The sequence below is a fragment of the Lissotriton helveticus genome, chromosome 4_1 (assembly GCF_964261635.1).
Source record: "Lissotriton helveticus chromosome 4_1, aLisHel1.1, whole genome shotgun sequence".
Taxonomy (NCBI): Eukaryota; Metazoa; Chordata; class Amphibia; order Caudata; family Salamandridae; genus Lissotriton; species Lissotriton helveticus.
Genome location: NC_136063.1, coordinates 612039036 through 612111124, shown reverse-complemented (window position 1 = coordinate 612111124; position 72089 = coordinate 612039036).

Genomic DNA, 72089 nt, shown 5'->3' with positions numbered 1-72089 from the left:
ATATCCACACCCCCGTCCTATGTCTGGGCACTGATGGGAGTCATATCCACACCCCCTCCTATGTCTGGGCACTGCTAGGAGTCATATCTACACCCCCCTCCTATGTCTGGGCACTGTTGGGAGTCATATCTTGCCACCACTCCTATGTCTGTGCACTGCTGGGAGTCCAATGCAGACACCCCTCCTATGTCTGGGCACTGCTGGGAGTCCTATGCAGACACCCCTCCTATGTCTGGGCACTGCTGGGAGTCCTATCCACCCACCCCTTTCAAGTCTGGGCACTGCTGGGAGTCCTATCCACACACCCCTCCTATGTCTGGGCACTGGTGGGAGTCCTGTGCACACACTCCTGTCTTGTCTGGGCACTGCTGGGAGTCATATCCACCCACCCCTGTCATGTCTGGGCACTGCTGGGAGTCCTGGTCACACACCCCTCCTATGTCTGGGCACTGCTGGGTGTAATATCCACACCCCCTCCTATGTCTGGGCACTGCTGGGAGTCATATCCACACCCCCCTCCTATGTCTGGGCACTGCTGGGAGTCATATCTATACCCCCCTCCTATGTCTGGGCACTGCTGGGAGTCCTCTGCACACACCCCTCCTATGTCTGGGCACTGCTGGGAGTAATATCTACCCACCCCTCCTATGTCCAAGCACTGCTGGGAGTCATATCCTGCCACCCCTCCTATGTCTGGGCACTGCTGGGAGTCATATCTACCCACCCCTGTCATGTCTGGGCACAGCTGGGAGTCATATCCACACACTCCTCCTATGTCTGGGCACTGCTGGGAGTCATATCCACACCCCCTCCTATGTCTGGGCACTGCTAGGAGTCATATCTACACCCCCCTCCTATGTCTGGGCACTGCTGGGAGTCATATCTTGCCACCCCCTCCTATGTCTGGGCACTGCTGGGAGTCATATCTACACCCACCTCCTATGTATGGGCACTGTTGGGAGTCTTATCTTGCCACCACTCCTATGTCTGTGCACTGCTGGGAGTCCTATGCAGACACCCCTCCTATGTCTGGGCACTGCTGGGAGTCCTATGCAGACACCCCCGTCCTATGTCTAGGCACTGATGGGAGTCATATCCACACCCCCTCCTATGTCTGGGCACTGCTAGGAGTCATATCTACACCTCCGTCCTATGTCTGGGCACTGCTGGGAGTCATATTTTGCCACCCCTCCTATGCCTGGTCACTGCTGGGAGTTATATCTACACCCACCTCCTATGTCTGGGCACTGTTGGGAGTCATATCTTGCCACCACTCCTATGTCTGTGCACTGCTGGGAGTCCTATGCAGACACCCCTCCTATGTCTGGGCACTGCTGGGAGTCCTATGCAGACACCCCTCCTATGTCTGGGCACTGCTGGGAGTCCTATCCACCCACCCCTTTCATGTCTGGGCACTGCTGGGAGTCCTATCCACACACCCCCTCCTATGTCTGGGCACTGGTGGGAGTCCTGTGCACACACCCCTGTCATGTCTAGGCACTGCTGGGAGCAATTTCCACCAACCCCTGTCATGTCTGGGCACTGCTGGGAGTCCTGGTCACACACCCCTCCTATGTCTGGGCACTGCTGGGCGTCATATCCACAACCCCTCCTATGTCTGGGCACTGCTGGGAGTCATATCTATACCCCCTCCTATGTCTGGGCACTGCTGGGAGTCCTGTGCACACACCCCTCCTATGTCTGGGCATTGCTGGGAGTCATATCCACCCACCCCTCCTATGTCTGGGCACTGCTGGGAGGCATATCCTGCCACCCCTCATATGTCTGGGCACTGCTGGGAGTCATATCCACCCACCCCTGTCATGTCTGGGCACTGCTGGGAGTCATATCCACACACTCCTCCTATGTCTGGGCACTGCTGGGAGTCATATCCACACACCCCTCCTATGTCTGGGCACTGCTGGGAGTCATATCCTGCCACCCTTCCTATGTCTGGGTACTGCTGGGAGTTATATCTACACCCCCCTCCTATGTCTGGGCACTGCTGGGAGTCATATCTTGCCACCCCCTCCTATGTCTGGGCACTGCTGGGAGTCATATCTACACCCACCTCCTATGTATGGGCACTGTTGGGAGTCATATCTTGCCACCACTCCTATGTCTGTGCACTGCTGGGAGTCCTATGCAGACACCCCTCCTATGTCTGGGCACTGCTGGAAGTCCTATGCAGACACCCCCGTCCTATGTCTAGGCACTGATGGGAGTCATATCCACACCCCCTCCTATGTCTGGGCACTGCTAGGAGTCATATCTACAGCTCCGTCCTATGTCTGGGCACTGCTGGGAGTCATATTTTGCCACCCCTCCTATGTCTGGTCACTGCTGGGAGTTATATCTACACCCACCTCCTATGTCTGGGCACTGTTGGGAGTTATATCTTGCCACCACTCCTATGTCTGTGCACTGCTGGGAGTCCTATGCAGACACCCCTCCTATGTCTGGGCACTGCTGGGAGTCCTATGCAGACACCCCTCCTATGTCTGGGCACTGCTGGGAGTCCTATCCACCCACCCCTTTCATGTCTGGGCACTGCTGGGAGTCCTATCCACACCCCCCCTCCTATGTCTGGGCACTGGTGGGAGTCCTGTGCACACACCCCTGTCATGTCTAGGCACTGCTGGGAGTCATATCCACCAACCCCTGTCATGTCTGGGCACTGCTGGGAGTCCTGGTCACACACCCCTCCTATGTCTGGGCACTGCTGGGCGTCATATCCACACCCCCTCCTATGTCTGGGCACTGCTGGGAGTCATATCCACAACCCCTCCTATGTCTGGGCACTGCTGGGAGTCATATCTATACCCCCTCCCACATCACCTCAGCCTACCTGCACGCCGGACCATTCATCAGCCTGTCTGCTAGCGCCCAGGGACCATTGAACGGGGACCCAGTGCCTCCTCCACCGCGCCTGCTGCCTGCTGTCTCCTCCCCCCGCTGCAGCCCTCCACCACCGGGCCTGCAGCCGAGCAGGGGGAGTAGAGACTCCAACTCCCAGCAGCCTCCGCGACGCGAGCGGAAGTCGCGTAGAGGCTTGGCGCCCGGAGGCGCTGCTTAAGGGGCCGGCTTTGCTGGGGAGCGGGTGTCGGTCACATCACCTCAGCCTACCTGCACGCCGGACCATTCATCAGCCTGTCTGCTAGCGCCCAGGGACCATTGAACGGGGACCCAGTGCCTCCTCCACCGCGCCTGCTGCCTGCTGTCTCCTCCCCCCGCTGCAGCCCTCCACCACCGGGCCTGCAGCCGAGCAGGGGGAGTAGAGACTCCAACTCCCAGCAGCCTCCGCGACGCGAGCGGAAGTCGCGTAGAGGCTTGGCGCCCGGAGGCGCTGCTTAAGGGGCCGGCCTTCCCGCGTCGCGGGGCCGTGCCCGGGGCTAAGCCCGGGCAAAGGGCGGGCCCTCTGCGGCCCTCAGAGGCCTGAGGAGGCTGGGCTGGGCACTACCCCCTGGCCAATTTCGCAGTGACCACCAAGGTAATACGTTGTGTGATTTAATACATATTGCAAATGGCTCCAACTGCTTCCAAACCCACCACTAAGACTATGGTTAAAAAAACGCCTATTAATACACGTTCGGTTGCAAGGACCACCGCTCAAACTAAAACACCACTACCTACGCTAACTGCTATTGATCGCATGCTTCAACAGACAATCGTAGTGGTAGCAAATGCCATTGAAAACACTGAGAGACGATTGTCTCTACCACCTAGCGCATGTCTAATTCACCGCACACCACAACCTGTTGACACTGCATATAACATTAACATGACAGCGTTATCAAACGACTCCATTCTGATGTAATCTTACACAGGCCTTCCAGGAACTGTGCCCCCACCCACAGAAGATATCCCCATATCCCCCACTACACCCCAAGATAGGGACAGTCGTCTGTCCCTAACTCCCAATCTACAGACCAATGTTATATCACCCGAGGAACTGGGCCCTAGTATTGCGCTTAGTGCATCATTGCTTAACTGCGACAACGCAGACACTATGCAAACAATAGATCTAGTTAATAATAGCAGCGACAATAGTACAACCAACCGGGGCATTGTCCATCGTAGAACCAGACGCACTCATATTAGGAAATTACAGGTCCCATTTAGGGGTTGTATGAAACATAAGGGCAAAAGAAAGAAGATCATTTCATCAACACCCCCCACAGAACAATCTAATGGAAGTGTACAACCGGCGCCAAATCCAGGACCTGCACTTAACATGGAGCCCATACTGGTCCAAATCATGGATGCTATGAAACTCCTCATTGCCCCCCTAAATGACAAACTCGAGCAAATAGGTAAAAAGGTGGAAAACCTGGAAAAACTGGGCCTAGCTAAATTAGATATCCTTGAACACCTAGGCCCACAAATTGCACAAACTACCCAACCCATCCCAAATGTACCAACCGTGAATAAGGCAAATACGACTGGCCATATTGTATTTAAACCACAGGCCCCACCTGTGAGAAATACGAATCCTCCAGCACCTACCGGTAAAACCTCAAATGTACAAAGTGGCGTCACCAACGGCCCACCCTCATCTACCTCTCACAGAGTAAATGGGGAGGTACCCAAGGTCTATACCCCAGTAAGTAGGAACCCACCGGCGCATAGTTACTATAATAATATTATCCCTGCTGTGATCAATCTTCCACCAGAAAGCAGGCCTTTGGTAGCAATTCTTGCCAATGTACCAAAACTCAAACCCTCCCAATTCGAAAACAGCGAAACCCTCAAAAACAAAATTTTACACTGGCTTGTCCATAATTGTGGTTTCCCCTTAAGTGGTGCAGGCCAGATTATTTCTACCCAAAGGGTAGGGTGGGTGGGCCCCAGTAAAAAGGAAATAAACGGGGATTGTGTAATTATAAATTACAAAACTACTGAATGGGCACGAGACTCCATACTGAACGCGCCCATTCCTTCTAACAATGACTATAACACAACCCTGTTCCCTTTGGATTACTTTTATAGAAATCTGGTGGGGCTTAAGACTCCGGTGCAGAATTTTAAACATCCTAGAGCAATTAATACACCTTATCCACCTGCACAGCAGGCACCCTTACAATTAGCTGGGTATCCTTCGTACCCCTTGACCCCTCATGTTTTTAGCAATCAGCATGTTCCACAACCACCTATGGAACTGTACAGAATGCCTAACCCCAACTACCTCAATTACCACAATACAATCGGGTTGGGAAATAACATCTATGGTCAATTCGCTGTTCCAACATCAAACAGATTCCAGGTGTTCAACTCCCTCGATGAAAACGACTGACTCCCGGATACACTTGTTGGAGAAAGTGAAAGTGAATCTCATATAGACAATCCTGCCCTAAGTCCAAACAATCTAACCATGACAGTCAATATTACTTGCACCTGCCCGGTTGAAATCCCTCCTGTAAATGAACCTCCCATAGAGAACCCCATAATCAGCCCTAATGAACTGTCTATGATAGTTAACAGCACCTGTACTGTTGTAAACCACCTAGGCGACCAAATACCACCGCCAACCACAACAGAAATTATTCCACCTCATGTATCCAGGGAAAGTTCATTGAGGGTTATCACGTGGAACATAGCGGGCCTAGCTTCCAAGGTAAATACACCCGCATGGGATGACTTTCTTAAGCAAGGCTATGACATCATATGCCTACAAGAAACCTGGGACAGAGCTGAAGTATATGTCGAGGGATATTCCTCCTTCAGCGTGCTGGCTGTGGCTTCGCAGGCTGGCCGAGCCAAGGGGGGATTAGTGACCCTGCTATCCACAACACTGACAGAGTTCTGGGTCAGTAACCATGCAGTTTTGGGAGACTATGCCTCTGTTTTGCGTGTGGCCCATAACGGACTTAAAGACTTAATAATTGTGAACTTTTATAACAACCTTGTTGGCCACAGACAGGGGTTGTTTATCTCTGATATCGAGCAGGCCATCGATGCAATGTTATTAAGCTCCTCCAAACCAGCTGTAATCCTATGGGTCGGAGATTTCAACATCAAAACGTGCACTTACGCACTTAAAGGGGCTTGTGGTCATAGGGAGGAATATTCAGGTCGGGAAACTACATGTGTTTTCAATCATTTTCCGCACAACATCCTAGGCAGTGCCTTGAATAACCTACTGGCTAAATATGATCTGGAACTTCTTGAATGCAACATGAATGCAAACAATGTTAGATGTCCAACATTCCATGGAAGGAATAGCCAATCCTTTATAGACCACATCATCGTATCCGGCTCTGCAACATATATAAATGTTTGGGTAATCGAACAAACGGTCAGTGACCACAACAGTGTATCTGTCGAATTATTGGGCTGGGGGTCAAAAAGGAACTCCTATGGTCAACCTATTCAGAACATCTCCGTAGGAAGGCCAAATGGGATGAGGGTGAAATGGACAAAAGTTGACCCTGCCAAAATTGTCACCAATGTAATTACTAACTGCTATGGAGAAGTGGAGTATTGTCTATCCCCAACACCATGCTCAGAAACTTTGCTGTCTAAATTTCTAATCATTACACAAACCGTCGAGAAATTATTGACATGCAAATCACGGGAGCCAAGAAAAGTCAAAACAGTGTGGTTTGATGATAATTGTGCCCAGTCACTAAAAAGGCAAAAAATTTCGCTAGATGCCAAACCGAGAGACCCCTGTAAGATAAGGGAAGAGCGTTGCAATTACAAAATCGCACTAGCCACTCGGAAGAGAGAATTACAGGACGAGGCATGGGCCAAATTAGACCAGGCTGCAGAAACAAAAGACCACAAACTCTTCTGGGACACTGTAAACAGCCCGTTCTTAAAGAACGACAACATTCCCGAACTTACTTCGCATGTCAGCTGTCAAGACTGGATTACTCACTTCACTGGGATTTTTAACTCTGATTGTTCTTTCGATTGTACTTTGGTTTTAGATCCTAATGTTTTAACCGTAATGCCAATCAATTTTAAATGGGAGAAATTATTGTTTTCTGTATCTTTAAATGAGGTGCGGGATGCGATAGAGAAAAGCAAGGGGGGGAAAGCCCCGGGCCCAGATGGGGTTCCTGTGGACTTTTTTAAATCCAAGATTGATTTATGGGCCCCTATTTTAACACGCTATTTCAATGCTGCTATTGAGGATGAATTACCTACCTCATGGGGTCAATCTATACTGGTGCCACTTTTTAAAAAAGGTTCAAGGGCTGAAGCACGTAATTATCGCCCAATTTCCCTTTTGGACTCGTCACTAAAAATACTGAGTCGCGTGCTTCTGGGAAGATTAGAGTCCTGGGTCGATGATTATAATGTCCTGTCACCAATCCAGTACGGGTTCCGTAGGGGCATAGGAACCATGGAGCAGTGTGTGAACCTTGAGCTTATTATCGGCAAGTACACAAAAGCAAAGGAAGGGAATTTGTTCATGTGCTTTGCCGATCTAAGCTCAGCATTTGATCTAGTGGAACACACACTGCTCTGGCCAACATTACTTGCTATGGGCGCACCCCCCGAAATCATTCATTTGCTGGCCAGAATGTATAGCAGCTTATCAAGTAAAGTTAGATTCGGACCAAACGGAGAATGCACCCCCTTTTTTAAAATAGGTAGAGGGATTAGGCAAGGGTGCGTTCTCGCACCCTTGCTGTTCTCCCTTTTTATAAACCAGGTCGACCAGTCGCTACAAGAGTCTTTTGCTGATGCCCCTATGATAAATGGTAAACAAATACCCGTCCTCTTATACGCGGACGACGCGGTTCTGATTTCCAGGACCGCGAACGGTCTCCAAAAGCTAATTGATAAATTTAATGTTTTTATTAAGGGAAGAAAACTTAAAATCAATAAGGGCAAGACTATGACTATGACCCGTGGGAAGAAATTAAAGAAAAGTAAGTCATTCTTCCTTGATGGGGATAAACTTGAGTCTGTGCAACATTTTTGTTACTTAGGTATTACCTTCTCAGGGGATGGGAGATGGGTAAACGAGCAATCCTGTATAGGCATGAAGATGATTAGAAATACAAACTGCATCTTCAGATTCGCTTCCAAATTAGGGGGGCGTAGAATAAGGGAGATGATTTCTATTTATAACTCCAGGTGTATGTCCTCTGCTCTATACGGAGCAGGGATATGGGGATATAACTCGCAGATCGCCCTCTCCATTCAGCAGGAAGAAAACAAGTATCTTAAACGCTTATTATGTCTTCCTGCTTCAGCCTCCAACGAAATCATTCATAGGGAGCTGGGCATACACCAAGCCACAGACTTGATTGCACTTCGTCCCCTCTCCCTCTGGCGATCCATTTGGGCCAAAAATGAAACCAAGTTTACCCAGGAAATAATTTTAGACTGTATTAAATTGGACCAGCACTTAAAAATCCCTTGGCTAAAACACATTTTTCACTGGTATAATTCTCTTTTTGGTCAAGATATTTTTAAAGACACCCCAACAGAATCAGTTTTATCGAAGCGTGACCTTAAATCCATCTATATGGATCATGCAAAAGGGATTAGAATGAAGGGGTATGTTACACAAAGTACTTTTAAATTGTATCTGGAATACAATTTAAGCACAGGATTCCCATCATACCTTACATTTGTCAGTATTAACTCCCATCGCTTTGTTCTGGCACGCCTGAGGCTGGGTATAGTCCACCATCTGGTGGCCTTCCCTACTGTAAAGAAGCCGGGGTCTTGCCCGTGCCCATGCGATGGGAAATCGAAACAGAGTATCTGCCACTTTTTACTACTTTGTAATTTTTATACTGGTTTTAGAAAGTTTTACCTAAAGCAACTATTTTTAGAATATAGTACGTGCGATATAAGAGCTGCAATGCAACTGTTGTTTGACCTGTCGTCCCCAAATGTGTGTTACCGTGTAGCCACTTATGTTCTCAAATGCATCGGGCACAGGAAATCAATTATTATATGATCTCCGTTGGGAAAGACACTTATTGACCAACTGTGAGCTATTGCCAAACCTTTTGCATTTCTCTTATACACGAACTTTGGTTATTATTATGTTTTTATATCCGGGTATCGATTGTTCCCTTGGTTCTGTACCTTTCTGGACTCATGCTTTTTGTACATAATTGCTGCTAAAATACGTAAGAGATTTTATAGACATTGCACATTTTGCACATACTATTGCACATTGCATATTTTGCACATACTATTGCACTTTATGCTCAGCTTAGGCCTCTCTTTGACTTGTACTACCTCAATTAGCCTGTTTTGCACTAGACTTCAAAATTTCTGCTAAATACAATGTTCAACTTTTTGTATATTTTGCACATACTATTGCACTTTATGCCCAGCATAGGCCTTTTGTCTAGTACCATCTTACTTGCATGCTCTGCATCAAACGCTTAAAACGGCTGCTACATATAAGTGATTCTATGGTATACTAATGTGATATGCTTTGTACTTATTTGCTCAATTGCTGCTAAAATACTATGTCCAAATTTTGCATTTTGCACATATTACTGCACTTTACGTCCAGCATAGGTTTCTTGTTTAGTACTATCGCCTTTGGCATGCCTTGCACCTTATGTTTAAATTGACGCTACATTTAGTGATTATTTTCTATTTTTGGTTTTAACTTGATTGGCTGAATTAATGTAATTGTTAGCAAGTTTCATCATTCTTTAATCTCTTATAAAAGTAACTTCAATTGTATCCATGAATGTTGCTATATGGTTGTACTTGTACAAACCGAATAAAGCATTTTGAAACTGAAAAAAAAAAACTATACCCCCTCCTATGTCTGGGCACTGCAGGGAGTCCTGTGCACACACCCCTCCTATGTCTGGGCATTGCTGGGAGTCATATCCACCCACCCCTCCTATGTCTGGGCACTGCTGGGAGTCATATCCTGCCACCCCTCCTATGTCTGGGCACTGCTGGGAGTCATATCCAACCACCCCTGTCATGTCTGGGCACTGCTGGGAGTCATATCCACACACTCCTCCTATGTCTGGGCACTGCTGGGAGTCATATCCACACACCCTTTCTATGTCTGGGCACTGCTGGGAGTCATATCCTGCCACCCTTCCTATGTCTGGGTACTGCTGGGAGTTATATCTCCACCCCCCTCCTATGTTTGGGCACTGCTGGGAGTCATATCTACACCCACCTCCTATGTATGGGCACTGTTGGGAGTCATATCTTGCCACCACTCCTATGTCTGTGCACTGCTGGGAGTCCTATCCTATGCAGACACCCCTCCTATGTCTGGGCACTGCTGGGAGTCCTATGCAGACACCCCCGTCCTATGTCTAGGCACTGAAGGGAGTCATATCCACACCCCCTCCTATGTCTGGGCACTGCTAGGAGTCATATCTACACCTCCGTCCTATGTCTGGGCACTGCTGGGAGTCATATTTTGCCACCCCTCCTATGTCTGGTCACTGCTGGGAGTTATATCTACACCCACCTCCTATGTCTGGGCACTGTTGGGAGTCATATCTTGCCACCACTCCTATGTCTGTGCACTGCTGGGAGTCCTATGCAGACACCCCTCCTATGTCTGGGCACTGCTGGGAGTCCTATGCAGACACCCCTCCTATGTCTGGGCACTGCTGGGAGTCCTATCCACCCACCCCTTTCATGCCTGGGCACTGCTGGGAGTCCTATCCACACCCCCCCCTCCTATGTCTGGGCACTGGTGGGAGTCCTGTGCACACACCCCTGTCATGTCTAGGCACTGCTGGGAGTCATATCCACCCACCCCTGTCATGTCTGGGCACTGCTGGGAGTCCTGGTCACACACCCCTCCTATGTCTGGGCACTGCTGGGCGTCATATCCACACCCCCTCCTATGTCTGGGCACTGCTGGGAGTCATATCCACAACCCCTCCTATGTCTGGGCACTGCTGGGAGTCATATCTATACCCCCTCCTATGTCTGGGCACTGCTGGGAGTCCTGTGCACACACCCCTCCTATGTCTGGGCATTGCTGGGAGTCATATCCACCCACCCCTCCTATGTCTGGGCACTGCTGGGAGTCATATCCACCCACCCCTGTCATGTCTGGGCACTGCTGGGAGTCATATCCACACACTCCTCCTATGTCTGGGCACTGCTGGGAGTCATATCCTGCCACCCTTCCTATGTCTGGGTACTGCTGGGAGTTATATCTACACCCACCTCCTATGTCTGGGCACTGCTGGGAGTCATATTCACACCCCTCTCCTATGTCTGGGCACTGCTGGGAGTCATATCCTGCCACCCCTCCTATGTCTGGGCACTGCTGGGAGTCCTGTGCACAAACCCCTCCCATTGTCTGGGCACTGCGGGGTGTCATATCCTGCCACCCCTCCTATGTCTGGGCACTGCTGGGAGTCCTGTGCAGACACCCCTCCTATGGCTGGGCACTGCTGGGAGTACTATGCACACACCCCTCCCATGTCTGGGCACTGCTGGTAGTCATATCAACACCCCCTCCTATGTCTGGGCACTGCTGGGAGTCATATCCTGCCACCCCTCCTATGTCTGGGTACTGCTGCGAGTCATATCCTGCCACCCCTACTATGTCTGGGCACTGCTGGGAGTCCTGTGCAGACACCCCTCCTTTGTCTGGGCACTGCTTGATGTCATATCCACACTCCCCTCCTATGTCTGGGCACTGCTGGAAGTCATATCCACACACCCCTCCTATTTCTGGGCACTGCTGGGAGTCATATCCTGCCACCCCTCCTATGTCTGGGCACTGCTGGGAGTCCTGTGCAAACACCCCTCCTATGTCTGGGCACAGCTGGGAGTCATATCCACACCCCCCTCCTATGTCTGGGCACTGCTGGGAGTCCTGTGCACACACCCCTCCTATGTCTGGGCACTGCTGGGAGTCATAGCCACCCACCCCTGTCATGTCAGGGTGGGCACTGCTGGGAGTCCTATCCACACCCCCTCCTATGTCTGAGCTCTGCTGGGAGTCATATCCACCCATCCCTCCTATGTCTGGACACTGCTGGGAGTCATATCCACACCCCTGTCCTATGTCTGGGCACTGCTTTGAGTCATATCCAAACCCCCTCCTATGTCTGGGCACTGCTGGGAGTCATATCTACACCCCCTCCTATGTCTGGGCACTGCTGGGAGTAATATCCACACACCCCTCCCATGTCAGGGCACTGCTGGGAGTCATATTGTGCCACCCCTCCTATGTCTGGGTACTGCTGGGAGTCCTGTGCAGACACCCCTCCTATGTCTGGGTACTGCTGGGAGTCATATCCACACCCCCTCCTATGTATGGGCACTGCTGGGAGTCCTGTGCACACACCCCTCCTATGTCTGGGCACTGCTGGGAGTCATATCCACCCACCCCTCCGGTGTCTGGGCACTGCTGGGAGTCATATCCACACCCCCTCCTATGTATGGGCACTGCTGGGAGTCCTGTGCACACACCCCTCCTATGTTTGGGCACTGCTGGGAGTCATATCCACCCAACACTCCGATGTCTGGGCACTGCTGGGAGTCATATCTACACCCCTTCCTATGTCTGGGCACTGCTGGGAGTCATAGCCACCCACCCCTGTCATGTCTGGGCACTGCTGGGAGTAATATCCACCCACTCCTGTCATGTCTGGGCACTGCTGGGAGTCCAGGTCACACCCCCCTCCAATGTCTGGGCACTGTTGGGAGTCATATCCACACCCCCCTCCTATGTCTGGGCACTGCTGGGAGTCAACTCTTCAACCCCCCCCCCTATGTCTGGGCACTGCTGGGAGTCCTGTGCACCCCCCCCCCTATGTCTGGGCACTGCTGGGAGTCATACCCACCCACACCTCCTATGTCTGGGCACTTCTGGGAGTCATATCCTGCCACCCCTCCTATGTCTGGGCACTGCTAGGAGTCATATCCACCCACCCCTGTCATGTCTGGTCACTGCTGGGAGTCCAGGTCACACCCCCCTCCTATGTCTGGGCACTGCTGGGAGTCATATCCACATCCCCCCTCCTTTGTCTGGGCACAGCTGGGAGTCAAATCTACACCCCCTCCTATGTCTGGGCACTGCTAGGAGTCATATCTACACCCCCTCCTATGTCTGGGCACTGCTGGGAGTCATATCTTGCCACCCCTCCTATGTCTGGGCACTGCTGGGAGTCATATCTACACCCACCTCCTATGTCTGGGCACTGCTGGGAGTCATATCCACACACTCCTCCTATGTCTGGGCACTGCTGGGAGTCATATCTACTCCCACCTCCTATGTATGGGCACTGTTGGGAGTCATATCTTGCCACCACTCCTATGTCTGTGCACTGCTGGGAGTCCTATGCAGACACCCCTCCTATGTCTGGGCACTGCTGGGAGTCCTATGCAGACACCCCCGTCCTATGTCTAGGCACTGATGGGAGTCATATCCACACCCCCTCCTATGTCTGGGCATTGCTAGGAGTCATATCTACACCTCCGTCCTATGTCTGGGCACTGCTGGTAGTCATATCTTGCCACCCCTCCTATGTCTGGGCACTGCTGGGAGTTATATCTACACCCACCTCCTATGTCTGGGCACTTTTGGGAGTCATATCTTGCCACCACTCCTATGTCTGTGCACTGCTGGGAGTCCTATGCAGACACCCCTCCTATGTCTGGGCACTGCTAGGAGTCCTATGCAGACACCCCTCCTATGTCTGGGCACTGGTGGGAGTCCTGTGCACACACCCCTGTCATGTCTAGGCACTGCTGGGAGTCATATCCACCCACCACTGTCATGTCTGGGCACTGCTGGGAGTCCTGGTCACACACCCCTCCTATGTCTGGGCACTGCTGGGTGTCATATCCACACCCCCTCCTATGTCTGGGCACTGCTGGGAGTCATATCCAACCCCCCTCCTATGTCTGGGCACTGCTGGGAGTCATATCTATACCCCCCTCCTATGTCTGGGCACTGCTGGGAGTCCTGTGCACACACCCCTTCTATGTCTGGGCACTGCTGGGAGTCATATCCACCCACCCCTCCTATGTCTGGGCACTGCTGGGAGTCATATCCTGCCATTCCTCCTATGTCTGGGCACTGCTGGGAGTCATATCCACCCACCCCTGTCATGTCTGGGCACTGCTGGGAGTCATATCCACACACTCTTCCTATGTCTGGGCACTGCTGGGAATCATATCCACACACCCCTCCTATGTCTGGGCACTGCTGGTAGTCATATCCTGCCACCCTTCCTATGTCTGGGTACTGCTGGGAGTTATATCTACACCCACCTCCTATGTCTGGGCACTGCTGGGAGTCATATTCACACCCCTCTCCTATGTCTGGGCACTGCTGGGAGTCATATCCTGCCACATCTCCTATGTCTGGGCACTGCTGGGAGTCCTATGCACACACCCCTCCCATTGTCTGGGCACCGCTGGGAGTCATATCCTGCCACACCTCCTATGTCTGGGAACTGCTGCGAGTCATATCCTGCCACCCCTCCTATGTGTGGGAACTGCTGGGAGTCCTGTGCAGACACCCCTCCTATGTCTGGGCACTGCTTTGAGTCATATCCACACCCCCTCCTATGTCTGGGCACTGCTGGAAGTCATGTCCACACACTCCTCCTATGTCTGGGCACTTTTGGGAGTCATATCCTGCCACCCCTCCTATGTCTGGGCACTGCTGGGAGTCCTGTGCAGACACCCCTCCTATGTCTGGGCACAGCTGGGAGTCATAGCCACACCCCCCTCCTATGTCTGGGCACTGCTGGGAGTCCTGTGCAGACACCCCTCCTATGTCTGGGCACTGCTGGGAGTCATAGCCACCCACCCCTGTCATGCCTGGGCACTGCTGGGAGTCATATCCACACACCCTCCTATGCCTTAGCTCTGCTGGGAGTCATATCCACCCACCCCTCCTATGTCTGGGCACTGCTGGGAGTCATATCCACCCACCCCTGTCATGTGTGGGCACTGCTGGGAGTCCTGTGCACACACCCCTCCTATGTCTGGGCACTGCTGGGAGTCATGTCCACACCCCCGTCCTATGTCTGTGCACTGCTGGGAGTCATATACACACCCCCTCCTATGTCTGGGCACTGCTGGGAGTCATATCTACACCCCCTCCTATGTCTGGGCACTGCTGGGAGTCATATCCAAACACATCTCCTATGTCGGGGCACTGCTGGGAGTCATATCCACACCCCCCTCCTATGTATGGGCACTGCTGGGAGTCCTGTGCACACACCCCTCCTATGTCTGGGCACTGCTGGGAGTCATATCCACCCACCCCTCCGATGTCTGGGCACTGCTGGGAGTGATATATATACCCCCTCCTATATCGGGGCACTGCTGGGAGTCATAGCCACCCCCCCCTGCCATGTCTGGGCACTGCTGGGAGTCATATCCACCCACCCCTGTCATGTCTGGGCACTGCTGGGAGTCCTGGTCACACACCCCTCCTATGTCTGGGCACTGCTAGGAGTAATATCCACCCCCCCTCCTATGTCTGGGCACTGCTGGGAGTCATATCCACACCCCCCTCCTATGTCTGGCCACTGCTGGTAGCCCTGTGCAGACACCCCTCCTATGTCTGGGCCCAGCTGGGAGTCATATCCACACCCCCATCCTATGTCTGGGCACTGCTGGGAGTCCTGTGCACACACCCCACCTATGCCTGGGCACTGCTAGGAGTCCTATGCAGACACCCCTCCTATGTCTGGGCACTGGTGGGAGTCCTGTGCACACACCCCTGTCATGTCTAGGCACTGCTGGGAGTCATATCCACCCACCACTGTCATGTCTGGGCACTGCTGGGAGTCCTGGTCACACACCCCTCCTATGTCTGGGCACTGCTGGGCGTCATATCCACACCCCCTCCTATGTCTGGGCACTGCTGGGAGTCATATCTATACCCCCCTCCTATGTCTGGGCACTGCTGGGAGTCCTGTGCACACACCCCTTCTATGTCTGGGCACTGCTGGGAGTCATATCCACCCACCCCTCCTATGTCTGGGCACAGCTGGGAGTCATATCCACACCCCCTCCTATGTATGGGCACTGCTGGGAGTCCTGTGCACACACCCCTCCTATGTCTGGGCACTGCTGGGAGTCATATCCACCCACCCCTCCGGTGTCTGGGCACTGCTGGGAGTCATATCCACACCCCCTGTCCTATGTATGGGCACTGCTGGGAGTCCTGTGCACACACCCCTCCTATGTCTGGGCACTGCTGGGAGTCACATCCACCCAACACTCCGATGTCTGGGCACTGCTGGGAGTCATATCTACACCCCCTCCTATGTCTGGGCACTGCTGGGAGTCATAGCCACTCACCCCTGTCATGTCTGGGCACTGCTGGGAGTAATATCCACCCATTCCTGTCATGTCTGGGCACTGCTGGGAGTCCAGGTCTCACCCCCCTCCAATGTCTGGGCACTGCTGGGAGTCATATCCACACCCCCCTCCTATGTCTGGGCACTGCTGGGAGTCAAATCTACAACCCCCTCCTATGTCTGGGCACTGCTGGGAGTCCTGTGCACACACCCCTCCTATGTCTGGACACTGCTGGGAGTCATACCCACCCACACCTCCTATGTCTGGGCACTGCTGGGAGTCATATCCTGCCACCCCTCCTATGTCTGGGCACTGCTGGGAGTCATATCCACCCACCCCTGTCATGTCTGGTCACTGCTGGGAGTCCAGGTCACACCCCCCTCCTATGTCTGGGCACTGCTGGGAGTCATATCCACCCACCCCTGTCATGTCTGGTCACTGCTGGGAGTCCAGGTCACACCCCCCTCCTATGTCTGGGACCTGCTGGGAGTCAAATTTACACCCCCTCCTATGTCTGGGCACTGCTGGGAGTCATATCCACACACCCCTGCTATGTCTGGGCACTGCTGGGAGTCATATCCACACACTCCTCCTATGTCTGGGCACTGCTGGGAGTCATATCCACACCCCCTCCTATGTGTGGGCACTGCTAGGAGTCATATCTACACCCCCCTCCTATGTCTGGGCACTGCTGGGAGTCCTGTGCACACACCCCTCCTATGTCTGAGCACTGCTGGGAGTCATATCCACCCACCCCTCCGGTGTATGGGCACTGCTGGGAGTCATATCCACACCCCCCTCCTATGTATGGGAACTGCTGGGAGTCCTGTGCACACACCCCTCCTATGTCTGGGCACTGCTGGGAGTCATATCCACCCACCCCTGTCATGTCTGGTCACTGCTGGGAGTCCAGGTCACACCCCCCTCCTATGTCTGGGCACTGCTGGGAGTCATATCTACACCCCCTCCTATGTCTGGGCACTGCTGGGAGTCATAGCCACCCACCCCTGTCATGTCTGGGCACTGCTGGGAGTCATATCCACACCCCCTCCTATGTCTGAGCTCTGCTGGGAGTCATATTCACCCACCCCTCCTATGTCTGGGCATTGCTGGGAGTCATATCCACCCACCCCTCCTATGTCTGGGCATTGCTGGGAGTCATATCCACCCACCCCTGTCATGTCTGGGCACTGCTGGGAGTCACATCCACACCCCCTTCCTATGTCTGGGCACTGATGGGGGTCATATCCACAACCCCTCCTATGTCTGGGCACTGCTAGGAGTCATATCCACACCCCCTCCTATGTCTGGGCACTGCTGGGAGTCATATCCACACCCCCATCCTATGTCTGGGCACTGCTGGGAGTCCTGTGCACACACCCCACCTATGTCTGGGCACTGCTAGGAGTCCTATGCATACACCCCTCCTATGTCTGGGCACTGGTGGGAGTCCTGTGCACACACCCCTGTCATGTCTAGGCACTGCTGGGAGTCATATCCACCCACCCCTGTCATGTCTGGGCACTGCTGGGAGTCCTGGTCACACACCCCTCCTATGTCTGGGCACTGCTGGGCGTCATATCCACACACCCTCCTATGTCTGGGCACTGCTGGGAGTCATATAGAACCCCCCTCCTATGTCTGGGCACTGCTGGGAGTCATATCTATACCCCCCTCCTATGTCTGGGCACTGCTGGGAGTCCTGTGCACACACCCCTTCTATGTCTGGGCACTGCTGGGAGTCATATCCACCCACCCCTCCTATGTCTGGGCACAGCTGGGAGTCATATCCACACCCCCTCCTATGTATGGGCACTGCTGGGAGTCCTGTGCACACACCCCTCCTATGTCTGGGCACTGCTGGGAGTCATATCCACCCACCCCTCCGGTGTCTGGGCACTGCTGGGAGTCATATCCACACCCCCTGTCCTATGTATGGGCACTGCTGGGAGTCCTGTGCACACACCCCTCCTATGTCTGGGCACTGCTGGGAGTCACATCCACCAAACACTCCGATGTCTGGGCACTGCTGGGAGTCATATCTACACCCCCTCCTATGTCTGGGCACTGCTGGGAGTCATAGCCACTCACCCCTGTCATGTCTGGGCACTGCTGGGAGTAATATCCACCCACTCCTGTCATGTCTGGGCACTGCTGGGAGTCCAGGTCACACCCCCTCCAATGTCTGGGCACTGCTGGGAGTCATATCCACACCCCCCTCCTATGTCTGGGCACTGCTGGGAGTCAAATCTACAACCCCCTCCTATGTCTGGGCACTGCTGGGAGTCCTGTGCACACACCCCTCCTATGTCTGGACACTGCTGGGAGTCATACCCACCCACACCTCCTATGTCTGGGCACTGCTGGGAGTCATATCCTGCCACCCCTCGTATGTCTGGGCACTGCTGGGAGTCATATCCACCCACCCCTGTCATGTCTGGTCACTGCTGGGAGTCCAGGTCACACCCCCCTCCTATGTCTGGGCACTGCTGGGAGTCATATCCACACACTCCTCCTATGTCTGGGCACTGCTGGGAGTCATATCCACACCCCCTCCTATGTGTGGGCACTGCTAGGAGTCATATCTACACCCCCCTCCTATGTCTGGGCACTGCTGGTAGTCCTGTGCACACACCCCTCCTATGTCTGGGCACTGCTGGGAGTCATATCCACCCACCCCTCCGGTGTATGGGCACTGCTGGGAGTCATATCCACACCCCCCTCCTATGTATGGGAACTGCTGGGAGTCCTGTGCACACACCCCTCCTATGTCTGGGCACTGCTGGGAGTCATATCCACCCAACACTTGATGTCTGGGCACTGCTGGGAGTCATATCTACACCCCCTCCTATGTCTGGGCACTGCTGGGAGTCATAGCCACTCACCCCTGTCATGTCTGGGCACTGCTGGGAGTCATATCCACACCCCCTCCTATGTCTGAGCTCTGCTGGGAGTCATATCCACCCACCCCTCCTATGTCTGGGCATTGCTGGGAGTCATATCCACCCACCCCTCCTATGTCTGGGCATTGCTGGGAGTCATATCCACCCACCCCTGTCATGTCTGGGCACTGCTGGGAGTCACATCCACACCCCCTTCCTACGTCTGGGCACTGATGGGGGTCATATCCACAACCCCTCCTATGTCTGGGCACTGCTAGGAGTCATATCCACACCCCCTCCTATGTCTGGGCACTGCTAGGAGTCATATCCATACCCCCTCCTATGTCTGGGCACTGCTGGGAGTCATATCTACACCCCCTCCTATGTCTGGGCACTGCTGGGAGTCCTATGCACACACTCCTCTTATGTCTGGGCACTGCTGGGTATCATAGCCACCCACCCCTGTCATGTCTGGGCACTGCTGGGAGTCATATCCACCTCCCCTCCTATGTCTAAGCTCTGCTGGGAGTCATATCCACCCACCACTCCTATGTCTGGGCATTGCTGGGAGTCATATCCACCCACCCCTGTCATGTCTGGGCACTGCTGGGAGTCATATCCTGCCACCCCTCCTATGTCTGGGCACTGCTGGGAGTCCTGTGCAGACACCCCTCCTATGGCTGGGCACTGCTGGGAGTACAATGCACACACCCCTCCCATGTCTGGGCACTGCTGGAAGTCATATCAACACCCTCTCCTATGTCTGGGCACTGTTGCGAGTCATATCCTGCCACCCCTCCTATGTCTGGGTACTGCTGCGAGTCATATCCTGCCACCCCTCCTATGTCTGGGCACTGCTGGGAGTCCTGTGCAGACACCCCTCCTATGTCTGGGCACTGCTTGGTGTCATATCCACACTCCCCTCCTATCTCTGGGAACTGCTGGAAGTCATATCCACACACCCCTTCTATGTATGGGCACTGCTGGGAGTCATATCCTGCCACCCCTCCTATGTCTGGGCACTGCTGGGAGTCCTGTGCAGACACCCCTCCTATGTCTGGGCACAGCTGGGAGTCATATCCACACCCCCCTCCTATGTCTGGGCACTGCTGGGAGTCCTGTGCACACACCCCTCCTATGTCTGGGCACTGCTGGGAGTCATAGCCACCCACCCCTGTCATGTCTGGGCACTGCTGGGAGTCCTATCCACACCCCCTCCTATGTCTGAGCTCTGCTGGGAGTCATATCCACCCACCCCTCCTATGTCTGGACACTGCTGGGAGTCATATCCACACCCCTGTCCTATGTCTGGGCACTGTTTGGAGTCATATCCAAACCCCCTCCTATGTCTGGGCACTGGCACAAGAAACACCATAATACATGCAGAACGGAGATAAAATGAGCGAAAGATACCCAGAATCTACTGGCTTGAGTGCCCAGAGTATAAAATACCCCAATAATTTAACCAAAAATGCAGCTAAGAAGTTTAAACATGACTACCTGAGGAAAAACCCGGACATACTATTCGCAGACCTATACTTTAATGCAACTAATGGTACGAAAATGAATGACCTCATATTCTATACATTCAAAGCAGCTAAATGGCGCAATGCCTTCACGAGGATGCTTACCATAAAAACTACGAAAAACATTCCTCACGGCCTAAAAATGTCAACCACACCGTCACAAAGATGCAGAGCCGAACTTAGCATCACGATATATAAATCTGGAATAGTGCTGATACAAGCAGCAAATCGAGATCTAGAGAGATTTGCCAAGACCTTCCTATCGATAAAAGACTCAATGGACGACCCGAGCAACCAACCTCTACTAACCCCACCAGTAGACACTCTAGACACTCACGATGTCACCATCAGAGGCGCAATTAGAACCAGGAGCCATCATGCGCCAGCGTCAACACCAGCGACTACCCAGGTAAAGTTAACTGGTCTAGTAAGGACATCACCAGAGAACACGACTAGAAGAACTGAGAGGTCTACCCATCAAACAAACAAAGAACATTACCAACGCCTAAGAGAAGAATCGTCCCTACTCCCGAACCATGAGGCCCATCAAGTAGATCATACACTGGTAGTGAGAGTAGTACCACTTAACAACCAGGAATTGGAGGAGACAGAAGATATCAGCCTTCCTACATCCCAAACCCTCGCCAGCACTATACCAACTTCGTACACACCTCCACCAACAAACGAACTCCCAACAACACAGGACTCATCTAACTCCATCAACCTCCCTACACCTCACGCTAATACAACACCAGCGGCTTACAGACCCTCACCCTCAAACATGATCCTACCAACCCAGAACATATCCAGCACCAACGACACACCTAATAGAGATGGAATAGACAATCAAAAAGAGAAGATAAAGAAAATGGCAGCGCAACTAAGAACCGTTCCAAAAAAGAGGAGAGTTGAGCGGATGTACAGATCGGCCGCCCCAAAGAAATCTCACCAGAACAAGAAGGACTTTAATAAGCTTCAGAAACTAGTGAGCAAACTAGGACAAGCCACTATGAATACCGTACAGGCGTTAGAAAAAATCGAAGAGATGACGACGAACACTCACGCCAAAGTCACGGATATCCAAAATCTTGTTCATTCCTCACATAGAAAGAGCAACGAGGCGGACTTGCATTTAAAACAGAGAGACAACCGACCAGACAGGACGAAATCATTATCTAAAGAGGAAACGCGGGACTTAATCCGAACATATGACCTATCGGACCACAAGGAAGAAGAGAGAATCAAAACAGTCCCACTAGACGTTAACAGAACAGCGAGAAAAAATGACAGAACATCCAACCCCCACAATTTACAGCACATACAGCTAACACCAAATGAAGCCGAAAACGCGAACGCTAGTAAAAAAGAAAAACATCTATCCTGTCTACTACTCAACTGCCGATCAGCAACCAAACATGCATCGGACATAGCGGACCTCATCCTCAACAAGGACATTGACCTGGCAATCCTTACAGAAACTTGGCTTACGGAATCCTCATCCCCAACCATGGATCTGTTGATACCACCGCAATTCAACGTTCTGAGACTGGATAGACACGGAAAGCTAGGGGGAGGGATAGCCTGTATTCATCGATCTGACATAGAGGTTAAACAAATTCAGGCCGACCCACTTGAATCCTGTGAGTATCTTGGTCTTAACATAAGATCAACTAACACTCAATGGTGCAACCTGCATGCTTTCTACCACCCACCAGGAGATAACACAAAGTTTATAGCAGAGTTAATGGAGATCATAACAGCCAACTCTAATGACGCTGCCAATAAGTCAAGTCAAAGTCAAAAGTCAAAGTCAAAAAGTTTATTTGTAATGGTACTCTACAGAGGACCACAAAAAAGTTATTTACATTTTACATGTATAAGAATGCAATTGTATTAATACAAGGATAAAAATAGTTTTAAAAATTTGTACAGATTGTAGCAAACAAATTCATTCAAAGGTTGACTACACAATACTAAAAGTTCTCTCCCTTTTGTAATTCTACAGGAGCGGAATATAGGATCAAGGTATCTCGTACGAGCTAAGATTACTTTATGATTAGGACACACGAGTAGTAAATGCTCTATAGTCTGGTCACCCCCTGCACACAATGAGCATAGTGGAGATCCACCTAAAAGCCATCTTGAGGTATATGCCAATACTGGTAGAATGCCCAATCGGAACATACTAATCGTTCTCCTTCCACCGTGTGTCAAGGTGAACCCAATATAAGGCCGACTTTGCTTGTATTCAAGTCCATCCACAAACGGCTTGTAGGTGGCTAATTTGTTGCAGTGTAAACAGTCCAATTCATAGCTCAGTTTAGGGGTAAAATATTTTAAGAACAATTTTAGTTGTGTCGGCGACCAAGTAAGCAGCATTTCTGTGTTAATTTGTGCCAATTGAAATGCTACGGACAAGTTTTCCAAAAAGATTTGTTTTTTAGACTCTACCCCAAAAGACTCTTTTTGCAACACTGACCTAAGAGTGTTCTCCTTCGCATGTAACAGGTTGTAGGCCCACCTGATTACATTGGCGATAGCTATGGCATAAGAGCTTGTGATTGATAGTTCTAATCTCAGTGCCTGAACAGGTACAGCATCAGAAACTTTCATGATCCTTCTTAGAACTTTTCCTTCTTTTCGATCCATGAAAACCCATTGCTTTATGGGGATATACTCCGTCGCATAAGATAGTACAGGTGGTATTTTTACTCTGTATGTGCTTAACAGTGCAGAGAAATGTCTATTCCCTGTTGCACTGTAAAGTCTCAAGAGAGCCGAGACGTGTATATCAGTTTTCCTTTGTAAGTTTAATACCTGTGTTGAATTTGTCAAGTTTTTGGAGAGGATCCTTCCGAGATAGGGATAATTATCTACCTCTTCTATTTTATCTCCACCAATCTTCCAGATATACTTGGCACTTTGTTTTCTTCCCGAAAAGGCTATCACTTTAGTTTTCTGTATATTCGGTACTAGATAATTTTCCTTTGAGTATTTGTACAGAATGTCCAATGATGCTTGCAGTCCAAAAGGGGTAAGATCTAGTAATACTATGTCATCAGCATAGAGTAGTGAGATTATGCTTTGCTGGGCTATCTTCGGAGGTAAACTAGAGCCAAATTGCAGTTGGTGAGGCAAGTCACTTAAGTAGAGGGAAAATAGGAGCGGGGCTAAAAGGCACCCTTGTTTTAATCCATTTTCTGTTTTGATTCTTTTTGTAAGTCCTTTTTCTCCCCCCATCTGGACTTGACACCAGGTATTGGTATGTAGGCTTATTATTACTTGTAGCAGTTGTTCTTGGATTCCAAGCCTCCTTAATTTATCCCATAAAGTTGGTCGATCTACCCGATCGAATGCCGTTGAGTAGTCGATGAATGCAGCATAAACCACCTGGGCTTTTCGAGTAATGTATTTGTCAAGGATCACCTGGATAACTGCGATATTATCTGTTACCGAATGCTTAGGCCTAAAGCCTGCTTGACACATGGGTATCAGACCCAACGAAAAGGCCCATTCTTTCAGGCGGTCTAGTACCTCTGCTGCAAACACTTTTCCCACAGCATCCATGAGTGCGATTTGTCGGTAGTTTCCGGCTTGGATTCTGCTTCCCTTCTTATGGATTGGGATAATAATGCTCCCCTGCCAAGATTTTGGTACATGACCGCTCTCGAAGATGTAGTTAAAAAGAGGGCATAACAACTTACTCCATTCCTTCGGTGCGACTTGTAACGCCTTAATTGGAATCTGATCCGGGCCAGAGGCTCCTGTAGTTCTCGCTTTGCGTATGTTGAGTTCAACCGAGATGGCTGTAGTTTGTAATAAAGAACTCTTGTCTTTTTCTTCATTCATGACCTTACTACTTACATTTAGTTTTATTAAATTTGCTTTGTAGAGATCTGAGAGATATAGTTCCCAGTCGTTCGGAGGGACCGGGATGGATTGTAATTTCTTCTTTGTTCCAGTTATTTTTGCGATTAAGGACCAATATTTACGTTGATTGTATTTACTTGCAGCAATCTGAATATCGACCCAATTTCGATCTTCTAAAGCTCTTTTTTCCTTTTGATTCTCGCGCCTCAATTGGTTTTTCAATCTGTTTATTTCCTTCTTTATAGTAGGCGAAAAATTCATATATTGGTCGCGTATAAGTTTATTTAATTTTTTCTTTACTTCAGAATTCTTAGAGGTACATACATTTTTTCCTCCCTTCTTTTTATCATTACCTTTTGCACCCAGTGATACCATGCTTAGTATGAGGTTTTTAAAATCCTTAATTATAGATTCAAAGTTTTCTATTGGATTTTTAGAGAATCTTTTTGCTAAAAGCTTAGAATGATCGATCTTTGTCATGATTTTATCCAGGGTCGAGGAATTCCAGAAGATGCGTCTCTGTTCGCTTTTTATCATGACAGTACTTTCATGATATATAATATGGCTTGGTTGGGAAGATTTAGGTATCCAATCTGTTGTTAGTTGCATAAGTGCATGATCACTCTCTTGACAGAAGTGGTTAGACAGATACGAAGCAGTATCCAGCAGATCCATGCTGCTTATGATGTAATCTATGATGGATAGAGTCCCGTAACCTCGTCTGGTATACTTTGCTGGGATATCCCCCTCGACAGTGCCATTCAGTATTAGTCCATTTAGATTAGTTATTGCTGATATTAACAGTTTGCCTCTTTTGTCGGTTAGTATACCCTCAGGGAATTGAGGGGTTATAGTTTCCTGACCTTCTTCTACAAATAGTTTTGCCCACCTGTTGATTTCGGAATTGGAGATTTTACTATTAAAATCGCCTGCAATTATAAAAGATGAATAGGAATAATTTTCCATTATATGCATAATCTTTTCCATTATATCTAGGAATATAATATCATATTTTTTCCCAGGGGGAGCATAGACATTAAAAAGTAAAATTGCCTGTGTTGGAGCAGAGCTATGTTTTTTTACGAAGATTTGAATGCACTGCAAATTTTCAGATTTCGTTTCTATTGTTTCCTGTGCCCACAGGTAATCCTCCCTCAACAAAATGGCCAGGCCACCTTTGGCATGTCCTCGTTTGGTGGATATTGCTAGATTTTCATATACGTAATACCCTTTAAAAGTGAAAGATACAGTTTCCCATGTTTCTTGTAGAAGCAGTATGTCTGGCGGATTTCTCATGACCATGGACAGTTTGTTTTTAGTTCTGCCTGCGATGTTCCAAGATATAATTCTTAATCCCGTGCTAAACAGAATGTTGTTTGATGTTAAGGTTTTTGTTGCTATTCAGAGTCTCGGAGACCCAAGCCCAAGACTCAATAGTAGTGTTCTCTTCAGGTTCCTTGACAGGTTTGTACCAAACTGCCCTATGACCTTTATTCACCAGAATTTTTAGATTATCATGCCCTGTGGAGTGGGTTCCTGGATTTATGGTGTCACGATCTTCAGTCATGCCATTATTTCGCTGGTATTTATTAACTTGTGAGTTGGAGATAGCCCGTAATTGGGCATTATACCCATTGGAGGTATTATAAGCCTTTGATTCTGCAATTTCCATTACATCATATCCATGTTTGTGGAGTATCTCTTTCTCATTGAGTATTATGCCTGGAAGAACCGTTGACCAAAAAGTTACCGTTGACAGTTTGTTATTCTCTTTTTTGGGAAAGGTCACAAGATCAATTTCATTACTAGTCATTGTATGTAAAGATCTTATGTGACGTAATAAATTTATAATCCTTCCTCTATTGAGTGGAGCCGAATCAGTAGGAAAGAGTTCCTCAATTTGAAGAGTTTTAGAGGGAGGCCCTTCCCCCTTTTTATAGTAACTATTATTTTCTTCTAAGAGATTGTTATTGCTTTGATCTGATTGCATAAAATGTCTGGTAGGAACATACTCTTTTACTGTCGGATCCAAGTAAGACACCACATTTTCAGGATTTTTACTGATTGCACTTTTTTCAACGTTTTGGGACTCTGTTGTGGCGTCACGTTGTACTTCTTCAGAATTACGTAAAATAACAGATTTTTGAAATTTTAATTTACGGTTTTTCCGTTTTTGGATCCTTCTTTCCGGTTTTCTCCTCCTTCTTTTCCCAACTACTATGTTATTTTCCTGCTTCTTAGTGGTTAGCGTTTCTCCATTTCCTTCACTCAATATGTTACTGGTATTTATTCTTGTTTCCTGAGTTTCAGATGAGTTTGTATTAGTAAGCTTGTTCGTTCCATTGGTCTTTGTGAATATTGAGAAATGTTTTATTTTTTGTTGATGTTTTTCTTTAAATAATTTTTTCAAAGAATATATCATTGAATCATTAGGATTATCGATTTTGTGGTTTTCTTGTGTTTGGATATCTACAGTTTGAGTACCAAAGTCACGCATACTTTTCTCTTGAGTTTTTTTATGAACTTGTAATATGTCATGTTGCTCAAGATTGGTTTTAAGTAACATATTGATTTTGTCTGCTTCATAGGAATCTTTTTTCTTTTTTTCTTCTACCAAGTGCTTTAAGATGCCTATTTGGACGTCCAAAGTTTGGTCGGAGTTTTCAAGAATGTTTCCGAGAAATGAGAGAACTGATTCCAATATCTCTTGTAGAGAGAATAGAGCTTTAGACACTGGAGGAGCCATATCAGCAGTATTGTTGTTATTTTTGAGATTGAAGAGGTCCATGGAGAGTTCAAGCAAAGCGATAGGTGAGGAGGTATTTAACTGAATACTGTTATTTGTTCCTGGATCTGTTTTCTCTATCGCTATATTTTGTTTGCTGATATTTGCATCGTCGAGTAACATTACACTCCCTCTGCTTTTTATAGGTGTTACGGTTTCCAGATTGGTCGTTTCATGATCTGAGAAAAGAAGATCTTTCGGGGTACTTGATAATTTGTTGCTTAGGTCTAATTCCAGACATTCCTCTTTGAGTTGTAGACTAGGTTTCGTTGGAGTAGTTTCAATGTCCCCAATGGAATCTGTTACACTAAGTTTTATTTCTTTACTTAGCGATTGTAGATCTGGATTCTCTTTGGGCAAGAGTGCAGAGAAATAAGTACTAATTGCTGGTGTATGGGTTAAACGACCTTGTTTTATAGCTTTATCAGTGGAATTTCGTACTGCATTTTCAGTACCCATTCTTTTCATGTATACTGTCCGAGATCTCAATTTCCTAAAACCCATTTATTTACAGATCGTCGTTAAGATTTATATGTCTCTTGTAGCGTCGCAGATATCGTTGAGGATATTACTGTTGTAGATGGATCCCCGGTAAACTCACGGGAGAAGAATGAGAACACATGCAACTACAAATATTTCGCAAAATAAAGGCTAAGTGAAGACTAGGATCCGAGTAAAAAAACAAAAAAAAAAAAAACAAAGAGGGGGGGCCCGTCCCGTCCTCGTTCGTCCACGGACGGCCACAGACGGCCCGCCCTTTGCCCGGGCTTAGCCCGGCGTCCCGCTAAGCGTCAGCTGAATGTATTTATAGGAGGAGCTAGGGGCGGGAAGAGACTCCAGGTGCGCTCTGTTGGTCATGCGCTGCAGCCTGGGTCTCGCAGTCCCAGCCCCTGTGGTAGAACAGCCTCACAAGCGCTTCCAATTCCTTCCTGGTCCCTTGGGTCAGCAAACAAGCAGGGAAGCAGTCAATGCTCAAACAACACGGAGACAAAGTACAGCTACGAGCGGCTCCCGCGAAGCGGGGGCCGCGAGCTGTTAGAGAGGTGGGCAGCCAATCACAGGCCGCTCTAAAGCAAACAGCCAATCAGTGAGGAGCAGGGGCGGGAGGAGACTCCAGGTGCGCTCTGTTGGTCATGCGCTGCAGCCTGGGTCTCGCAGTCCCAGCCCCTGTGGTAGAACAGCCTCACAAGCGCTTCCAATTCCTTCCTGGTCCCTTGGGTCAGCAAACAAGCAGGGAAGCAGTCAATGCTCAAACAACACGGAGACAAAGTACAGCTACGCTGCCAATAACATATTTCTAGGCGACTTCAACCTGCACTGGGAGAACTGCAATGACAAACTGGTCAACATGCTTAAAGGTTTCCTCACGGAACTAAACCTCACTCAAGCGTGCACACTGCCCACACATTGTAAAGGAGCGACGTTAGACTGGATAATCTCAAGAAACAAAGTTGCAACAATCCACTCCATAACACCATGTGACTGGTCCGATCATCACGCCATAACATTCATGATACCCACAACAAGAAAAGGTAGGACCAGGCAACCTTTCAAGACCAAAAAATAGACTCGAGACACAAAAGAAACAAATTTGGAACTACTGGTCGAAAGCTGTGAAAGAGAATTAAAGCCACCCAACAACCTGGAAAAAGTTAACGAGCTGACGGAACACTACATAGCAACTGTTGAAAATATAGTTAAAAACACCATGCCATTAAAATTGAAACGAATCTCAGAAAAGACCAAAAACCCGTGGTTCAACGAAGCACTAAATGAAGATAGACGCAAATTGAGAATGGCCGAAAGAAAATGGAGGCAACACCCATCATCTCCTGAACTGGAAGCCCTCAGAAAAACTAGGAAACAATATAATAAAAAGATCATCAACTCAAAAAAGGAATTTATAAGAGCAGAACTGGATAATGCCAAAAACAGACCACGAAAACTATTTGAAATCCTAAAGGAGCAATCAAACAAACTAGCCAAAACAGTGCAAGAAAATTCAAAAACACCGCTAAGCTGTGATGAGTTCTCCACATTTTTCACGGAAAAGGCCAAAGCCCTCGAAATAGAGCTTAAAAACTCGGCGTTGAACCTTCCCAACGAACCTTGGTCTACTAACGATGCCAACTCTACAACGGATTGCACCATGACAAAAAACAAGGCGAGCTGGGAAACATTCGAACTGTACGACCAACACATGATTGCCAAGACGCTCTCAGGAATCAAACCTAACAACCACTACCAAGACCCTCTGCCTGCAAAATGCGTAAAAGAAATCAATCACATCCTGATTCCAATATGGACCGAAATAATAAATGCGTCACTGTCACAAGGGATCCTTCCCGACTGCCTAAAAACAGGTCAAGTCGTTCCCATAATCAAAAAACCCACAGCAGATACATCAGATCCTAATAACTTTCGCCCAGTGACCAACATCCCTTTACTGGCCAAGTTGACTGAGAAATGTGTGCAGAACCAACTGAGCCAACACATCACTAAATTCTCCTTGCTAGATGAATGCCAATCAGGATTCAGAGCAGGGCACAGCACTGAAACAGCGATTCTCCACATTACTGATGATGCATTACAGGCCCTTGACCAAAACCAAGCATGCTTACTTATTCTCCTAGACTTGTTGTTGGACAGGCCACATGAAGGGCCGCTCTCCCCCGGCCCAACCAGGCCCGAGCCCAGCCACGCAAGTACCACACACCACCATTGCACGTCCACCGTCCCCGCAGGGACCCCTACACTCGAACCTGTTGACCGCGTAGGCCGACCCACTACCGGCCTGCGCGCCCATCCTGGGCGCCATCTTGGACACTCCACCACGAGGCCGCCTGGCCCCCGATCGACCTCAACCCTGGGCCTGGCCAGGCCTCAGACATTCCGGCACCAACGTCCACCCAGGAGGTGAGCGGGCTACTTGGTCAGTCAATGGGAGCAAGAGGTGTCGATGGCTCTCCCCCGCCAAGTGCCGCTCGCCCATCGCCTCCCCGGGCGCTGGCTCCACCCCCCTGCTGGGTGTCGGGACTCCCTCATCCCGGACCTCCCGACCTCCAGGTGCGAGGGTCCGGACATCAAAGCACACCAGCCCTATAACTGGGGCAGCTCCAGAGCAGGACGGGAGTTGTATCTTGGAGTCGAGAGACGCAAAGAAGAACTCATCCTTGACGGACTACTGGCGCTGCCGTAGCTCTGTCTTGTGCACCCTCGTCTTGCCTGCTGGCGCTGCCGCGGCTTTGGGAACCACCCTATCCTTCATCGTCGTCGGGACCTGCTGGCGTGGCCGCGGACCGTTTGTAACCACCACCTTCATCGGGACCTGCTGGCTCTGCCGCGGACCGTCGTCTTCCTTCATCCATCTCGGGACCTGCTGGCTCCGCCGCGGCCCGTTCATCTACACCACCGAGCTCGAGGATTGAGAGCTATTTCCATCTTTTTGGTAACAAGACTGTCCCGCTACCCTTTTCCCAAACAGAGACCAGAATAGAGGGGACCCCTGAGTCCAGACCTCCTTGTACCATTCTACCGTACTTGAAGAATTGCCTATAAAGTATCGTTGAACTTTATCATTGTGTGGTGTCCGTCTGTGGGGGGGAAGTTACTTGTCTGTACGATTCACTGGAGACGGCTCTCCCCGGAGACCTCTCCCCTTATCCTCGGCCGACCCTCCCGGTCCGTCTAACATTGGTGGCCAGCGGCGCGATCCGAATCACCGCATAAACCGTACAGAGAGTAGCTCACCCCACGGCGAATCACGATGTCAACTAAAGACAGCGGATCAACGGAGAAATTCCAGATGGAGAAATTGGATGAGTACAGCCATCGTGAACTTAAACAGTTCTGTATCGAATTAGGTATCGCTACCACCGGACTAAATACCAAAGATGACTTTAAGCAGGCCCTAGAATCTTGGGCAGAAACCGGGGCTGCCGGAACCCCCGATCAAAACATCGCAGCACAAACCCCCATGGCCCCTGAAGAGCGAAGAACGGGTCTCTCGCCAGACGAGATCCAGGAACGAGAAAGAACCCGACTACACGAGCTGGAAATGGCCCGGCTCAAAATGGACGTTGAACTGAAGTTGGCCGAACCGAAAATCAACTTAGAGCACCTGCGTCTCCGAGAAGAAAGAGAGGAGAAACAGAGACAAAGGGAGCTCGAGGAAAAGAAACTGGCATATGAACATGAGCGGAAACTAGCTGAAATCGACCTACGCAAACAGAATAAAGAAGCAGGGGTGTCCGAGCAACCCCACACTCCAGGGGCAACAGAGAAGAAGGTACACATCCCCAAGGATGTCGTTCGAGAATACTTCCGAGAGGACGACATCCAGCAATGGTTTAAGGCCTATGAAATCGCTATGACTGCACACCGGATCGATAGAAGCGATTGGGGGGCCGGTCTGTGGGGGAGATTCCTCAATGAGGGCCGCGACGCCCTGCTGCAACTCCCGGACCACCAGATGACCTCCTATGACCATATGAAAGCTGCACTCCTCACCCGCTATGGCCTCACACCCGAGATGTACCGTCAGAGGTTCCGAGACTGCACCCGCATCCCGGGTACAACTTGGGTGGACTATGTCAATTACTTTAGCCGAGCCTTCGAGGGCTGGATCAAAGGAAGCAAGGTCACAACCTACGAACAACTGTTCAATCTTATGGTATGGGAGCATCTGTCGAACAATTGCTTCATTGAACTTCGCCAGCACCTCCTCGACAGCAAGTTAACGGATCCCCGGCAGCTCGCAGCCGAAGCTGACCGGTGGGAGATCACCAGAGTGGGTCGAAATGGGTCCTACGAACAGAACCGGAACAACAATGGTCAGCACCGTCCCCGAGGAGGAGGAGGCCAAGGACGCGGAAGAAGCAACGCTCCGGTCACCCCCACTACCAGCACCACCCCCCCGGCCAACCGGGGCAGCACCCCAGCGCGACCGGGATATCGAGCCAATGGTACCTGCCATCGATGCCAACGAGTCGGACACTATGCAAACGACCCAAACTGCCCCCAGTACCAGAGCCCAAGACCCCCCCAAGTAGCCGCTGCTGCTCTGGGGGAGGAACAGATCTCAGAGGAACAAGAAGAATATGAACAGGAACACCAAGAATGGGAGCCAGCCACCATGGCTCTCGCCTGCCTAGGGGGGAGAGACATGGTCCCGCGGGTCCCCCTACCCGCTAATACCCAGAAGTACAGCCAATGGGTGGGCATCAATGGACGCCGGGCTGAAGCCCTGCGTGACACTGGGGCCAGTGTAACAGCCGTCCGCTGTCACCTGGTGACCCCCGAACAATACTTACCAAACATTCTCTGCCCTGTACGTTCAGCCGATAACTCAGAAAGTCTGTGTCGGATGGCCTGCGTCCCCTTCGAATGGGGAGGGGTCTCCGGCATGTTGAAGGTGACGGTCCGAGATGATGCCCCCGTAGACTGCCTCCTGGGTAATGACCTGGAAAGCTCTCCATGGGCAGCAGTCGAACGAAAAGAGCACCTGGGGATGTTGGGCGTCCCGGACTGGGCGTGCGTCACCACCCGGTCCATGACCGCCCGTGCCAACCCCCGCCCAGAGGAACCCGAATGGCCGGCGCCACCGCCTCCGGTCGCCCCCGCCGAAACCACCGACCGTGACGTCCCCCCCGAACCAGCTCAACCTCCAGACCTCGCTAACCCCGACCAGTGGCCTCAAGAGGGGGGGCCCACGCAAGAACAATTTCGCCAAGAACAAAAGACCTGTCCCTCCCTCGAGGGACTCCGCCAGCAAGCGCTAGCCCAAAGCGCAGGGGATACCTCCGGAACTCACTGGGTCTACTGGGACAATGATCTGCTGTACAGTGAGCAAAGAATCGCGGAGCTGGGGGCCAGCCGAGTCCTAGTGGTACCCCTCCGTTTTAGAGACTTTCTGCTAAACCTGGCCCACGATGTCCCCCTGGCAGGACACCTGGGTCAAGACAAAACCTATAGCCGCCTGGTGACCCACTTCTTCTGGCCCAAAATGAGGGACAATGTACACCAGCATTGCCGATCTTGCCCCACGTGCCAAGCCAGTGGAAAGAGCGGCCGCAAACTGAAAGCCCCCCTGCAACCTTTTCCCGTGGTCACCACCCCGTTCGAGAGGGTCGGAATCGATATCGTAGGGCCCCTGGACCCGCGCACAAAACAAGGCCATCGATTCATCCTGGTGCTAGTGGACCACGCCACCCGCTACCCGGAGGCTGTTCCCCTGCGGACTGTGACAGCCCCGGTAGTCGGCCGGGCGCTGATGGGGATCTTCTCCCGGGTGGGCTTCCCCCGGGAGGTCGTCAGTGACAGAGGCACGAACTTTATTTCGAGATATATGAAGTCTCTCTGGCAACAGTGCGGGGTTACCTACCGGTTCACGACCCCCTATCACCCTCAAGGAAACGGACTCGTTGAGCGGTTCAACCGCACGCTCAAAGGGATGATCGGGGGGTTGGAAGAGCCCCTCCGTCGCCAGTGGGATGTGCTGCTGCCGTGCCTCCTCTTCGCCTATCGAGAGGTTCCCCAGAAGTCCCTGGGCTTCAGCCCATTTGAACTGCTATATGGACACCCCGTGCGGGGACCGCTCAGCCTAGTCAAGGAAGGCTGGGAGATGCCCCCTCTAAAGAACCCACCAGATGTTTTCCGCTACCTCCTAACTCTCCGCAACCAGACCCGGCGATTCCGAGAACTAGCAAAAGCCCACCTAGAGGCCAGTCAAGAGGACATGAAAAGGTGGTATGACCGGAATGCCTCCTCCATCGAATTTGAACCTGGGCAACAGGTATGGGTGATGTCCCCCACCGAACCCTGCGCCCTACAAGACAAGTGGACAGGGCCCTTCAAAGTGGTCGAGCGCAAGGGTCCGGCTACCTATCTCATCGACTTGGAATCTTCCCGGAACCCCCTCCGGGTCCTCCACGCTAACAGACTGAAACCGCACTTTGTACGGACAGAACTCAGCCTCCTGATGGCCACAGACAATGGGGCTGAAGAGGACTCCGAGCCCCTCCCTGACCTTCTACGAACTCGGGAGAAAGACGGCTCCGTAGATGGGGTCCGACTCTCAGAGGCCCTCACCCGAGAGCAACGCCAGGAGTGCCGAGTTCTCCTGTCACAATTCGCCAGCCTGTTCTCCCTCACCCCAGGTGTCACTTCCTGGTGTACGCACGATGTGGACACGGGGGACAGCCCCCCTATCCGCCACCGGGCCTACCGCGTGCCAGATCGGGTACGGGCCTGCATCCAGGAAGAAGTAGCCAAAATGCTCACGCTCGGGGTCATCGAGCCCTCAGACAGCCCCTGGGCCAGCCCTGTAGTACTGGTCCCCAAAGCAGCTGCCCCCGGCACCACACCCGAACTCCGGTTCTGCATCGACTACCGGGGCTTGAATGCGGTCACCAGGACAGACGCACATCCCATCCCCCGGGCAGATGAACTAATCGACCGCATGGGAGCTGCCCGCTACCTCAGTATCTTCGACCTGACGGCGGGCTACTGGCAAATCGGCCTCACACCCCGGGCACAAGAACGTTCTGCCTTTTCCACTCCCGATGGCCATTACCATTTCACCGTCATGCCCTTTGGCATGAAGAATGCCCCAGCAACATTCCAACGGCTCGTCAATCAGGTCCTGGCGGGGCTCGAAGGATTCAGCGCCGCCTACCTAGACGACATCGCTGTATACAGCAACCATTGGTCCGAGCACCTCCACCACCTCCGAGCAGTGCTGCAAGCCCTTCAGCGAGCTGGCCTCACGATCAAGGCCAGCAAGTGTCAAATTGGGCAAGGGTCTGTAACCTACCTCGGGCACCAGGTGGGAAGCGGCCTGGTGGCCCCTCTGCAGCTAAAAATTGCCGCCATCCAGTCCTGGCAGCCCCCCATCACCCAGACCGAGGTACGAGCCTTCCTGGGCCTCACGGGCTATTACCGAAGGTTCGTGAAAGACTATGGTACTATCGTGAGGCCCCTCACAGAACTCACGTCAAAAAATCAGCCCCAGAAAGTCAACTGGACCCCAGAGTGTCAAGCTGCATTTGAACAATTGAAAGCCGCCATGTGCTCCGCCCCTGTGCTCCAGGCCCCCGACTACAGCCGGGAGTTCATCGTCCAGACGGATGCCTCCGACCATGGCATTGGGGCAGTCCTGTCTCAAGTGAACACCGAAGGCCGTGATCAACCGGTGGCCTTCATCAGCCGGCGACTCCTACCACGGGAACAACGCTGGAGCACCATAGAGAGGGAGGCCTTCGCGGTGGTGTGGGCCCTCAAGAAGCTCCGGCCCTACCTTTTTGGCACACCCTTTCGGGTACAGACCGACCACCGACCCCTGCAGTGGCTGATGCAGATGCGGGGGGAAAACCCGAAGTTACTACGCTGGTCCATCTCCCTACAAGGGATGGACTTCACAGTTGAACACCGGCCTGGGCCAGATCACGCCAACGCAGATGGCCTGTCCCGGTTCTTCCGCCTCGACGAGAAGAGTCCCCAAGAGGATGGGTAACTCTCCCCGCCTTCAGCTGGGGGGGACGCATGTTGGACAGGCCACATGAAGGGCCGCTCTCCCCCGGCCCAACCAGGCCCGAGCCCAGCCACGCAAGTACCACACACCACCATTGCACGTCCACCGTCCCCGCAGGGACCCCTACACTCGAACCTGTTGACCGCGTAGGCCGACCCACTACCGGCCTGCGCGCCCATCCTGGGCGCCATCTTGGACACTCCACCACGAGGCCGCCTGGCCCCCGATCGACCTCAACCCTGGGCCTGGCCAGGCCTCAGACATTCCGGCACCAACGTCCACCCAGGAGGTGAGCGGGCTACTTGGTCAGTCAATGGGAGCAAGAGGTGTCGATGGCTCTCCCCCGCCAAGTGCCGCTCGCCCATCGCCTCCCCGGGCGCTGGCTCCACCCCCCTGCTGGGTGTCGGGACTCCCTCATCCCGGACCTCCCGACCTCCAGGTGCGAGGGTCCGGACATCAAAGCACACCAGCCCTATAACTGGGGCAGCTCCAGAGCAGGACGGGAGTTGTATCTTGGAGTCGAGAGACGCAAAGAAGAACTCATCCTTGACGGACTACTGGCGCTGCCGTAGCTCTGTCTTGTGCACCCTCGTCTTGCCTGCTGGCGCTGCCGCGGCTTTGGGAACCACCCTATCCTTCATCGTCGTCGGGACCTGCTGGCGTGGCCGCGGACCGTTTGTAACCACCACCTTCATCGGGACCTGCTGGCTCTGCCGCGGACCGTCGTCTTCCTTCATCCATCTCGGGACCTGCTGGCTCCGCCGCGGCCCGTTCATCTACACCACCGAGCTCGAGGATTGAGAGCTATTTCCATCTTTTTGGTAACAAGACTGTCCCGCTACCCTTTTCCCAAACAGAGACCAGAATAGAGGGGACCCCTGAGTCCAGACCTCCTTGTACCATTCTACCGTACTTGAAGAATTGCCTATAAAGTATCGTTGAACTTTATCATTGTGTGGTGTCCGTCTGTGGGGGGGAAGTTACTTGTCTGTACGATTCACTGGAGACGGCTCTCCCCGGAGACCTCTCCCCTTATCCTCGGCCGACCCTCCCGGTCCGTCTAACACTTGTCATCGGCATTTGATACGGTAAATCATGAAGCATTACTGACCAGGCTACAGGACAGGATGGGAATATCGGGAATAGTGCTGAAATGGTTTGAGTCCTTTTTACAGAACAGAACACAGCGCTTCCTGGTTAACCAATCAATCTCACCTCCTAGCCCTATCGCAATTGGAGTCCCTCAAGGATCGACACTATCCCCAGATCTGTTCAACCTATACGTCGAACCACTCACAGAAATTCTCCAAAAATCTCAAATATCCTATCACATGTATGCTGATGACACGCAAATTTACGTAAAGATCGGATCCATAAAAGAATTGGAATTAATGAATGAGACACTAAAAATGGCACTTCAATGGTTAACGGCAAACCACCTGAAGCTGAATGCACATAAAACAGAGTTCCTACTTATCTCTCCACCAAGGAGCAATACAGAAATAAAGGAATGGATGAAAGTCATGACGACGCTAAACTGCACCCCAACCCTTGTCAACTCAGCCAAATCTCTAGGAATCATCTTAGATGAGAATCTAGACATGAAAGCCCACATTAACTCAATGGCGAAAAGTGCCCGCTTTCACTTGAACTACCTAAGAAAATTGAAACCCTTCATCACAGAGTCAGACCTCAAATTGGCAATCCAATCCTTAGTTATCTCGAGGATTGAATATGGGTGCACCACCTTGGCTGGACTACCAAAAACGTCCACAGCACCATTGAAAGCCTGTCTTAACGCTGCCGCAAGACTTATCACCGGAACTAGGAAATATGACCATATATCCCCGCACCTGAAAGCACTAAACTGGCTACCATATGAAGCAAGAATCCAAATGAAGATAGCATGTATCACACATAAAGCATTACACGACAACACCCCAAGATATCTAGCAAAGAAAATTCAGTTGTCCGGTGGCAACCGACCATCTAGGAGTGCTGAGGAGCTGCTACTACGACCAGCCTTCTTCCGAAAGAAAAAACCTATGAAAGAGCGTTCTCAGGAGCGGCCCCCAGGATATGGAACTCACTCCCTCCAAACATCAGGAAAATCCAGAATCTGGTAACATTCAAACGGGAAGTGAAGAGCCTGCTGATGAATAGATACATTACTTAGTGGAGATCACTGATTATGGATCTGCTGTACTACTGCCTTAGTTCAGATCAGGTACGCCATTAAAATGGGAAGCACAGACAATAATATAATGGAATACGTATGAGAACAACCCAAAGGCCGACAGGAATGGATATTTGATTGGACAGGAGAACAGCATTTTTCTCGAACCTATACCGTGCTACCTCATATCTGGTATATATACATGTTTTGTTATTATTTAATCATAGAATATTTACTTACGCTAACGTCACATGTGCTACGAATATATATGTCATCTACCTCACTGCGGTTGCTTGCTAACTGCTCATACATATGTTAACCTTTTTCCTTTTCTTATTTCATGTTAAGCGCTCTGATACCCACGGGTCTTGTTCGCGCTATACAAAACTTTATAATAAATAAATAATAAATAAATAAATACTGCTGGGAGTCATATCTACACCCCCCTCCTATGTCTGGGCACTGCTGGGAGTAATATCCACACACCCCTCCCATGTCAGGGCACTGCTGGGAGTCATATTGTGCCACCCCCCTATGTCTGGGTACTGCTGGGAGTCCTGTGCAGACACCCCTCCTATGTCTGGGTACTGCTAGGAGTCATATCCACACCCCCTCCTATGTATGGGCACTGCTGGGAGTCCTGTGCACACACCCCTCCTATATCTGGGCACTGCTGGGAGTCATATCCACCCACCCCTCCGGTGTCTGGGCACTGCTGGGAGTCATATCCACACCCCCCTCCTATGTATGGGCACTGCTGGGAGTCCTGTGCACACACCCCTCCTATGTCTGGGCACTGCTGGGAGTCATATCCACCCAACACTCCGATGTCTGGGCACTGCTGGGAGTTATATCTACACCCCCTCCTATGTCTGGGCACTGCTGGGAGTCATAGCCACTCACCCCTGTCATGTCTGGGCACTGCTGGGAGTAATATCCACCCACTGCTGTCATGTCTGGGCACTGCTGGGAGTCCAGGTCACACCCCCCTCCAATGTCTGGGCACTGCTGGGAGTCATATCCACCCCCCCTCCTATGTCTGGGCACTGCTGGGAGTCAAATCTACAACCCCTCCTATGTCTGGGCACTGCTGGGAGTCCTGTGCACACACCCCTCCTATGTCTGGGCACTGCTGGGAGTCATACCCACCCACACCTCCTATGTCTGGGCACTGCTGGGAGTCATATCCTGCCACCCCTCCTATGTCTGGGCACTGCTGGGAGTCATATCCACCCACCCCTGTCATGTCTGGTCACTGCTGGGAGTCCAGGTCACACACCCCTCCTATGTCTGGGCACTGCTGGGAGTCATATCCACATCCCCCCCTCCTATGTCTGGGACCTGTTGGGAGTCAAATTTACACCCCCTCCTATGTCTGGGCACTGCTGGGAGTCATATCCACACACCCCTCCTATGTCTGGAAACTGCTGGGAGTCATATCCACACACCCCTCCTATGTCTGGGCACTGCTGGGAGTCATATCCACACCCCCTTCTATGTCTGGGCACTGCTAGGAGTCATATCTACACCCCCCTCCTATGTCTGGGGACTGCTGGGAGACCTGTGCACACACCCCTCCTATGTCTGGGCACTGCTGGGAGTCATATCCACCCACCCCTCCGGTGTCTGGGCACTGCTGGGAGTCATATCCACACCCCCCTCCTATGTATGGGCACTGCTGGGAGTCCTGTGCACACACCCCTCCTATGTCTGGGCACTGCTGGGAGTCATATCCACCCAACACTCCGATGTCTGGGCACTGCTGGGAGTCATATCTACACCCCCTCCTATGTCTGGGCACTGCTGTGTGTCATAGCCACTCACCCCTGTCATGTCTGGGCACTGCTGGGAGTAATATCCACCCACTGCTGTCATGTCTGGGCACTGCTGGGAGTCCAGGTCACACCCCCCTCCAATGTCTGGGCACTGCTGGGAGTCATATCCACCCCCCCTCCTATGTCTGGGCACTGCTGGGAGTCAAATCTACAACCCCTCCTATGTCTGGGCACTGCTGGGAGTCCTGTGCACACACCCCTCCTATGTCTGGGCACTGCTGGGAGTCATACCCACCCACACCTCCTATGTCTGGGCACTGCTGGGAGTCATATCCTGCCACCCCTCCGATGTCTGGGCACTGCTGGGAGTCATATCCACCCACCCCTGTCATGTCTGGTCACTGCTGGGAGTCCAGGTCACACACCCCTCCTATGTCTGGGCACTGCTGGGAGTCATATCCACATCCCCCCTCCTATGTCTGGGACCTGTTGGGAGTCAAATTTACACCCCCTCCTATGTCTGGGCACTGCTGGGAGTCATATCCACACACCCCTCCTATGTCTGGAAACTGCTGGGAGTCATATCCACACACCCCTCCTATGTCTGGGCACTGCTGGGAGTCATATCCACACCCCCTTCTATGTCTGGGCACTGCTAGGAGTCATATCTACACCCCCCTCCTATGTCTGGGCACTGCTGGGAGACCTGTGCACACACCCCTCCTATGTCTGGGCACTGCTGGGAGTCATATCCACCCACCCCTCCGGTGTCTGGGCACTGCTGGGAGTCATATCCACACCCCCCTCCTATGTATGGGCACTGCTGGGAGTCCTGTGCACACACACTCCTATGTCTGGGCACTGCTGGGAGTCATATCCACCCAACACTCCGATGTCTGGGCACTGCTGGGAGTCATATCTACACCCCCTCCTATGTCTGGGCACTGCTGTGTGTCATAGCCACTCACCCCTGTCATGTCTGGGCACTGCTGGGAGTAATATCCACCCACTCCTGTCATGTCTGGACACTGCTGGGGGTCCAGGTCACACCCCCCTCCAATGTCTGGGCACTGCTGGGAGTCATATCCACACCCCCCTCCTATGTCTGGGCACTGCTGGGAGTCAAATCTACAACCCCCTCCTATGTCTGGGCACTGCTGGGAGTCCTGTGCACACACCCCTCCTATGTCTGGACACTGCTGGGAGTCATACCTACCCACACCTCCTATGTCTGGGCACTGCTGGGAGTCATATCCTGCCACCCCTCCTATGTTTGGGCACTGCTGAGAGTCATATCCACCCACCCCTGTCATGTCTGGTCACTGCTGGGAGTCCAGGTCACACCCCCCTCCTATGTCTGGGCACTGCTGGGAGTCATATCCACATCCCCCCTCCTATGTCTGGGACCTGCTGGGAGTCAAATTTACACCCCCTCCTATGTCTGGGCACTGCTGGGAGTCATATCTACACCCCCCTCCTATGTCTGGGCACTGCTGGGAGTAATATCCACACACCCCTCCCATGTCAGGGCACTGCTGGGAGTCATATTGTGCCACCCCCCTATATCTGGGTACTGCTGGGAGTCCTGTGCAGACACCCCTCCTATGTCTGGGTACTGCTAGGAGTCATATCCACACCCCCTCCTATGTATGGGCACTGCTGGGAGTCCTGTGCACACACCCCTCCTATGTCTGGGCACTGCTGGGAGTCATATCCACCCACCCCTCCGGTGTCTGGGCACTGCTGGGAGTCATATCCACACCCCCCTCCTATGTATGGGCACTGCTGGGAGTCCTGTGCACACACCCCTCCTATGTCTGGGCACTGCTGGGAGTCATATCCACCCAACACTCCGATGTCTGGGCACTGCTGGGAGTTATATCTACACCCCCTCCTATGTCTGGGCACTGCTGGGAGTCATAGCCACTCACCCCTGTCATGTCTGGGCACTGCTGGGAGTAATATCCACCCACTCCTGTCATGTCTGGGCACTGCTGGGAGTCCAGGTCACACCCCCCTCCAATGTCTGGGCACTGCTGGGAGTCATATCCACCCCCCCTCCTATGTCTGGGCACTGCTGGGAGTCAAATCTACAACCCCTCCTATGTCTGGGCACTGCTGGGAGTCCTGTGCACACACCCCTCCTATGTCTGGAAACTGCTGGGAGTCATATCCACACACCCCTCCTATGTCTGGGCACTGCTGGGAGTCATATCCACACCCCCTTCTATGTCTGGGCACTGCTAGGAGTCATATCTACACCCCCCTCCTATGTATGGGCACTGCTGGGAGACCTGTGCACACACCCCTCCTATGTCTGGGCACTGCTGGGAGTCATATCCACCCACCCCTCCGGTGTCTGGGCACTGCTGGGAGTCATATCCACACCCCCCTCCTATGTATGGGCACTGCTGGGAGTCCTGTGCACACACCCCTCCTATGTCTGGGCACTGCTGGGAGTCATATCCACCCAACACTCCGATGTCTGGGCACTGCTGGGAGTCATATCTACACCCCCTCCTATGTCTGGGCACTGCTGTGTGTCATAGCCACTCACCCCTGTCATGTCTGGGCACTGCTGGGTGTAATATCCACCCACTCCTGTCATGTCTGGGCACTGCTGGGGGTCCAGGTCACACCCCCCTCCAATGTCTGGGCACTGCTGGGAGTCATATCCACACCCCCCTCCTATGTCTGGGCACTGCTGGGAGTCAAATCTACAACCCCCTCCTATGTCTGGGCACTGCTGGGAGTCCTGTGCACACACCCCTCCTATGTCTGGACACTGCTGGGAGTCATACCTACCCACACCTCCTATGTCTGGGCACTGCTGGGAGTCATATCCTGCCACCCCTCCTATGTCTGGGCACTGCTGGGAGTCATATCCACCCACCCCTGTCATGTCTGGTCACTGCTGGGAGTCCAGGTCACACCCCCCTCCTATGTCTGGGCACTGCTGGGAGTCATATCCACATCCCCCCTCCTATGTCTGGGACCTGCTGGGAGTCAAATTTACACCCCCTCCTATGTCTGGGCACTGCTGGGAGTCATATCCACACACCCCTCCTATGTCTGGGCACTGCTGGGAGTCATATCCACACACTCCTCCTATGTCTGGGCACTGCTGGGAGTCATATCCACACCCCCTCCTATGTCTGGGCACTGCTAGGAGTCATATCTACACCCCCCTCCTATGTCTGGGCACTGCTGGGAGTCCTGTGCACACACCCCTCCTATGTCTGGGCACTGCTAGGAGTCATATCCACACCCCCTCCTATGTCTGGGCACTGCTAGGAGTCATATCCACACCCCCTCCTATGTCTGGGCACTGCTGGGAGTCATATCTACACCCCCTCCTATGGCTGGGCACTGCTGGGAGTCCTGTGCACACACTCCTCTTATGTCTGGGCACTGCTGGGTGTCATAGCCACCCACCCCTGTCATGTCTGGGCACTGCTGGGAGTCATATCCACCTCCCCTCCTATGTCTGAGCTCTGCTGGGAGTCATATCCACCCACCACTCCTATGTCTGGGCATTGCTGGGAGTCATATCCACCCACCCTTGTCATGTCTGGGCACTGCTGGGAGTCATATCCTGCCACCCCTCCTATGTCTGGGCACTGCTGGGAGTCCTGTGCAGACACCCCTCCTATGGCTGGGCACTGCTGGGAGTACAATGCACACACCCCTCCCATGTCTGGGCACTGCTGGTAGTCATATCAACACCCCCTCCTATGTCTGGGCACTGCTGCGAGTCATATCCTGCCACCCCTCCTATGTCTGGGTACTGCTGCGAGTCATATCCTGCCACCCCTCCTATGTCTGGGCACTGCTGGGAGTCCTGTGCACACACCCCTCCTATGTCTGGGCACAGCTGGGAGTCATATCCACACTCCCCTCCTATCTCTGGGCACTGCTGGAAGTCATATCCACACACCCCTTCTATGTATGGGCACTGCTGGGAGTCATATCCTGCCACCCCTCCTATGTCTGGGCACTGCTGGGAGTCCTGTGCAGACACCCCTCCTATGTCTGGGCACAGCTGGGAGTCATATCCACACCCCCCTCCTATGTCTGGGCACTGCTGGGAGTCCTGTGCACACACCCCTCCTATGTCTGGGCACTGCTGGGAGTCATATCCACCCACCCCTGTCATGTCTGGTCACTGCTGGGAGTCCAGGTCACACCCCCCTCCTATGTCTGGGCACTGCTGGGAGTCATATCCACATCCCCCCCTCCTATGTCTGGGACCTGCTGGGAGTCAAATTTACACCCCCTCCTATGTCTGGGCACTGCTGGGAGTCATATCCACACACCCCTCCTATGTCTGGGCACTGCTGGGAGTCATATCCACACACTCCTCCTATGTCTGGGCACTGCTGGGAGTCATATCCACACCCCCTCCTATGTCTGGGCACTGCTAGGAGTCATATCTACACCCCCCTCCTATGTCTGGGCACTGCTGGGAGTCCTGTGCACACACCCCTCCTATGTCTGGGCACTGCTAGGAGTCATATCCACACCCCCTCCTATGTCTGGGCACTGCTAGGAGTCATATCCACACCCCCTCCTATGTCTGGGCACTGCTGAGAGTCATATCTACACCCCCTCCTATGTCTGGGCACTGCTGGGAGTCCTGTGCACACACTCCTCTTATGTCTGGGCACTGCTGGGTGTCATAGCCACCCACCCCTGTCATGTCTGGGCACTGCTGGGAGTCATATCCACCTCCCCTCCTATGTCTGAGCTCTGCTGGGAGTCATATCCACCCACCCCTCCTATGTCTGGACACTGCTGGGAGTCATATCCACACCCCTGTCCTATGTCTGGGCACTGTTTGGAGTCATATCCAAACCCCCTTCTATGTCTGGGCACTGCTGGGAGTCATATCTACACCCCCCTCCTATGTCTGGGCACTGCTGGGAGTAATATCCACACACCCCTCCCATGTCAGGGCACTGCTGGGAGTCATATTGTGCCACCCCCCTATGTCTGGGTACTGCTGGGAGTCCTGTGCAGACACCCCTCCTATGTCTTGGTACTGCTAGGAGTCATATCCACATCCCCCCCTCCTATGTCTGGGACCTGCTGGGAGTCAAATTTACACCCCCTCCTATTTCTGGGCACTGCTGGGAGTCATATCCACACACCCCTCCTATGTCTGGAAACTGCTGGGAGTCATATCCACACACCCCTCCTATGTCTGGGCACTGCTGGGAGTCATATCCACACCCCCTTCTATGTCTGGGCACTGCTAGGAGTCATATCTACACCCCCTCCTATGTCTGGGCACTGCTGGGAGACCTGTGCACACACCCCTCCTATGTCTGGGCACTGCTGGGAGTCATATCCACCCACCCCTCCGGTGTCTGGGCACTGCTGGGAGTCATATCCACACCCCCCTCCTATGTATGGGCACTGCTGGGAGTCCTGTGCTGTTGGACAGGCCACATGAAGGGCCGCTCTCCCCCGGCCCAACCAGGCCCGAACCAGCCACGCAAGTACCACACACCACCATTGCACGTCCACCGTCCCCGCAGGGACCCCTACACTCGAACCTGTTGACCGCGTAGGCCGACCCACTACCGGCCTGCGCGCCCATCCTGGGCGCCATCTTGGACACTCCACCACGAGGCCGCCTGGCCCCCGATCGACCTCAACCCTGGGCCTGGCCAGGCCTCAGACATCCCGGCACCAACATCCACCCAGGAGGTGAGCGGGCTACTTGGTCAGTCAATGGGAGCAGGAGGTGTCGATGGCTCTCCCCCGCCAAGTGCCGCTCGCCCATCGCCTCCCCGGGCGCTGGCTCCACCCCCCTGCTGGGTGTCTGAACCCCCTCATCCCGGACCTCCCGACCTCCAAGTGCGAGGGTCCGGACATCAAAGCACACCAGCCCTATAACTGGGGCAGCTCCAGAGCAGGACGGCAGTTGTATCTTGGAGTCGAGAGACGCAAAGAAGAACTCATCCTTGAGGGACTACTGGCGCTGCCGTAGCTCTGTCTTGTGCACCCTCGTCTTGCCTGCTGGCGCTGCCGCGGCTTTGGGAACCACCCTATCCTTCATCATCGTCGGGACCTGCTGGCGTGGCCGCGGACCGTTTGTAACCACCACCTTCATCGGGACCTGCTGGCTCTGCCGCGGACCGTCGTCTTCCTTCATCCATCTCGGGACCTGCTGGCTCCGCCGCGGCCCGTTCATCTACGCCACCGAGCTCGAGGATTGAGAGCTATTTTCCATCTTTTTGGTAACAAGACTGTCCCGCTACCCTTTTCCCAACCAGAGACCAGAATAGAGGGGACCCCTGAGTCCAGACCTCCTTGTACCATTCTACCGTACTTGAAGAATTGTCTATAAAGTATCGTTGAACTTTATCATTGTGTGGTGTCCGTCTGTGGGGGGGAAGTTACTTGTCTGTACGATTCACTGGAGACGGCTCTCCCCGGAGACCTCTCCCCGTATCCTCGGCCGACCCTCCCGGTCCGTCTAACATTGGTGGCAGCGGTGGGATATCACCAGAGTGAGTCGAAATGGGTCCTCCGAACAGAACCGGAACAACAATGGTCAGCACCGTCCCCGAGGAGGTGGAGGCCAAGGACGCGGAAGAAGCAACGCTCCGGTCACCCCCACTACCAGCCCCACCACCCCGGCCAACCGGGGCAGCACCCCAGCGCGACCGGGACATCGAGCCAATGTTACCTGCCATCGATGTCAACGAGTCGGACACTATGCAAACGACCCAAACTGCCCCCAGTACCAGAGCCCAAGACCCCGCCAAGTAGCCGCTGCTGCTCTGGGGGAGGAACGGATCTCGGAGGAACAAGAAGAATATGAACAGGAACACCAAGAATGGGAGCCAGCCGCCATGGCTCTCGCCTGCCTAGGAGGGAGAGACATGGTCCCGCGGGTCCCCCTACCCGCTAATACCCAGAAGTACAGCCAATGGGTGGGCATCAATGGACGCCGGGCTGAAGCCCTTCGTGACACTGGGGCCAGTGTAACAGCCGTCCGCTGTCACCTGGTGACCCCCGAACAATACTTACCAAACATTCTCTGCCCTGTACGTTCAGCCGATAACTCAGAAAGTCTGTGTCGGATGGCCTGCGTCCCCTTCGAATGGGGAGGGGTCTCCGGCATGTTGAAGGTGACGGTCCGAGATGATGCCCCCGTAGACTGCCTCCTGGGTAATGACCTGGAAAGCTCTCCATGGGCAGCAGTCGAACGAAAGGAGCACCTGGGGATGCTGGGCGTCCCGGACTGGGCGTGCGTCACCACCCGGTCCATGACCGCCCGTGCCAACACCCGCCCAGAGGAACTCGAATGGCCGGCGCCACCGCCTCCGGTCGCCCCCGCCGAAACCACCGACCGTGACGTCCCCCCCGAACCAGCTCAACCTCCAGACCTCGCTAACCTCGACCAGTGGCCTCAAGAGGGGGGGCCCACGCAAGAACAATTTCGCCAAGAACAAAAGACCTGTCCCTCCCTCGAGGGACTCCGCCAGCAAGCGCTAGCCCAAAGCGCAGGGGATACCTCCGGAACTCGCTGGGTCTACTGGGACAATGATCTGCTGTACAGTGAGCAAAGAATCGCGGAGCTGGGGGCCAGCCGAGTCCTAGTGGTACCCCTCCGTTTTAGAGACTTTCTGCTAAACCTGGCCCACGATGTCCCCCTGGCAGGACACTTGGGTCAAGACAAAACCTATAGCCGCCTGGTGACCCACTTCTTCTGGCCCAAAATGAGGGACAATGTACACCAGCATTGCCGATCTTGCCCCACGTGCCAAGCCAGTGGGAAGAGCGGCCGCAAACTGAAAGCCCCCCTGCAACCTTTTCCCGTGGTCACCACCCCGTTCGAGAGAGTCGGAATCGATATCGTAGGGCCCCTGGACCCGCGCACAAAACAAGGCCATCGATTCATCCTGGTGCTAGTGGACCACGCCACCCGCTACCCGGAGGCTGTTCCCCTGCGGACTGTGACAGCCCCGGTAGTCGGCCGGGCTCTGATGGGGATCTTCTCCCGGGTGGGCTTCCCCCGGGAGGTCGTCAGTGACAGAGGCACGAACTTTATTTCGAAATATATGAAATCTCTCTGGCAACAGTGCGGGGTTACCTACCGGTTCACGACCCCCTATCACCCTCAAGGAAACGGACTCGTTGAGCGGTTCAACCGCACGCTCAAAGGGATGATCGGGGGGTTGGAAGAGCCCCTCCGTCGCCAGTGGGATGTACTGTTGCCGTGCCTTCTCTTCGCATATCGAGAGGTTCCCCAGAAGTCCCTGGGCTTCAGCCCATTTGAACTGCTATATGGACACCCCGTGCGCGGGCCGCTCAGCCTAGTTAAGGAAGGCTGGGAGATGCCCCCTCTAAAGAACCCACCAGATGTTTTCCGCTACCTCCTAACACTCCGCAACCAGACCCGGCGATTCCGAGAACTAGCAAAAGCCAACCTAGAGGCCAGTCAGGAGGACATGAAAAGGTGGTATGACCGGAATGCCTCCTCCATCGAATTTGAACCTGGGCAACAGGTATGGGTGATGTCCCCCACCGAACCCTGCGCCCTACAAGACAAGTGGACAGGTGTTGGACAGGCCACATGAAGGGCCGCTCTCCCCCGGCCCAACCAGGCCCGAACCAGCCACGCAAGTACCACACACCACCATTGCACGTCCACCGTCCCCGCAGGGACCCCTACACTCGAACCTGTTGACCGCGTAGGCCGACCCACTACCGGCCTGCGCGCCCATCCTGGGCGCCATCTTGGACACTCCACCACGAGGCCGCCTGGCCCCCGATCGACCTCAACCCTGGGCCTGGCCAGGCCTCAGACATCCCGGCACCAACATCCACCCAGGAGGTGAGCGGGCTACTTGGTCAGTCAATGGGAGCAGGAGGTGTCGATGGCTCTCCCCCGCCAAGTGCCGCTCGCCCATCGCCTCCCCGGGCGCTGGCTCCACCCCCCTGCTGGGTGTCTGAACCCCCACATCCCGGACCTCCCGACCTCCAAGTGCGAGGGTCCGGACATCAAAGCACACCAGCCCTATAACTGGGGCAGCTCCAGAGCAGGACGGGAGTTGTATCTTGGAGTCGAGAGACGCAAAGAAGAACTCATCCTTGACGGACTACTGGCGCTGCCGTAGCTCTGTCTTGTGCACCCTCGTCTTGCCTGCTGGCGCTGCCGCGGCTTTGGGAACCACCCTATCCTTCATCATCGTCGGGACCTGCTGGCGTGGCCGCGGACCGGTTGTAACCACCACCTTCATCGGGACCTGCTGGCTCTGCCGCGGACCGTCGTCTTCCTTCATCCATCTCGGGACCTGCTGGCTCCGCCGCGGCCCGTTCATCTACGCCACCGAGCTCGAGGATTGAGAGCTATTTTCCATCTTTTTGGTAACAAGACTGTCCCGCTACCCTTTTCCCAACCAGAGACCAGAATAGAGGGGACCCCTGAGTCCAGACCTCCTTGTACCATTCTACCGTACTTGAAGAATTGTCTATAAAGTATCGTTGAACTTTATCATTGTGTGGTGTCCGTCTGTGGGGGGGAAGTTACTTGTCTGTACGATTCACTGGAGACGGCTCTCCCCGGAGACCTCTCCCCGTATCCTCGGCCGACCCTCCCGGTCCGTCTAACATTGGTGGCCAGCGACGGGATCCGAATCACCGCATAAACCGTACAGAGAGTAGCTCACCCCACGGCGAATCACGATGTCAACTAAAGACAGCGGATCAACGGAGAAATTCCAGATGGAGAAATTGGGCGAGTACAGCCATCGTGAACTTAAACAGTTCTGTATCGAATTAGGTATCGCTACCACCGGACTAAATACCAAAGATGACTTTAAGCAGGCCCTGGAATCTTGGGCAGAAACCGGGGCTGCCGGAACCCCCGATCAAGACATCGCAGCACAAACCCCCATGGCCCCTGAAGAACGAAGAACGGGTCTCTCGCCAGACGAGATCCAGGAACGAGAAAGAACCCGACTACACGAGCTGGAAATGGCCCGGCTCAAAATGGACGTTGAACTAAAGTTGGCCGAACAGAAAATCAACTTAGAGCACCTGCGTCTCCGAGAAGAAAGAGAGGAGAAACAGAGACAAAGGGAGCTCGAGGAAAAGAAACTGGCATATGAACATGAGCGGAAATTAGCTGAAATCGACCTACGCAAACAGAATAAAGAAACAGGGGTGCCCGAGCAACCCCACACTCCAGGGGCAACAGAGAAGAAGGTACACATCCCCAAGGATGTCGTTCGAGAATACTTCCGAGAGGACGACATCCAGCAATGGTTTAAGGCCTATGAAATCGCTATGACTGCACACCGGATCGATAGAAGCGATTGGGGGGCCGGTCTGTGGGGGAGATTCCTCAATGAGGGCCGCGACGCCCTGCTGCAACTCCCGGACCAGCAGATGACCTCCTATGACCATATGAAAGCTGCACTCCTCACCCGCTATGGCCTCACACCCGAAATGTACCGTCAGAGGTTCCGAGACTGCACCCGCATCCCAGGTACAACTTGGGTGGACTATGTCAATTACTTTAGCCGAGCCTTCGAGGGCTGGATCAAAGGAAGCAAGGTCACAACCTACGAACAACTGTTCAATCTTATGGTATGGGAGCATCTGTCGAACAATTGCTTCATTGAACTTCGCCAGCACCTCCTCGACAGCAAGCTAACGGATCCCCGGCAGCTCGCAGCCGAAGCAGACCGGTGGGAGATCACCAGAGTGAGTCGAAATGGGTCCTCCGAACAGAACCGGAACAACAATGGTCAGCACCGTCCCCGAGGAGGTGGAGGCCAAGGACGCGGAAGAAGCAACGCTCCGGTCACCCCCACTACCAGCCCCACCACCCCGGCCAACCGGGGCAGCACCCCAGCGCGACCGGGACATCGAGCCAATGTTACCTGCCATCGATGTCAACGAGTCGGACACTATGCAAACGACCCAAACTGCCCCCAGTACCAGAGCCCAAGACCCCGCCAAGTAGCCGCTGCTGCTCTGGGGGAGGAACGGATCTCGGAGGAACAAGAGGAATATGAACAGGAACACCAAGAATGGGAGCCAGCCGCCATGGCTCTCGCCTGCCTAGGGGGGAGAGACATGGTCCCGCGGGTCCCCCTACCCGCTAATACCCAGAAGTACAGCCAATGGGTGGGCATCAATGGACGCCGGGCTGAAGCCCTTCGTGACACTGGGGCCAGTGTAACAGCCGTCCGCTGTCACCTGGTGACCCCCGAACAATACTTACCAAACATTCTCTGCCCTGTACGTTCAGCCGATAACTCAGAAAGTCTGTGTCGGATGGCCTGCGTCCCCTTCGAATGGGGAGGGGTCTCCGGCATGTTGAAGGTGACGGTCCGAGATGATGCCCCCGTAGACTGCCTCCTGGGTAATGACCTGGAAAGCTCTCCATGGGCAGCAGTCGAACGAAAGGAGCACCTGGGGATGCTGGGCGTCCCGGACTGGGCGTGCGTCACCACCCGGTCCATGACCGCCCGTGCCAACACCCGCCCAGAGGAACTCGAATGGCCGGCGCCACCGCCTCCGGTCGCCCCCGCCGAAACCACCGACCGTGACGTCCCCCCCGAACCAGCTCAACCTCCAGACCTCGCTAACCTCGACCAGTGGCCTCAAGAGGGGGGGCCCACGCAAGAACAATTTCGCCAAGAACAAAAGACCTGTCCCTCCCTCGAGGGACTCCGCCAGCAAGCGCTAGCCCAAAGCGCAGGGGATACCTCCGGAACTCACTGGGTCTACTGGGACAATGATCTGCTGTACAGTGAGCAAAGAATCGCGGAGCTGGGGGCCAGCCGAGTCCTAGTGGTACCCCTCCGTTTTAGAGACTTTCTGCTAAACCTGGCCCACGATGTCCCCCTGGCAGGACACTTGGGTCAAGACAAAACCTATAGCCGCCTGGTGACCCACTTCTTCTGGCCCAAAATGAGGGACAATGTACACCAGCATTGCCGATCTTGCCCCACGTGCCAAGCCAGTGGGAAGAGCGGCCGCAAACTGAAAGCCCCCCTGCAACCTTTTCCCGTGGTCACCACCCCGTTCGAGAGGGTCGGAATCGATATCGTAGGGCCCCTGGACCCGCGCACAAAACAAGGCCATCGATTCATCTTGGTGCTAGTGGACCACGCCACCCGCTACCCGGAGGCTGTTCCCCTGCGGACTGTGACAGCCCCGGTAGTCGGCCGGGCTCTGATGGGGATCTTCTCCCGGGTGGGCTTCCCCCGGGAGGTCGTCAGTGACAGAGGCACGAACTTTATTTCGAAATATATGAAATCTCTCTGGCAACAGTGCGGGGTTACCTACCGGTTCACGACCCCCTATCACCCTCAAGGAAACGGACTCGTTGAGCGGTTCAACCGCACGCTCAAAGGGATGATCGGGGGGTTGGAAGAGCCCCTCCGTCGCCAGTGGGATGTACTGTTGCCGTGCCTTCTCTTCGCATATCGAGAGGTTCCCCAGAAGTCCCTGGGCTTCAGCCCATTTGAACTGCTATATGGACACCCCGTGCGCGGGCCGCTCAGCCTAGTTAAGGAAGGCTGGGAGATGCCCCCTCTAAAGAACCCACCAGATGTTTTCCGCTACCTCCTAACCCTCCGCAACCAGACCCGGCGATTCCGAGAACTAGCAAAAGCCAACCTAGAGGCCAGTCAGGAGGACATGAAAAGGTGGTATGACCGGAATGCCTCCTCCATCGAATTTGAACCTGGACAACAGGTATGGGTGATGTCCCCCACCGAACCCTGCGCCCTACAAGACAAGTGGACAGGGCCCTTCAAAGTGGTCGAGCGCAAGGGTCCGGCTACCTATCTCATCGACTTGGAATCTTCCCGGAACCCCCTCCGGGTCCTCCACGCTAACAGACTGAAACCGCACTTTGTACGGACAGAACTCAGCCTCCTGATGGCCACAGACAATGGGGCTGAAGAGGACTCCGAGCCCCTCCCGGACCTCCTGCGAACGCGGGAGAAAGACGGTTCCGTAGATGGGGTCCGACTCTCAGAGGCCCTCACCCGAGAGCAACACCAGGAGTGCCAAGTTCTCCTGTCACAATTCGCCAGCCTGTTCTCCCTCACCCCAGGTGTCACTTCCTGGTGTACGCACGATGTGGACACGGGGGACAGCCCCCCTATCCGCCACCGGGCCTACCGCGTGCCAGATCGGGTACGGGCCTGCATCCAGGAGGAAGTAGCCAAAATGCTCACGCTCGGGGTCATCGAGCCCTCAGACAGCCCCTGGGCCAGCCCTGTAGTACTGGTCCCCAAAGCAGCTGCCCCCGGCACCACACCAGAACTCCGGTTCTGCGTCGACTACCGGGGCTTGAATGCGGTCACCAGGACAGACGCACATCCCATCCCCCGGGCAGATGAACTAATCGACCGCATGGGAGCTGCCCGCTACCTCAGTATCTTCGACCTGACGGCGGGCTACTGGCAAATCGGCCTCACACCCCGGGCACAAGAACGTTCTGCCTTTTCCACGCCCGATGGCCATTACCATTTCACAGTCATGCCCTTCGGCATGAAGAATGCCCCAGCAACGTTCCAACGGCTCGTCAATCAGGTCCTGGCGGGGCTCGAAGGATTCAGCGCCGCCTACTTAGACGACATCGCTGTATACAGCAACCAGTGGTCCGAGCACCTCCACCACCTCCGAGCAGTACTGCACGCCCTTCAGCAAGCTGGCCTCACGATCAAGGCCAGCAAATGTCAAATTGGGCAAGGGTCTGTAACCTACCTCGGGCACCAGGTGGGAAGCGGCCTGGTGGCCCCTCTGCAGCTAAAAATTGCCGCCATCCAGTCCTGGCAGCCCCCCACTACCCAGACCGAGGTACGAGCCTTCCTGGGCCTCACGGGCTATTACCGAAGGTTCGTGAAAGACTATGGTACTATCGTGAGGCCCCTCACAGAGCTCACGTCAAAAAATCAGCCCCAGAAAGTCAACTGGACCCCAGAGTGTCAAGCTGCATTTGAACAATTGAAAGCCGCCATGTGCTCCACCCCTGTGCTCCAGGCCCCCGACTACAGCCGGGAGTTCATCGTCCAGACGGATGCCTCCGACCATGGCATTGGGGCAGTCCTGTCCCAAGTGAACACCGAAGGCCATGACCAGCCGGTGGCCTTCATCAGCCGGCGACTCCTACCACGGGAACAACGCTGGAGCACCATAGAGAGGGAGGCCTTCGCGGTGGTATGGGCCCTCAAGAAGCTCCGGCCCTACCTTTTTGGCACACCCTTTCGGGTACAGACCGACCACCGACCCCTGCAGTGGCTGATGCAGATGCGGGGGGAAAACCCGAAGTTACTACGCTGGTCCATCTCCCTACAAGGGATGGACTTCACAGTTGAACATCGGCCTGGGCCCGATCACGCCAACGCAGATGGCCTGTCCCGGTTCTTCCGCCTCGACGAGAAGAGTCCCCAAGAGAATGGGTAACTCTCCCCGCCTTCAGCTGGGGGGGACGCATGTTGGACAGGCCACATGAAGGGCCGCTCTCCCCCGGCCCAACCAGGCCCGAACCAGCCACGCAAGTACCACACACCACCATTGCACGTCCACCGTCCCCGCAGGGACCCCTACACTCGAACCTGTTGACCGCGTAGGCCGACCCACTACCGGCCTGCGCGCCCATCCTGGGCGCCATCTTGGACACTCCACCACGAGGCCGCCTGGCCCCCGATCGACCTCAACCCTGGGCCTGGCCAGGCCTCAGACATCCCGGCACCAACATCCACCCAGGAGGTGAGCGGGCTACTTGGTCAGTCAATGGGAGCAGGAGGTGTCGATGGCTCTCCCCCGCCAAGTGCCGCTCGCCCATCGCCTCCCCGGGCGCTGGCTCCACCCCCCTGCTGGGTGTCTGAACCCCCACATCCCGGACCTCCCGACCTCCAAGTGCGAGGGTCCGGACATCAAAGCACACCAGCCCTATAACTGGGGCAGCTCCAGAGCAGGACGGGAGTTGTATCTTGGAGTCGAGAGACGCAAAGAAGAACTCATCCTTGACGGACTACTGGCGCTGCCGTAGCTCTGTCTTGTGCACCCTCGTCTTGCCTGCTGGCGCTGCCGCGGCTTTGGGAACCACCCTATCCTTCATCATCGTGGGGACCTGCTGGCGTGGCCGCGGACCGGTTGTAACCACCACCTTCATCGGGACCTGCTGGCTCTGCCGCGGACCGTCGTCTTCCTTCATCCATCTCGGGACCTGCTGGCTCCGCCGCGGCCCGTTCATCTACGCCACCGAGCTCGAGGATTGAGAGCTATTTTCCATCTTTTTGGTAACAAGACTGTCCCGCTACCCTTTTCCCAACCAGAGACCAGAATAGAGGGGACCCCTGAGTCCAGACCTCCTTGTACCATTCTACCGTACTTGAAGAATTGTCTATAAAGTATCGTTGAACTTTATCATTGTGTGGTGTCCGTCTGTGGGGGGGGAAGTTACTTGTCTGTACGATTCACTGGAGACGGCTCTCCCCGGAGACCTCTCCCCGTATCCTCGGCCGACCCTCCCGGTCCGTCTAACAACAGGGCCCTTCAAAGTGGTCGAGCGCAAGGGTCCGGCTACCTATCTCATCGACTTGGAATCTTCCCGGAACCCCCTCCGGGTCCTCCACGCTAACAGACTGAAACCGCACTTTGTACGGACAGAACTCAGCCTCCTGATGGCCACAGACAATGGGGCTGAAGAGGACTCCGAGCCCCTCCCGGACCTCCTACGAACGCGGGAGAAAGACGGTTCCGTAGATGGGGTCCGACTCTCAGAGGCCCTCACCCGAGAGCAACACCAGGAGTGCCAAGTTCTCCTGTCACAATTCGCCAGCCTGTTCTCCCTCACCCCAGGTGTCACTTCCTGGTGTACGCACGATGTGGACACGGGGGACAGCCCCCCTATCCGCCACCGGGCCTACCGCGTGCCAGATCGGGTACGGGCCTGCATCCAGGAGGAAGTAGCCAAAATGCTCACGCTCGGGGTCATCGAGCCCTCAGACAGCCCCTGGGCCAGCCCTGTAGTACTGGTCCCCAAAGCAGCTGCCCCCGGCACCACACCAGAACTCCGGTTCTGCGTCGACTACCGGGGCTTGAATGCGGTCACCAGGACAGACGCACATCCCATCCCCCGGGCAGATGAACTAATCGACCGCATGGGAGTTGCCCGCTACCTCAGTATCTTCGACCTGACGGCGGGCTACTGGCAAATCGGCCTCACACCCCGGGCACAAGAACGTTCTGCCTTTTCCACGCCCGATGGCCATTACCATTTCACAGTCATGCCCTTCGGCATGAAGAATGCCCCAGCAACGTTCCAACGGCTCGTCAATCAGGTCCTGGCGGGGCTCGAAGGATTCAGCGCCGCCTACTTAGACGACATCGCTGTATACAGCAACCAGTGGTCCGAGCACCTCCACCACCTCCGAGCAGTACTGCACGCCCTTCAGCAAGCTGGCCTCACGATCAAGGCCAGCAAATGTCAAATTGGGCAAGGGTCTGTAACCTACCTCGGGCACCAGGTGGGAAGCGGCCTGGTGGCCCCTCTGCAGCTAAAAATTGCCGCCATCCAGTCCTGGCAGCCCCCCACTACCCAGACCGAGGTACGAGCCTTCCTGGGCCTCACGGGCTATTACCGAAGGTTCGTGAAAGACTATGGTACTATCGTGAGGCCCCTCACAGAGCTCACGTCAAAAAATCAGCCCCAGAAAGTCAACTGGACCCCAGAGTGTCAAGCTGCATTTGAACAATTGAAAGCCGCCATGTGCTCCACCCCTGTGCTCCAGGCCCCCGACTACAGCCGGGAGTTCATCGTCCAGACGGATGCCTCCGACCATGGCATTGGGGCAGTCCTGTCCCAAGTGAACACCGAAGGCCATGACCAGCCGGTGGCCTTCATCAGCCGGCGACTCCTACCACGGGAACAACGCTGGAGCACCATAGAGAGGGAGGCCTTCGCGGTGGTATGGGCCCTCAAGAAGCTCCGGCCCTACCTTTTTGGCACACCCTTTCGGGTACAGACCGACCACCGACCCCTGCAGTGGCTGATGCAGATGCGGGGGGAAAACCCGAAGTTACTACGCTGGTCCATCTCCCTACAAGGGATGGACTTCACAGTTGAACATCGGCCTGGGCCCGATCACGCCAACGCAGATGGCCTGTCCCGGTTCTTCCGCCTCGACGAGAAGAGTCCCCAAGAGAATGGGTAACTCTCCCCGCCTTCAGCTGGGGGGGACGCATGTTGGACAGGCCACATGAAGGGCCGCTCTCCCCCGGCCCAACCAGGCCCGAACCAGCCACGCAAGTACCACACACCACCATTGCACGTCCACCGTCCCCGCAGGGACCCCTACACTCGAACCTGTTGACCGCGTAGGCCGACCCACTACCGGCCTGCGCGCCCATCCTGGGCGCCATCTTGGACACTCCACCACGAGGCCGCCTGGCCCCCGATCGACCTCAACCCTGGGCCTGGCCAGGCCTCAGACATCCCGGCACCAACATCCACCCAGGAGGTGAGCGGGCTACTTGGTCAGTCAATGGGAGCAGGAGGTGTCGATGGCTCTCCCCCGCCAAGTGCCGCTCGCCCATCGCCTCCCCGGGCGCTGGCTCCACCCCCCTGCTGGGTGTCTGAACCCCCACATCCCGGACCTCCCGACCTCCAAGTGCGAGGGTCCGGACATCAAAGCACACCAGCCCTATAACTGGGGCAGCTCCAGAGCAGGACGGGAGTTGTATCTTGGAGTCGAGAGACGCAAAGAAGAACTCATCCTTGACGGACTACTGGCGCTGCCGTAGCTCTGTCTTGTGCACCCTCGTCTTGCCTGCTGGCGCTGCCGCGGCTTTGGGAACCACCCTATCCATCATCGTCGGGACCTGCTGGCGTGGCCGCGGACCGGTTGTAACCACCACCTTCATCGGGACCTGCTGGCTCTGCCGCGGACCGTCGTCTTCCTTCATCCATCTCGGGACCTGCTGGCTCCGCCGCGGCCCGTTCATCTACGCCACCGAGCTCGAGGATTGAGAGCTATTTTCCATCTTTTTGGTAACAAGACTGTCCCGCTACCCTTTTCCCAACCAGAGACCAGAATAGAGGGGACCCCTGAGTCCAGACCTCCTTGTACCATTCTACCGTACTTGAAGAATTGTCTATAAAGTATCGTTGAACTTTATCATTGTGTGGTGTCCGTCTGTGGGGGGGAAGTTACTTGTCTGTACGATTCACTGGAGACGGCTCTCCCCGGAGACCTCTCCCCGTATCCTCGGCCGACCCTCCCGGTCCGTCTAACATGTGCACACACCCCTCCTATGTCTGGGCACTGCTGGGAGTCATATCCACCCAACACTCCGATGTCTGGGCACTGCTGGGAGTCATATCTACACCCCCTCCTATGTCTGGGCACTGCTGGGAGTCATAGCCACTCACCCCTGTCATGTCTGGGCACTGCTGGGAGTAATATCCACCCACTCCTGTCATGTCTGGGCACTGCTGGGGGTCCAGGTCACACCCCCCTCCAATGTCTGGGCACTTCTGGGAGTCATATCCACACCCCCCTCCTATGTCTGGGCACTGCTGGGAGTCAAATCTACAAACCCCTCCTATGTCTGGGCACTGCTGGGAGTCCTGTGCACACACCCCTCCTATGTCTGGGCACTTCTGGGAGTCATACCCACCCACACCTTCTATGTCTGGGCACTGCTGGGAGTCATATCCTGCCACCCCTCCTATGTCTGGGCACTGCTGGGAGTCATATCCACCCACCCCTGTCATGTCTGGTCACTGCTGGGAGTCCAGGTCACACCCCCCTCCTATGTCTGGGCACTGCTGGGAGTCATATCCAAATCCCCCCCTCCTATGCCTGGGACCTGCTGGGAGTCAAATTTACACCCCCTCCTATGTCTGGGCACTGCTGGGAGTCATATCCACACACCCCTCCTATGTCTGGGCACTGCTGGGAGTCATATCCACACACTCCTCCTATGTCTGGGCACTGCTGGGAGTCATATCCACACCCCCTCCTATGTCTGGGCACTGCTAGGAGTCATATCTACACCCCCCTCCTATGTCTGGGCACTGCTGGGAGTCATATCTTGCCACCCCTCCTATGTCTGGGCACTGCTGGGAGTCATATCTACACCCACCTCATATGAATGGGCGCTGTTGGGGGTTATATCTTGCCACCACTCCTATGTCTGTGCACTGCTGGGAGTCATATCCTGCCACCCCTCCTATGTTTGGGAACTGCTGCGAGTCATATCCTGCCACCCCTCCTATGTGTGGGAACTGCTGGGAGTCCTGTGCAGACACCCCTCCTATGTCTGGGCACTGCTTTGAGTCATATCCACACCCCCTCCTATGTCTGGGCACTGCTGGAAGTCATATCCTGCCACCCCTCCTATGTCTGGGCACTGCTGGGAGTCCTGTCCAGACACCCCTCCTATGTCTGGGCACAGCTGGGAGTCATATCCACACCCCCTCCTATGTCTGGGCACTTCTGGGAGTCCTGTGCAGACACCCCTCCTATGTCTGGGCACTGCTGGGAGTCATAGCCACCCACCCCTGTCATGTCTGGGCACTGCTGGGAGTCATATCCACACCCCCTCATATGCCTGAGCTCTGCTGGGAGTCATATCCACCCACCCCTCCTAAGTCTGGGCACTGCTGGGAGTCATATCCACCCACCCCTGTCATGTGTGGGCACTGCTGGGAGTCCTGTGAACACACCCCTCCTATATCTGGGTACTGCTGGGAGTCATGTCCACACCCCCGTCCTATGTCTGGGCACTGCTGGGAGTCATATACACACCCCCTCCTATGTCTGGGCACTGCTGGGAGTCATATCTACACCACCTCCTATGTCTGGGCACTGCTGGGAGTCATATCCAAACACCTCTCCTATGTCAGGGCACTGCTGGGAGTCATATCCTGCCACCCCTCCTATGTCTGGGCACTGCTGGGAGTCCTGTGCAGACACCCCTACTATGTCTCGGTACTGCTGGGAGTCATATCCACACCCCCCTCCTATATATGGGCACTGCTGGGAGTCCTGTGCACACACCCCTCCTATGTCTGGGCACTGCTGGAAGTCATATCCACCCACCACTCCGATGTCTGGGCACTGCTGGGAGTAATATATATACCCCCTCCTATATCTGGGCACTGCTGGGAGTCATAGCCACCCCCCCTGCCATGTCTGGGCACTGCTGGGAGTCATATCCACCCACCCCTGTCATGTCTGGGCACTGCTGGGAGTCCTGGTCACACACCCCTCCTTTGTCTGGGCACTGGTAGGAGTCATATCCACCCCCCCTCCTATGTCTGGGCACTGCTGGGAGTCATATCCACACCCCCTCCTATGTCTGGCCACTGCTGGGAGCCCTGTGCAGACACCCCTCCTATGTCTGGGCACAGCTGGGAGTCATATCCACACCCCCATCTTATGTCTGGGCACTGCTGGGAGTCCTGTGCACACACTCCTCCAATGTATGAGCACTGCTGGGAGTCTTGTTCTCACACCCCTCCTATGTCTGGGCACTGCTGGGAGTCATATCCATACCCTCTCCTATGTCTGGGCACTGCTGTGAGTCATAGCGACACCCCCTCCTATGTCTGGGCACTGCTGGGAGTCATATCCTCCCACCCCTCCTATGTCAGGGCACTGCTGGAGTCATATCCTGTCACCCCTCCTATGTCTGGGCACTGCTGGGAGTCATATCCACCCCCTCCTATGTATTGGCACTGCTGGGAGTCTTGTTCTCACACCCCTCCTATGTCTGGGCACTGCTGGGAGTTATATCCTCCCACCCCTCCTATGTCAGGGCACTGCTGGGAGTCATATCCACCCACCCCTGTCATGTCTGGGCACTGCTGGGAGTCCTGTGCACACACCCCTCCTATGTCTGGGCACTGCTGGGAGTCACATCCGACCACCCCTTTCAAGTCTGGGCACTGCTGGGAGTCATATCCTGCCTCCCCTCCTATGTCTGGGCACTACTGGGAGTCCTGTGCAGACACCCCTCCTATGTCTGGGCACTGCTTGGAGTAATATCCACACCCCCTCCTATGTCTGGGCACTGCTGGGAGCCATATCCACATACTCCTCCTATGTCTGGGCACTGCAGGGAGTCAAATGCTGCAACCCCTCCTATGTCTCGGCACTGCTGGGAGTCCTATGCAGACACCCCTCCTATGTCTGGGCACTGCTGGGAGTCATATCCACACCCCCATCCTATGTCTGGGCACTGCTGGGAGTCCTGTACACACACCCCTCCTATGTCTGGGCACTGCTGGGAGTCATATCCATACCCCCTCCTATGTCTGGGCACTGCTGTGAGTCATAGCGACACCCCCTCCTATGTCTGGGCTCTGCTGGGAGTCATATCCACAAACCCCTCCTATGTCAGGGCACTGCTGGGAGTCATATCCTGCCACCCCTTCTATGTCTGGGCACTGCTGGGAGTCCTGTGAAGACACCCCTCCTATGGCTGGGCACTGCTGGGAGTACAATGCACACACCCCTCCCATGTCTGGGCACTGCTGGTAGTCATATCAACACCCCCTCCTATGTCTGGGCACTGCTGCGAGTCATATCCTGCCACCCCTCCTATGTCTGGGTACTGCTGCGAGTCATATCCTGCCACCCCTCCTATGTCTGGGCACTGCGGGGAGTCCTGTGCAGACACCCCTCCTATGTCTGGGCACTGCTTGGTGTCATATCCACACTCCCCTCCTATCTCTGGGCACTGCTGGAAGTCATATCCACACACCCCTTCTATGTATGGGCACTGCTGGGAGTCATATCCTGCCACCCCTCCTATGTCTGGGCACTGCTGGGAGTCCTGTGCAGACACCCCTCCTATGTCTGGGCACAGCTGGGAGTCATATCCACACCCCCCTCCTATGTCTGGGCACTGCTGGGAGTCCTGTGCACACACCCCTCCTATGTCTGGGCACTGCTGGGAGTCATATCCACCCACCCCTGTCATGTCTGGTCACTGCTGGGAGTCCAGGTCACACCCCCCTCCTATGTCTGGGCACTGCTGGGAGTCATATCCACATCCCCCCCTCCTATGTCTGGGACCTGCTGGGAGTCAAATTTACACCCCTCCTATGTCTGGGCACTGCTGGGAGTCATATCCACACACCCCTCCTATGTCTGGGCACTGCTGGGAGTCATATCCACACCCCCTCCTATGTCTGGGCACTGCTAGGAGTCATATCTACACCCCCCTCCTATGTCTGGGCACTGCTGGGAGTCCTGTGCACACACCCCTCCTATGTCTGAGCACTGCTAGGAGTCATATCCACACCCCCTCCTATGTCTGGGCACTGCTAGGAGTCATATCCACACCCCCTCCTATGTCTGGGCACTGCTGGGAGTCATATCTACACCCCCTCCTATGTCTGGGCACTGCTGGGAGTCCTGTGCACACACTCCTCCTATGTCTGGGCACTGCTGGGTGTCATAGCCACCCACCCCTGTCATGTCTGGGCACTGCTGGGAGTCATATCCACCTCCCCTCCTATGTCTGAGCTCTGCTGGGAGTCATATCCACCCACCCCTCCTATGTCTGGACACTGCTGGGAGTCATATCCACACCCCTGTCCTATGTCTGGGCACTGTTTGGAGTCATATCCAAACCCCCTTCTATGTCTGGGCACTGCTGGGAGTCATATCTACACCCCCCTCCTATGTCTGGGCACTGCTGGGAGTAATATCCACACACCCCTCCCATGTCAGGGCACTGCTGGGAGTCATATTGTGCCACCCCCCTATGTCTGGGTACTGCTGGGAGTCCTGTGCAGACACCCCTCCTATGTCTTGGTACTGCTAGGAGTCATATCCACATCCCCCCCTCCTATGTCTGGGACCTGCTGGGAGTCAAATTTACACCCCCTCCTATTTCTGGGCACTGCTGGGAGTCATATCCACACACCCCTCCTATGTCTGGAAACTGCTGGGAGTCATATCCACACACCCCTCCTATGTCTGGGCACTGCTGGGAGTCATATCCACACCCCCTTCTATGTCTGGGCACTGCTAGGAGTCATATCTACACCCCCTCCTATGTCTGGGCACTGCTGGGAGACCTGTGCACACACCCCTCCTATGTCTGGGCACTGCTGGGAGTCATATCCACCCACCCCTCCGGTGTCTGGGCACTGCTGGGAGTCATATCCACACCCCCCTCCTATGTATGGGCACTGCTGGGAGTCCTGTGCACACACCCCTCCTATGTCTGGGCACTGCTGGGAGTCATATCCACCCAACACTCCGATGTCTGGGCACTGCTGGGAGTCATATCTACACCCCCTCCTATGTCTGGGCACTGCTGGGAGTCATAGCCACTCACCCCTGTCATGTCTGGGCACTGCTGGGAGTAATATCCACCCACTCCTGTCATGTCTGGGCACTGCTGGGGGTCCAGGTCACACCCCCCTCCAATGTCTGGGCACTTCTGGGAGTCATATCCACACCCCCCTCCTATGTCTGGGCACTGCTGGGAGTCAAATCTACAACCCCCTCCTATGTCTGGGCACTGCTGGGAGTCCTGTGCACACACCCCTCCTATGTCTGGGCACTTCTGGGAGTCATACCCACCCACACCTTCTATGTCTGGGCACTGCTGGGAGTCATATCCTGCCACCCCTCCTATGTCTGGGCACTGCTGGGAGTCATATCCACCCACCCCTGTCATGTCTGGTCACTGCTGGGAGTCCAGGTCACACCCCCCTCCTATGTCTGGGCACTGCTGGGAGTCATATCCAAATCCCCCCCTCCTATGCCTGGGACCTGCTGGGAGTCAAATTTACACCCCCTCCTATGTCTGGGCACTGCTGGGAGTCATATCCACACACCCCTCCTATGTCTGGGCACTGCTGGGAGTCATATCCACACACTCCTCCTATGTCTGGGCACTGCTGGGAGTCATATCCACACCCCCTCCTATGTCTGGGCACTGCTAGGAGTCATATCTACACCCCCCTCCTATGTCTGGGCACTGCTGGGAGTCATATCTTGCCACCCCTCCTATGTCTGGGCACTGCTGGGAGTCATATCTACACCCACCTCATATGAATGGGCGCTGTTGGGGGTTATATCTTGCCACCACTCCTATGTCTGTGCACTGCTGGGAGTCATATCCTGCCACCCCTCCTATGTTTGGGAACTGCTGCGAGTCATATCCTGCCACCCCTCCTATGTGTGGGAACTGCTGGGAGTCCTGTGCAGACACCCCTCCTATGTCTGGGCACTGCTTTGAGTCATATCCACACCCCCTCCTATGTCTGGGCACTGCTGGAAGTCATATCCTGCCACCCCTCCTATGTCTGGGCACTGCTGGGAGTCCTGTCCAGACACCCCTCCTATGTCTGGGCACAGCTGGGAGTCATATCCACACCCCCTCCTATGTCTGGGCACTTCTGGGAGTCCTGTGCAGACACCCCTCCTATGTCTGGGCACTGCTGGGAGTCATAGCCACCCACCCCTGTCATGTCTGGGCACTGCTGGGAGTCATATCCACACCCCCTCATATGCCTGAGCTCTGCTGGGAGTCATATCCACCCACCCCTCCTAAGTCTGGGCACTGCTGGGAGTCATATCCACCCACCCCTGTCATGTGTGGGCACTGCTGGGAGTCCTGTGAACACACCCCTCCTATATCTGGGTACTGCTGGGAGTCATGTCCACACCCCCGTCCTATGTCTGGGCACTGCTGGGAGTCATATACACACCCCCTCCTATGTCTGGGCACTGCTGGGAGTCATATCTACACCACCTCCTATGTCTGGGCACTGCTGGGAGTCATATCCAAACACCTCTCCTATGTCAGGGCACTGCTGGGAGTCATATCCTGCCACCCCTCCTATGTCTGGGCACTGCTGGGAGTCCTGTGCAGACACCCCTACTATGTCTCGGTACTGCTGGGAGTCATATCCACACCCCCCTCCTATATATGGGCACTGCTGGGAGTCCTGTGCACACACCCCTCCTATGTCTGGGCACTGCTGGAAGTCATATCCACCCACCACTCCGATGTCTGGGCACTGCTGGGAGTAATATATATACCCCCTCCTATATCTGGGCACTGCTGGGAGTCATAGCCACCCCCCCTGCCATGTCTGGGCACTGCTGGGAGTCATATCCACCCACCCCTGTCATGTCTGGGCACTGCTGGGAGTCCTGGTCACACACCCCTCCTTTGTCTGGGCACTGGTAGGAGTCATATCCACCCCCCCTCCTATGTCTGGGCACTGCTGGGAGTCATATCCACACCCCCTCCTATGTCTGGCCACTGCTGGGAGCCCTGTGCAGACACCCCTCCTATGTCTGGGCACAGCTGGGAGTCATATCCACCCACCCCTGTCATGTCTGGGCACTGCTGGGAGTCCTGTGCACACACCCCTCCTATGTCTGGGCACTGCTGGGAGTCACATCCGACCACCCCTTTCAAGTCTGGGCACTGCTGGGAGTCATATCCTGCCTCCCCTCCTATGTCTGGGCACTACTGGGAGTCCTGTGCAGACACCCCTCCTATGTCTGGGCACTGCTTGGAGTAATATCCACACCCCCTCCTATGTCTGGGCACTGCTGGGAGCCATATCCACATACTCCTCCTATGTCTGGGCACTGCAGGGAGTCAAATGCTGCAACCCCTCCTATGTCTCGGCACTGCTGGGAGTCCTGTGCACACACTCCTCCAATGTATGAGCACTGCTGGGAGTCTTGTTCTCACACCCCTCCTATGTCTGGGCACTGCTGGGAGTCATATCCATACCCTCTCCTATGTCTGGGCACTGCTGTGAGTCATAGCGACACCCCCTCCTATGTCTGGGCACTGCTGGGAGTCATATCCTCCCACCCCTCCTATGTCAGGGCACTGCTGGAGTCATATCCTGTCACCCCTCCTATGTCTGGGCACTGCTGGGAGTCATATCCACCCCCCTCCTATGTATTGGCACTGCTGGGAGTCTTGTTCTCACACCCCTCCTATGTCTGGGCACTGCTGGGAGTTATATCCTCCCACCCCTCCTATGTCAGGGCACTGCTGGGAGTCATATCCACCCACCCCTGTCATGTCTGGGCACTGCTGGGAGTCCTGTGCACACACCCCTCCTATGTCTGGGCACTGCTGGGAGTCACATCCGACCACCCCTTTCAAGTCTGGGCACTGCTGGGAGTCATATCCTGCCTCCCCTCCTATGTCTGGGCACTACTGGGAGTCCTGTGCAGACACCCCTCCTATGTCTGGGCACTGCTTGGAGTAATATCCACACCCCCTCCTATGTCTGGGCACTGCTGGGAGCCATATCCACATACTCCTCCTATGTCTGGGCACTGCAGGGAGTCAAATGCTGCAACCCCTCCTATGTCTCGGCACTGCTGGGAGTCCTATGCAGACACCCCTCCTATGTCTGGGCACTGCTGGGAGTCATATCCACACCCCCATCCTATGTCTGGGCACTGCTGGGAGTCCTGTACACACACCCCTCCTATGTCTGGGCACTGCTGGGAGTCATATCCATACCCCCTCCTATGTCTGGGCACTGCTGTGAGTCATAGCGACACCCCCTCCTATGTCTGGGCTCTGCTGGGAGTCATATCCACAAACCCCTCCTATGTCAGGGCACTGCTGGGAGTCATATCCTGCCACCCCTTCTATGTCTGGGCACTGCTGGTTGTCCTGTGCAGACATCCCTCCTATGTCTTGGCACTGCTGGGAGTCATATCCACCCCCCTCCTATGTGTGGGCACTGCTGGGAGTCTTGTTCTCACACCCCTCCTATGTCTGGGCACTGCTGGGAGTCATATCCATACCCTCTCCTATGTCTGGGCACTGCTGTGAGTCATAGCGACACCCCCTCCTATGTCTGGGCACTGCTGGGAGTCATATCCTCCCACCCCTCCTATGTCAGGGCACTGCTGGAGTCATATCCTGCCACCCCTCCTATGTCTGGGCACTGCTGGTTGTCCTGTGCAGACATCCCTCCTATGTCTGGGCACTGCTGGGAGTCATATCCACCCCCCTCCTATGTATTGGCACTGCTGGGAGTCTTGTTCTCACACCCCTCCTATGTCTGGGCACTGCTGGGAGTCATATCCTCCCACCCCTCCTATGTCAGGGCACTGCTGGGAGTCATATGCTGGCACCCCTCCTATGTCTGGGCATTGCTGGTTGTCCTGTGCAGACACCCCTCCTATGTCTGGGCACTGCTGGGAGTTCTGTTCTCACACCCCTCCTAAGTCTGGGCACTGCAGGGAGTCATATCCTGCCACCCCTCCTATGTCTAGGCACTGCTGGGAGTCCTGTGCAGACACCCCTCCTATGTCTGGGCACTGCTGGGAGTCATATCCTGCTACCGCTCCTATGTCTGGGCACTGCTGGGAGTCCTGTGCAGACACCCCTCCTATGTCTGGGCACTGCTGGGAGTCATATCTACACCCCCTCCTATGTCTGGGCACTGCTGGGAGTCATATCCACCCCCCCTCCTATATATGGGAACTGCTGGGAGTCCTGTGCTCACACCCCTCCTATGTCTGTGCACTGCTGGGAGTCATATCCACCCACTCCTCCTATGTCTGGGCACTGCTGGGAGTCATATCGTGCCACCCCTCCTATGTCTGGGCACTGCTGGGAGTCATATCCACCCACCCCTGTCATGTCTGGGCACTGCTGGGAGTCATATCCACACACCCCTCCTATGTCTGGGCACTGCTGTGAGTCATATCTTGCCACCCCTCCTATGTCTGTGCACTGCTGGGAGTCCTCTGCAGACTCCTTCCTATGTCTGGGCACTGCTGGGAGTCCTGTGCAGACACCCCTCCTATGTCTGGGCACTGCTGGAAGTCATATCCACCCACCCCTTTCATGTCTGGGCACTGTTGGGAGTCATATCTAGCCACCCCTCCTATGTCTGGGCACTGCTGGGAGTCATATCTACACCCCCTCCTATGTCTGGGCACTGCTGGGAGTCATATCCACACCCCCTCCTATGTCTGGGCACTGCTGGGAGTCATATCCTGCCACCCCTCCTATGTCTGGTCACTGCTGGGAGTCATATCCTGCCACCCCTCCTATGTCTGGGCACTTCTGGGAGTCATATCCTGCCACCCCTCCTATGTCTGGGCACTGCTGGGAGTCATATCCACCCGCCCCTTTCATGTCTGGGCACTGTTGGGAGTCATATCCACACACCCCTCCTATGTCTGGGCACTGCTGGGAGTCATATCCACCCACCCCTCCTATGTCTGGGCACTGCTGGAAGTCATATCCACCCACCCCTGTCATGTCTGGGCACTGCTGGGAGTCCTGTGCACACACCCCTCCTATGTCTGGGCACTGCTGGGAGTCACATCCGACCACCCCTTTCAAGTCTTGGCACTGCTGGGAGTCATATCCTGCCTCCCCTCCTATGTCTGGGCACTGCTGGGAGTCATATCCACCCACCCTGTCATGTCCGGGCAATGTTGGGAGTCATATCCACACCCCCCTCCTTTGTCTGGGCACTACTATGAGTCATATCCTGCCACCCCTCCTATGTCTGGGCACTGCTGGGAGTCATATCCACCCACCCCTGTCATGTCTGGGCACTGCTGGGAGTCATATCCACCCACCCATGTCATGTCTGGGTACTACTGGGAGCCCTATACACACACCCCTCCTATGTCTGGGCACTGCTGGGAGTCATATCCACACCTCCCTCCTATGTCTGGGCACTGCTGGGAGTCATATCCACACCCCCCATCCTATGTCTGGGCACTGCTTCGAGTCATATCCACACCCCCCTCCTATGTCAGGGCACTGCTGGGAGTCCTGTGTACACACCCCTCCTATGTCTGCGCACTGCTGGGAGTCATATCCACCCACCCCTCCTATGTCTGGACACTGCTGGGAGTCATATTCTGCTACCCCTCCTATGTCTGGGCACTGCTGGAAGTCATATCCACACACCCCTCCTATGTCTGGGCAGTGCTGGGAGTCATATACTGCCACCCCTCATATGTCTGGCCACTGCTGGGAGTCATATCCACGCCCCCTCCTATGTCTGGGCACTGCTGGGAGTCATATCCACACCCCCTCCTATGTCTGGGCACTGCTGGGAGTCCTGTACACGCACCCCTCCTATGTCTGGGCACTGCTGGGAGTCATATCCACCCACCCCTCCTATCTCTGGGCACTGCTGGGAGTCATATCCACGCCCCCTCCTATGTCTGAAATTCAATAAAGGGGTGAGCCCTCAGAACTCTTGGACCTGGGTCACTATGTAGGTACAAAAAGAGGGGTGGTCCGAGTTCAATGGAAGTATTTGTACAATTCTTTTATATTAATGTATATTTCTAAGGCACCACATTTTATAGTTTGTCTTCCAACACGCTTAACATAATCAAAAAGTGGGTATGCAGTAATGAGAAATAAATTGTATTTAATCACCATACAGATTAATTCATTGTGCATCTGAACTGCATACACAAACTTCAAAGTCAAATATATTTCATCAGTATGAATTATAAAAGCATTGCATTGTTGGTGCTCTCAGTGCAAAGGGAAAAGGGAGTGAAAGGTTTGTGAGGGACAAGGTAAAGGTGGTGAGACAGTGTTAACATCACATTCAAGTCGTAACGCCTTTACAATTAAGGTAATATCAGTGTTCCCGTTGTACATCACACATAGGTAAGATTCATTCTTTCCTTTTATTCTATGGTGTGTAGCAATTGAGGCGTAGTCTACATTTCGACCCCTGAAGCGTGAAAAGGGTTATTTATCCCTCATGTTGGGGTCTTCATCAGGGCAGAAGAGAGATCCTGGAAAACATAGCGTTAGCTTACATTAATGGTCTATGTGGTGGAAAATTGTATTAGATGTAGGCAAATTGGAACTTTACCTACATATAGAATGGCGGACGGCGAATCTTGCGTCACGTCTGGGGACTGGTAGTGCTCCTAATCATTTCTGAAATATATAGGGGAGGTTATGAGTGGGATTGTTGAACCCCTCATATTAACCCGATAGTAAGACTGTTTTGTTTACACTTACTTGAAAACCTCATCTTATGGTGTGGCGAAGCTCACTGCAAATTCTTCATGAATGTGTCTTCATCTTGCGCCACCCTTCATTCTAAAACGGGGCATTAGACATATCTTAGTCACAAAAGTAGTGAAACCGAATTCTTCAAGACATTTAGAGATGAAGATTTATGTTCTATGTCTGAATGATTTATCTGGAACTAGTGGACCACTATAAAGATCGGTTTGGACAACCCTAGCAGTTATGTATATTTTTTAAAACATAAAACAACAGTCCGTTTTTACGCGACTCTGTTGTTTGTAAATTAAAGAAATAGATAATTAGGGAGTACGGGAGTAGTGTTTGTCCCTGCCTGATCGGTTTTGCTCGTAAGAACATACTAGTCGTGCTACTCTTCTCCCAGGGTACTGGAGATGCAGCAGTCGTGGGCATTCATCGTAGTACCCTATTAGTCCGATCGTGATCCAGGTACTGCTTGTTATATATTATCCAAGCCTACGGGAATAGTGTTAATCCCCAACAGGTAAGCCTGACTCAGAAACCAATACTCGTATTGCTGATAATTCTCTTCTAGTACTTAATTTGGCTTTCCTACCTGCATATGGACTGCAGCAGACCGCACGCGTCGCGTTCTCCCAAGTTGTGGAGTTACGGTCCGCGCGGTGCTGCCGCTAGATGCTGGGTGCGGGAGGGCTCGTCCCAAGCAGCCAATCAGAGGCTTCATGTGTGTATTCCGTGACGGGGCTCAGGGGATTGTCTGAAAAGATTACTTCCCACATTTTCAGATGAGACGGTCCGGGGGAAGGGAGCCTGTGGGATGGTAAATCGTTGAGTTCCCTCATGTGGCTATAGATTCTCATGTGAGAATTAGAGTACAATTCACTTATGTTCCAAGACCGCAGTTGCAATTCTTTACATGAGAACCATCAAGTCGGGTATTAGGTTACAATAGTTGTTCTCTAATTTAAAATGTCTACATGACAGAAAACACAAGTTGACAATATCATACCTATGTACGTGCATATTCAGAAGGCTCACAATGCTCCTGTTCATACAATTCTGACAATGATATCTCACATGTCCATTACAAAAAACATGTCGCTTCTTCTCATAAAGTCAAGCGATTATATCGACCTTGGCAAATCAGCATATGTCGAATTCGCATATTCTAACCATATTGTTGCCCTGCATCTGAGCTGAAGGATTAATCCAGTCATTAATTATCTTCTGGCAATGATATAAACCATGTCAAATCAACATTATGTAAACACATGAATGTGCACCATTTAAAGTAAACAAGTTCTTTAAGCTCATTATTACGAATTAATACAGTTCATAATTGTGATAGTCATATAGTCAGCCTGTGTGGTGTTCAGATTGTCAACCCATGAGACTGCGCCTGGCCGCGCAGATGTCCCTTTCACGTCATTATCTCTGGAAATGGTGACTACAAGGGTATACTAATGTTGCATCTAGTCTTTCTAGGTAACCCTTGGTATCTTGCTGCTAAGGTGTATTGTTAATATGTATTCTCTGTCTAGGTAGGATATATACAGTGATTACTCGGGATCGAGTCCTGCCATCTGTGCAAAGTTCGCATCAAGTTCATTTAGACCTCTGTTTATGGTGTCGAACTTTTGCATCCATTTGCATTCTCTGATGTTTAAAATGCAGTTGAGATTGCCCCCTCGAGGTCCTAGAGTGATCTTTTCCAAAACCACCCACTTCATGGATTCGGGTGTATGGGTCTTTTCCATGTAATGTTCCACCATGGGTGCCCCTGTGGTCTGGCATCGAATTCTACTACAGTGTTGGAAAATTCTGTTCTTGATTTTCTGTTTGGTCTGCCCTATGTACATGAGGTCACATGGGCAAATGATTGCATATATGACAGCACTAGAGTTGCAATTTGAAAAAGATTTAAGATCAACAGTTAAATTGTTATTGATAACTTGTTTGGTCTCCCAACATGTCGGGCAGGCTTTACATGTCGTGCAACGAAAGTGGCCAACCACTTCCGGAAGATTCCAGAGTCTCTGTATAATTGGTGGCTGTGGTGTGTCCAACAGGGAACGCACAACGTGCTCTCTTATGTTTTTTGCCTTTTTGAAGGCGTGCATTGGTGGTTCTGGACATTCAACAATATTGTAGTGTAGTTCTTATTATCCCAATAGGCTCTGCGCATTGGAATAATATCTTCAATAGTATAGACCTAGGGCAGAGGTTAACTAGGTCTTCTACCGACGATATTAGACTTAAAGTTTTGTGTT